Source organism: Rissa tridactyla, chromosome 6, assembly GCF_028500815.1.
Source record: "Rissa tridactyla isolate bRisTri1 chromosome 6, bRisTri1.patW.cur.20221130, whole genome shotgun sequence".
Classification (NCBI taxonomy): domain Eukaryota; kingdom Metazoa; phylum Chordata; class Aves; order Charadriiformes; family Laridae; genus Rissa; species Rissa tridactyla.
The window spans coordinates 45675312-45736259 of record NC_071471.1 but is presented as its reverse complement, the minus strand read 5'-3'; the positions used below and the strand labels follow the sequence as shown (position 1 = coordinate 45736259).

Here is a 60948-nt window from a genome sequence, read left to right as displayed (position 1 = left end):
GTAATGCCCTTTTTGTACAGTCACACTAGATTTCAGATAATTACAGTCACGGAATCACGGAATCTTCAGAGTTGGAAGGGACCTCTAGAGATCATCTAGTCCAACTCCCCTGCTAGAGCAGGGTTGCCTAAAGCACATCCCTCAGGGCTGCATCCAGGTGGGTCTTGAAAATCTCCAGAGAAGGGGACTCCACAACCTCCCTAGGCAGCCTGTTCCAGTGCTCTGTCACCCTCACTGTAAAGAAGTTTTTCCGTGTATTTGAACGGAACTTCCTATGTTCTAGCTTGTGCCCATAAATTCAGTGCCATGAATTATTTTAAGGGTTAAAAATGTAAGAAAAACTTAGCGTGAGGTTATTCAGAAGTTATGTGAAACTGGCCTGATGCATTTTTCACATTGAAATCTATAGATTTTAGTGGGAACTGAGGTCAGAGCAAGACTGGTGTGTCTGAAAAGTGTGTGGTGTTTTCAGCAATATTGTTTTCCTCCACCTTCAAGTGTTAGAAACAACATTCATTTCAGGTAGGAAAAAAAGCTAGAGCAATGCTTCGGCATAATAAAAAGGTCTACTGTAAGGGAAAGCTCGGTGGTACAGGGTGACATTTCTCTCAAGAGCCAGTTCTGGAGTGGGAAATGAATGCCCTTAGAAAGCAAGGATTACCCTAAGTTTCACCGTCTTTTTGCTCAAGATGCAAAATGTATCTTCATCCTGCTTGCCCTGACATGTCAGGGAAGCATTCACATCCGGCCACTGAATTATTTCCAAAACAAGACAGGCTGCTTTCCCTGAAGAATGCTCCTTTCCCTGAAGAGCAGGCGAGAGCACGACTACCACTTCTTTGCTCCTGTTCTTTGGAGGGTTCCTGGGCTACCCCAGTACTGCACAGAGAGATCTTTGTGGAACAGAATCCGCGTGGTTTTGCTGAATTCCCCAGTTTTCCACTTGAACATGAAATCTCTTTGCAATTCTCCAGGGTTGTTTTGTAGCATTTTTATTTCAGTGATGTAAGAGCTGCCTTTTACTGCCAAGCCTATAATTAAAGCAGTGTTGACTGGTAAGTAATGGGCCGCAAAAGGTGTACCAAAAGATAATTAAAGATGCACTCCAGATAAGCAGGGCATGAGCATCCTTTTTATGAGGTGTTAATGTCTGAAGACCAACTAGTGAAATTGATCTTGCCTCCTTCAGGATGAAAGTTCTGCTTAAGCATCAATAGCATTGTACTGCCCTAGAAAATGTTTGATGTAGGGATTTCTAAAGGGCTGTGCTTGTCCCAAGGCTCCCCAGGCAGGCGCCTGGTGACGGAGCCCACGCTGCACTGAGTAATTCGGCATCCCATTCATGCTGGCATGGTTTTTGGGGTCGCCTTTACAACTCCTAACTCTAGGGCTGCTCTGGAGGGAGAGAGGAGAGGAGCTTCCAATGCCCGATCTGGACTAGGAGAGATGCAAACCTTTTTGACAGCCATTTTAAAGAGCACTGAGGCTAGTCCTCGTCTAACAACTGTGTTGTCTCTCCTAAATGTCCTTTACATACATATCTTTCACTTTTGTTGTATTTTCAGCATATTCCACATGTGATTTGTATTCCTCTGTAGATGCGCTTATACTGCAATTCTGGCATAAAGGAACACTGGCAGAGGACACAGTAAGTTTCCGCACTTGGACTCTACTGAAACCTATAGCAAAATTCCATGGATTTTGGTGGGAGCCTGAAGACAATCTATGAAGCAAAGAGATGCTGGTTTTGTTAAGCATGCTGCTTTGGGTATTCCTACTTCTTTCCCCACCTCTCCCCAACCCCCTATTTGTGAAAAGAATAAAAAATACGGGGTGGGAATACTATTTTCCCAATACAGTTTAGAGAAGAGATGGGGAAGCTCACAAACAGTTGCCAAGGGAACATGGGCAGCAAGGGCTGGTCAGTGCTGTTGCCTGGACTAGTGTATGGTCAAACTGTAGCTGTAGCAAAAATAAGCTCTTACGTTAGGCCAAGTCCATATGCTTCAGCAGAAGAGGGGGAAGAGGAGGCGGAGGCAAAGATTGCCATCTTCTTTCCTGGAATCTCACTTAAAAACAGAACTCGCAATCTAAGTCTCTATCAATTAGCATTGCAAAGAATATCTCTGAAAATGAAGGGTGTAAAGAGGCTGCCTGGCGGAGTGCCTGAAACAATAACTCCGGGAAGTGTGAACTGCTCTCTCCGTAGCCAGAGGATGTTAACAAAAGCCTGGTCTATTTGACCTAGCTACCAGTGATGGACAGGCACTATTAGCAGGCAGTGCAAGTCGGTGCAAGCCTCTGCTGACTCCTCCTTATCTCCTCTGCACTGGCTGTGGCTATAAGGTGTATATGTGTGTGTTGGAGGGGGTGGTTCCCCCTCTCCTTTTGAGATCAATGTTGCAGGCTGCCTGCAGGGTCAGCTTTGTGTTGTAGTTATTCCTATGAGATGATGTTTTCTGCCATGAAAATTGGAAATCCATAAAGAAAAATGACGGCATTTGTTCTAGCCTTCCCTGTGGCCAGACTGAATAAGTAAGATCTCTTTGTACCCTACAAACATCCTTGGTATCCTTCATCCAGTTTATTACGCACCCCACGGACAGTTGTATTGGAATTGCAGAAAGATGGAAAAGTGATATGCAATTCTGTACTTTCTTGTGCCAGTTTAAATTGGGGCTCCCCAGCTCTATTTTGCCCCCTGCTCCTGCGCATCCCCATCCCATGCTGGTGCTTGAACTAAGGTCACCAAAAAAAAAGCAATCAGTTTTTTGGAAGGAGTAACTCTGTGAGCTTGCTCATTTGCTAGTCAAGTGTGCACTGGAGGTGGCCTGCACAGGACTGTGTGCGAAGCTATGTGGGGGCTTAAAGGCAGGTAGAATTGCACCCTGCATGCTTAAAATAAGAAGGAATAGCCGAAGCTGGATTTTCTGTAGATAAGACTGTCAATAAAACTATGCTACCAAGCTTTATATGTTTGCTTATTGTGTCTGAGCCTTCACCCATCCTTCCCTACATAAGTATCTGAATATTAAAAGTGAATTAAAACCAAAGGACTAGCAGTACACCTTGACTGTACCTAGAATTGCTGAACCACTTGCCACCTGGCTGCTTTTTTCCCTTCTCCCACATGAAAATTTTTGCTTAAATACAAATTTTATTGTATACGTGGACAGGAAAAACTCTGAACTATGCTGGAGCTCTGGGGGAGAAAAGAAACCTTGTGGGATGTATCTGTGCTATGGCAATCCAGGCTTATGGGAATACTACAGTAGAAAAAAAGGGAGGAGTACTGAGAAAAAACAGCAGCTTCAAGCTGTTGCTTCCAGATGTCTTGGGCTACATGCTGCTGTCATCCCTCAGAAATTCACACTGCCTTCCTATGTACTTCTGCTTGAAAACATTATTTAGGTAAAGTGGTTTCTGAGAGCATTTACCTTGCCTAATGGATAGAGCTGCTAAAGGAATCCAGTCTCTGGAGTACTGGACTCGCAGGGGCTGACTGACACCCCTGCCTGAAAGGACATTAATGTCTCTTGTGAACCACTGTGCTGGTGTGTGTAATGTTAGAACGCCCGCCCAGCTCAACCCAAAAGTGGATGGTGGACGTACTGGTCTCTGCAGAACGCAAATTGTGTGTAACAGCTGGCAGACTTTGTCCCTGTACGCTTCAGCTTCAGAGCAGGCTGGAGCGGATGCCAAATCTGAAAAATGAATGGGGACACGTTGAGGTGAAAAACACATGAAGTAATGACGCTGGTGTTCTTGAGCACCTTTAGTGATATCCATTAATGGCCTCATTTGACAAATTATTACATTGACTAATTGATTTGTTGCTGTTCTACTCCTGTTCTAACATCTAGTCCTTTTCAGCATTGCAACTGGTGCTCCCTGTAAGTCCTTATGTCACTCTTGGCTCTCTTAGTATTTCCAGCCTCCCTTTTGTATTAATAGGTTGGTCATGATTTCACCTTGGGCTGAAAGCACAGACCTTGCTTGGTTTGTACATGACTTGGATGAGTAGAGCTGTCTGGAGGGGGAAAAAAGCAGCCGTAGGAAAGGCAGAGCTTGTGCTGAGCTCTCCAGGACGCACTGGGAGGGAGACTGCTCCTTCTCCCCCGGTGACCGCAGTGTGCTGGCAGAGCCTTCGTCCTTCACTGTCAACGCTGGGTTTTGACCCAATGTCTAGTAAAGCCACCAGCGTTCTATTTACTGCAGTTAAGTTGATGAGAAACGTCCCATGGATGGGAATGGGAGTAGGGCTGCTAAACGGGGAAGACAAGGGCTTGTCACCAGGCTGCGGTAGGAGATGGGATGGTTTCCCTCTGGGAGAAGGGCGGTGTGGAGGCCTCCCCGCATCCGAGGGAGCCCCAGGCCTGCGGTGTGAAGAGAAGGGGACAAACCGAAGGCGAAGGCGTAAGATAACTTCATTAAATTATCCACTCCCCATTTGAATTAAAGAAAGGTGGATGGGTTTGTGGCGGCAGCGGGGGCTTCGCCAGGAGACGCTTTGGCTCCTTCGGTGGGGCGAGACCTCATTATGTGTATTTTGATGATGGGATGACAATGGAGGTGTGGGAGACGGCTCTGAGTCACCCTCGGCGGCCCCGGCCCCATTGGCGGGGCCGGCCCGGGCGGGTGGGGGTCGCCAAGGCCCGGGGCGGAGGGCTCATAAGGCGGGGAGCGGCCTGTGCCGCCCCGCAGACCTCGGCCCGCATGGAGCTCGCCAGCCTGACCGCCTGTCCCGGACCCGTCGAGCCCGCCCGCAGCCCGGGGAGGCTCGGCGGCGGGGCCGGGGCAGGGGGAGCCCGGCCGGGCGCCGACCGCCGCTCCCCGCTCGCCGCCGGCCAGGCCCGGGCGCGTCCCGCCGGCGCCGGGCGGGAGGGCGGCCGGCGGAAGCGGACCACCTTCAGCAAGGCCCAGCTGGAGCTGCTGGTCCGCGCCTTCGAGAAGGAGCCCTACCCCGGCATCGCCCTGCGGGAGCAGCTCTCCGGCCTCACCGACATCCCCGAGTCCAGGATCCAGGTGAGAGGGGCGGGAGGGAGGAAGAGCCGGAGGGCGGGCAGCGGGGCCGCCTCCCTCGGCCGGGCGGGCGGTCGCTCAGTGTCTGCTGGCCTCCTCGCAGGTGTGGTTCCAGAACAGGAGAGCCCGGCAGCTCAACCACAAGAAGAGCGAAGCCGCCGCCGCCTACCCCAAGCCGGCTTGTGGCAAGCAGAAGCCGGCCCGCTGCGTCCCCGGCTCCCGGACGACGGCACAGGGTCTCGGGCCAGAGCAGAGCCTCCTCCACCCGCAGCCCGGCCTGCCAGGAGGGCACCAGGGTTATGCCGGTCAGCCGAACGCCAGGCTGGATACTCATTTCAGGAGCTTGGATAACACCTTTGGAGCCCCGGGTCAGACCTGGGGGCAGACCCCAGCTCACGTGGGTCTGGACTGCCTGGGAAGAGGGGCGCCGCTGGGTGCGGGGAGCGTGGGGTGTGCCCCCCAGCTCTCGCTGCCACCGCAGCAGGCGCAGGAGTATCCCTACCTGAAGACATCTTTCCCTGAAAGCTGCTACTCAGACGCAGATGTGTTCCAGTCTTGTATAGAAGATCACCAGTACCTGGCAGCTAAAGAGAACATGTATAGGAGGCCTGTCTTAAACTACTTAGGTGCCAACCAGGGCCTGGGTGATGAGAACTGTTTGTATATCAAGTCAAATCCTTCTCCCTTTGGGAAGGGCTCCAGTTACGGTGAAGGGGAATCTAAGCTTGAGCTCGAGCAGATAAGGCACAGTCCACCTCTGGTCGCAGCTAGTCACGGTAGTCCTCCTTTGGTACTTCCAAAACATGAAGGGGGGTATCAAGGGACGCTTGCCGCTCCAGGCCCATCGTATGGGCAGCAGCTGCTGGAGACAGTAAATGACTACGACCCTCACTGGCTGGGCATGAGAAATGAAATTTTGGGAACTGGGTTAGATTTGCTGTTTGAGAATGAGCAAAATGGGGAGCAAGGTAGGCCAAAAAGTTACCTTTTTGCTTGTGGTGGCCAGAGTTCAACCTGTCATGTGGGTCACACATGAAACTGACAGCGGGTCTGCTTGCCCGATGAAAAATTAATGTGTTTTTTTTTTTTGTTCGATTGGCAGCATTGTCCAAAGTGGCTAGAGGTTTTGCAGGTCTAAGTGTGGAGCGCTTGCTCTGAGTTCTGCGCGCTGTCTGGAAGGGGAAGGAAGATAAGCGAAGTTAGCGAGGGCCACAGGAGAAGAACCTGCCGAACGTGTGCTGCCTCCCGACCCCATCCAGCAGGAGCTGTCGCCAAGCTGCTTGCAGTATTCCTGCCTGCCTTTGGTTATTGGCAGCCTCGCATTAACTTGCATGTGTAGACTGATCTTCTTCACAAATACATTGGTACTGAAGATGTACTCTTTCTGTGTTCAGTCTGTGCTGGACTAATTCTGCCAGGAGGCTTGGGACATTGCTTTTGTGGCCTTACTGCACTGTGTTTTATTTCTATACTGGTCGGAATTCACTTACTTTAACTTAAGAAATCTGTAGAAAACAGACTTATTTATAGCTTTTAGTGGAGAAAGCGTTAACGTGAGAGGGGAACAAGCATGGGAAAAGCAGCCTTGGTGGTGGCAGGGGACGGCTCACTGGGTGTGTTTGCATTTTAGGTGTGCTCCTGATAAAGGACACTGCTGGTCTTTTCCTAGATACTTAATGTTTCCATTTTAAGATGACCACATGTGTAGCCTTTTAAAAGGCAATATTTTTGCAATTTCCTTTTGTATATTTTTTTTCAAATTGTCATATTTTTTAAATTGTAGTTTTCTATTTGCCAAATGAAGGTTTTTCTACCTGGGTGATAATGAACTTGTAGAACTGCACTCACAGAAAAAAATAAATTGTGTTCCATCTTTGCATTTGCACATTGAGCCTGTTTTTAGACTCCTCGGGATCCATGGCCATCTGGAAGACCACTGTAATCATGGAAGTGTTTTTCGCGTGTATCTCTGCAGAGCTGCCATGGTTGTGCATTAAAGCAATATCAGGCCGAGGATGCTGAAAACTGTATGTGCAAACCCTTTCTTATGCTTAAATTGTGGCTCTGGAATATTTAAGTATGCCTAGATTTTAACATGTGTGTTATTAACTTAATTATAGAACAAAAGAAACAGAATAAAACAGAATAAAAATAAAACTTAAACGCAGACCATTATTTTATTAATATAGTTGATATCTCTGTGAAGAAGCTGTCTATTAAGATGTGTACACAAGAAGTCCAGAAAATTAGTCCTGACTTTTGTCAGGAATTTTTAGCTGTGGTTGTGAAGAAGCCATTTAAATTTGCTGCCTTGACCTCAAGAATTGGAACGCACTCATGTATCACGGAAGAACCATAGCGGCAAGGCACTTTGAACACAAAAAGTTCTATCTGAGAGCTAAGTACAAGGTGATGATTGTATTTATGATTGTATATATGACTCCTTTAGTAAACTTTTTTAAAACTGCATTAGGACTTACTTCTTTATTTACATATACTCCTCTCCCTCATAAGACTGACTTAATGAGAAGTGAGATTTGTTGCCAGGCACAGACAGAGACTGGTGTTCAAAAGTGTAGCAAAACAGCCTTGTTTCATAAAGAAAGAGTGAGTCAAAGAGAAAAAAGGACATCTGAAAGAACAGCATGCTCCACTAAACCAAGAAGGATGTGGGCTTTTGGTTCCTCCCTGGAGGAAGCAGCGTGTCTTGCCATGGTATCCTCCCTGCTGGTCTTGATGCATGGTAACCAGCACCCTCTTATCTCATCGGGGTCTGAGGTAAATAATTGGAGGGTCACTTACAGATTCTCCTAAGTGAGCCTGGTCTCTGTAGCGCATCCAGCTCTTTTCCCTCTCTCTCTCTCTCTGCAGACATACTATTCTGTCAAAGCTCCCACAACCACACCAAGGCAGCTGTGTCAGGCGCTGAGCATTGAGCTGTCACTCCTGGCTGCTCTAATAATATTGGGCATTACAAGCTCTTCGTCTGCTGTAGGGAACAGTCTTCCCTTATTAGCAAACCCATGTTTCCAACACTGAAGTGGAATACAGTCTGAATAGTTCTCAAGAGCAAGTGCAAGAAAAAATAAATCATTCTCCTATCACAGCACTACCTACTGCTCAGGGCAGAGCTTTCCTGTAAGTTGCTGGCATTCTTTATTTTGTTACAAGTTGCTTTTCACAGACCTACCAAGCATGTATTTCACAAATAAGAAAAATCTGTGCAGAGCAGTCAGATGCGACGCTCGCTTGGGATCTTTCTGTAAACTTTCACTCCTTGCTATGAGGTAGAGAATGACAGAACACAAATTACATGCTTATTCAACACCTAGGAGGAAGTACTTTCACAGCGATGGTGTTAGTAGCTTCCCCTGGACTTGCGTGCCAAAAGCATCCCTTTTCATATGAGTAGATGACGCTGAGGAAGAGGTAGGGCAGGAATTCAGTATTGGACCACCCTTCTGCTGCCTGTAAAATGCTCCTCTTTACAGAAGAAAGGAGGAATTTTGAAAACTGTTATTTTTCTTCCATATGACTTTTCAAAGAGAGATAGTGAGGAGGCAGAGTTACTAATGTGGTTCATAGTCAGACTGGGCCTACCACACTGCCAGGCGTCTCCAGTTACTCCCTTTGTGGGAGCTTTCGAAGTGCTGTCCTCTCTCCTCAGCCACCTCCTGCAGCCGCAGGACTGGGGTGACAGCCATGGTCCCCCCTCGCTGGAAGCCGCCCGCTGGGAGGCAGGATCTGGCCATCGCAGCAGGGACACCACGACCTGGACACCTCTTTAACAGCTCTGCTCCTCCCTGTTTCTTGGTATAAGGCAAATTACCCGGGAGAGGGCTCTTCACTTAATTAAGCAGGGCCTGTAGGCGCAGGCCTGAGATGACAACTGCTCACGCCTCGCCTGGAGCACCCCGGCTCCTGTGGGCCGTTACGTCCTTACAGGGTGCTGGGCTCCCTGTCTGAAAAAAACCGCACCGAAGTACATTCCGTCCGAGTTCATAGCACTGGAAAGCCCTTCATAGTTTTTTTTTCACCCTCTGACTTGTTTGCCCTCCTGTGGTCCTTAGTAAGAATCTTTTTTTTTTAATAAAATGATCTTTTCCACACTGACTTCTGGGGCCACGGCGGAGCCCGCTCTCCCCCTCAGCGCGTTGCTGCGGGGACGACACTGCCGGGCGGCTTCACAGCACGGACCCTCACCGCTCTGCCGGCAAAGCCATTGGTTCACAACCGGGGCGCGGTCCCGGCCCGGGTCCCGGTGGCCCGCTGTCCCGGTGGCCCGCTGTCCCGTCCCGCCCCACCCTGCGGAGCCCGCCCCGTCGGGGCGCCGCCGTGTGTGCACCGGCAATAGGGCTCCGCCGCTTCCCCCGGAACTGCGGGCGCAGCTGCTTGTTTCCGGGGGGCCTCCATTGCGGGCGCGTCGGTGCGGGCACACGCGGACCGGGCGGCGGGACAGCGCAAGGGTAGGTGGCGGTGGTGCCGGCGGCCCGCAGGGGATAGTGCAGTCGGCGTGACCCTCTCCTTCCTCTCCTCAGGGGGCTTGGGGACGGCCCGCCCGGCAGCTCCCTGCCGCCCTGGCCTTGGAAGTCGGCTTTGCCCGGAGTGAAGTAGCGGCCCCCCGCCCCGCCGGGAGCAGGCTGCTGGCCTGCCCGGAGACCTGCCTCCCGGCCTGGGCCCGGCCCCGGGGCCGTGGGGGCCGGCGCAGGGCCTGGGGGCTGCCAGGAGAACTGCTTTACCCTCGAGAGCCTCGGTGCTTTCCGTGTGAGGCCAGGCAGGGCGTAAATTGGCTGGTTTTTGCCCGAGATGGTTAAGCCATGTTTGCACAGCGCGGCGGTTTTCTCACAGGTGTGCTGTGAGCTGTGTGTGCTAACTGTGTCTTCTTCCCGTGTCAGCTGTGCTCTGTGTCACACAGAGGCAATCTGTGCCATACCGGTTGTGAAGAACTGTTGAAGGAGTGAGATGGAGGAAAAAGAAAAGAAGAAACATCGTGTGAAGCATAGCGGGCCAAAGGCAGAGAAGAAAAGGAAACGTTATCTCAATGAGCTAGGAATAGGAGACGAGGAGAATGTGCGGAAGAGAAACCCCAAAGCTTTTACGGTCCAGTCCGCTGTGCGGATGGCCAGGACTTTCCATAGGTAAGAAATGGGGGTTGGTTATAGAGCATGCCAGGGTGGTTGGGTGGAGAGGTGTTGGCTGGTGTTCCTTTGTGTAGAAATATGCATAGTGTAATTTTTACTGGCGTCCTCACATAGCATTTGTCATTCACCAGGCTGTGTTGTAGTTTATGCGTGTGTCAGAAGTGTGATGCTTTCTACATACGTGTTACTTGGTAGAGCTGTGTTAGTCTTAATGGAAAAAAAAATGCATATAGCGCCTTAGGCCTGGTGGGAGTTCCAAATACATATTAGTATCTGAGCTCTTGGTGGACCTTTGTGTCCAAGATTTTGCAAATACTGAAGACATTCAAAGAATAAACATTACTGGTTTTTAAGTTCTTCCGTTTATTTTTTGCAAATTTCTTCTCAGAACTCAGGATTTGAAGACTAAAAAACATCACATTCCTGTGGTTGACCGTACTCCTTTGGAGCCACCTCCTGTGGTGGTGGTTGTAGTTGGCCCTCCCAAGGTTGGGAAGAGCACTGTAATAAAGTGTCTCATTAAGAACTTCACAAGGCAAAAACTGGTTGAAATCCGGGGTCCTGTTACAATTGTTTCAGGTGAGAACAAAGATATGAGAAATGGAAGTACTAATTCTGCATTCTTTATTTGTCCTGCTTTTAGAGCTGAGACGTGTTCGTGTTCTCATAATTTTTGGTCACGTTGAAGAAAGTATTTGAATGTGTTACCAGGCATGCTTACTAACAGTAAAAGAGTGAGATTTAGGCTTTTGGGGAACTTGTTTCTCTAAACTTGTTTTCCACCCTGCTTGGATCCTAATTCTGGTCGGTTTTTTTCCTTTCTGGCTTTTTTTTCCCCGGTTTCTTCCAAGCTTTTCCCAAGTTTTCCTTCTCCACTGGGTTCTGTTTTCCCTTTTGGACTGTTTTTGTCTGGCTTCATCATAACTTCTGCATGCATTTCCCATTCTTTCAGATTCACTGTCCTATAGTCCTGTTTTTGTGTCCCTTCCTTTCATAAGGCAATAATTAATTTGTAAAGCCATTTCCAGTTACACTTCTGCACCTCACCCCCAGTCAGTTTCTCTTCCTTTTTGTTAAGTTTTCAGTCCCAATTTCCACCTGTGTTGGTCTGTTCCCTTCATCCTGAATATTACCAGGGAGATCACTGAGGTTCTAGGGGGAGCACAGCCCACAGCAGCTCAAGGAACCAATTTGTAAGGGAGGTCTTTCTTGGACACAGACAACTGTATGTTTGCTGCAGGTAGACTTTTCAGAGACTTTTACTAATAAATCTCCTTTTTGCAAGGTGTAATTGACAAATATAGGAAAATTAATGAGTTAAATTGGATTTCCTAATTGGTCTACTGGGACTCAAGGGTTGAATTTTGCAATTGATAACCTGAAGAAAAAAAACCCATGATACTCATTGTATATAGTTGTTTAAAGTTGTTATTCCTGTTGTCTAAAGTTCAGTTAGCTAACTCAAGTTAGTCAAGCAAGTTAACAGTATGTACTTTTTTCTCATTTGGATGCATGTTAAGAAATTTTTTGATATGTAAATCTACTCCATTTTTTTAAAGGCTAGAACAGAGTGTATTTTTCCTAGTAGTATCAAAAGAACAAAAATATGTGGTAAGTTAAAATCCACAGTATGAACTCTGGGGCAACAAAGATTAAAGAAGCAGAAGCTGTTTTTTTGTTTTTGTTTTTTTTTTTTTTCCCAAAGCAAAAAAACAAAACAAAACATTTTTTTGCTATTAGCATTGTTTTTGGAAAAGACCGAACAACTCCTTTGAAAACATGTACTCAACCTCATAATTTTACACCAAAAAGTTATAATTTAGCAGAATTGTAAACATTTGAAAACGGGCACTTCTACAGTAGTGCATGTTGGATGATCTATATGCTAGACAAGAATTTGAGTCCCAGATAGTCCTTAGGAACTTAAGGAATGTGACCTGGAAAGAAAACAGTGGACTAAGTAGTTTGCTCCCTCTGATTCGTTTTTTGATTCTTAATTCTGTTTTCAGGTAAAAAACGCAGGCTAACTATTATTGAATGTGGATGTGACATTAACACAATGATTGACCTGGCTAAAGTCGCTGATTTGGTAAGTTAACAGTGGCATGTGATTTCTACTGTAATTCGTGTTGAAAATACTACTTTTGACTGGACTACACCAACATCTGATTTCTCTACCTATTGCTATCGAAGGCAAAACTGTCTTTCGTTTCAGAGAGAACAGAACTAAGCTCGACAATAAACCTAATATTCTGGAATAACCCCTTGGGCTTTCCTTATCCTGGGGTTCGAGGGGAAATAAAAAATGTGTGTGTGATGGTGGGGAGAATGTGGAAGAAGGGAAATGCAACTGAACTTCATTGCTAATGCAGCTGGTAGACTTTTAATGGAAGATCTTATAACAAGCCAAGGCGATAAAATGACCTTTCATTAAGGGATTTGGTCAAACCTTGTAAAATCTGAAAATGGTTTTTAGTCAAGAGGTTTTCAACTAAGAAAATAGAAATATGTATTAGTTTACTAGTTGGTTTTATTTAATGCGCTCTGATGTCTACATTTTTGAAGATCACTGTGCAGTAATACGATTGATTTCACTGCAGTGTGGTGGCCACTGTAATTTACTTATAAGTTTTGGTTCTGTGGATTATGCCACTGATCTTGGGAAGCCAATGCAGGATCCATTTGTCTATTTAGAATTTTACTTTACATGTGGATTGGAGTATATTATTCATAGCTGATTAGGGTTTGGGATCCTTATCTAAATATTAACTATCTAAATACATACGGGCAGTAATCCAGATACTGTTCTACTTGAATGTTTTCTCCTTGAGGAAGGGGGATGTATTAAAAATACAGAAATTTTCTGTTAGTAGATGTGATGGATGTTTGAGATTCTGCATGCATGTAGTGATGCTGAGAGTCTTTTTTGATTTTATTGTTAGGAGGCTGAGGTTGCATAATTGCTTGCAGATCTCTGTCATCAGTTCCCATGTGTTTTAAGTTCTTAATTGCTGAGGCCCTAATATGAATTTGCTTCTATTTTCTTGTGACTGTTGGGTGCTATGTTCCTGTGTCATTAGTGCATTTTAGTGATGCGTAACAGTAATTGCAATGTGTGAAGTTAAGTTTGTCTCATTTTATCAAAAGACTTGGCCTTAGAGTCATTAATGCATGCAAGTCACAGATGTAAAAATTTTAATAATTTTCTCAGACATTCATGTAAATACTGGAAGATACTCAATTTTGCATATTTTAAATTCACCAAGTAAACACCTCTTCCAACCTTATTATGATACTATATGTTATTGCATTCATGGAGCAGCCTCATTCTTCGATAGTTTTCTCGGAAACAACGAGGAAATCACGTCTATATAAGGGAGACTTGATTGACTGGAAGAAGAGATTTGATTTCCAAAGCCCCACTAACTTCTAAAGCAGCTAAGATCCATACTTAATTAAAAAGCCAAAGTTGATTTTCAGGTTATATGAAAATAAAGAACAAAACTTGTTGCAAGAATTTTGTTCCCAAGAAGCTTATGACTTTAAAGGTGTAGTCTTTGAAATGAGCTCATGTGGGCACTGTGGTATTGTTACAGTGAAATGCTGATGTTGTGTTTTCAGGTTCTGATGCTTATAGATGCCAGCTTTGGATTTGAGATGGAAACGTTTGAATTCCTGAATATTTGTCAGGTACATGGCTTTCCCAAAATTATGGGAGTTCTGACCCACCTGGATACATTCAAGAACAACAAACAATTGAAGAAGACTAAAAAGAAGTTAAAGCACAGATTCTGGACTGAAGTGTATCCGGTATGACGTTCAGCATTCATTTTTCCATATATTTTGCATTGTGGAAGTTAAGTTAAAAGTGAGGCAATACTTAAGTGTTTTTTATGTTCTTACATCTTTTAAATAATACTATAAATGGGCAGTGCTGATGTTGCATGAGATTATGTAATCTTTCTTCTATTTGCTAAAATATTTGTGTAATTAGTCTCTATTGCAGTGTGACTAGCTACTACACATGTGATATTAGTAAAAAGGTCTGTTACACGGGTGCTATGCAAAGAGGATCTGCTTGTAGGTCTGAGAGACAAATTAACCTTTGTATGAGGTTTTCTCCGTGGGAATTGTTTTCCCCTAAGATTTAGGGGGCAAGTCTCATATTGAAGTAAGCCAGGTAGTTTGATCTTTTGGAGCCAATTGTAACCTGCAACTTCCATTTATGACTTACGAATTAGAATCGCATTACCTTTTTTTTAGTTTTGGACGTATTAAATTGATGTTTAATGTTTTTGTCTTTTGAATGTGTTTAGGGTGCTAAGCTGTTTTATCTGTCTGGGATGGTTCACGGAGAATATCAAAAGCAGGAAATTCACAATTTGGGGCGGTTTATCTCGGTTATGAAATTCCGACCTCTTACGTGGCAAACGTCTCACCCATATGTTCTTGCAGACAGGTGTGTGGTTTTTTCTCTCTGTTCTTCAATCTCTGCACAGACAGCAGCACCTTGCTATTTAAAAAAACTATAATATTAGAGCCAGCCAGCTCTAGGTGTGAATGGGTATTTAGTGTTATCTAGGTTGCCTTGGGAAAATGAAAGCATCCTCTTCAGGTTTGTGCCAGGAACTTTAGCACAATGCAATTTTCACTTGCATCAGATCGCAAAGGTAGGCCTTTTATACATTGTAAATACTTTTGAAACACAGGAAAAAAAATCCTGCTTGTTGATGATTATATTGAATTTCTGTGGAAAAGAAACAGCATTTTAGCAACAGCTGGTGAATTAGTCCTTTGAGTTCCCTGGAACATCCCTTCTGCAGCATCTCCACCTGTAGCATTTGATTCACAACCTCTTTAGAACACGAAAGTAATCTTGACGATGGCTGTGCCTACCTGAGAAGTTGCCTCACCTTTCATATTTTATTGCCAGGATGCTTACAGTTATAACTAAACTCCCACAAGAATCAAAAGCGCTTAGAACAAGTCTCTTTCAAAACTCTTTGATTTGAAAAAATTCTTTGGAAAAAATTGTCAGAGAAGTAGATAAGCATCGTGCAAAGTCCTGCACAATACAGAAAAAATATTCTGTAGTCTTTTAGTGACATTGTTTTAGGTTGCTACAACTGTTATTTTGGTTGTCGGGTCAGTTTTAAGCTGATCTGCAGCCAGAGTGTGTGTCCCATCCTCTTTCTTGGCTGTGTGTTTGTGTTGCCTCCCTTGTGCAGTGTAGAAAGGAGCTCTGGAAGGAGCTTCTCCTCATCTGCCTGAAGACAGCCAATCTTTCCCTCTCCCTTTTCCTGTGGTAGTTTTTTGTGTTGCTCATTGCCATTATCAGGGAAAAGAAGGTACCGTGTGGCTACAGGGAATCCATCTTTCACCTATCTTAGAGTGGTTATTCTGTTCTCCCTCTAATGGTGAAATTTATTTGAGGAGGGTTGTGTATGGAAAGCATATAAACAGTAATTAAAATTTGCTAAAAAAGCAGTACATGTTTAGTGAAATGTCAATAAGTCATCTGAAAATACATCGTTTTACATGATTATACAAGTTTTAACATATTTTTGAAAGATCTTTTATCTTTATTTCCATGGATTTTTTTTGTATGATCATTCTATTTTGATTATTAGAGTCTGCAGAGCGCACAGTGGCAGCAGCACAATTCTCCTTCCTTAAATTACCTTTTTTCAAAAGTTACTATCAGGACTGCTGGATATTCTAACTTTTTTTCTTTTGAATGTTGGGTAGAATGGAAGAGTTGACAAACCCAGAAGATGTTCGAATCAATCCCAAATGTGACAGGAAGATATCACTTTATGGATACTTGAGAGGAGCACACCTTAAAAACAAAAGTCAAATTCATATGCCAGGTAACTTATAAGATTCTTAAAACTGTTTTTGTAATGTTCTATGAATAACAACATAGCTGTTTTTATTTTTGTTGGGGAATGATTTGTATCTTTAAACTGTACACTGTAAAATAGATTTTTAGCCTTTCTAAATACCTGTTATGCTTTTGGAAATTATATTTCATAAAAATAGTTTTGCTTTTAATTGTGCAGGTCTGTTGCAATATTGGCAGCGTCTGAAGCTTTTCAAAGGTGTTTCACTTTAAAAGATGCTTGAAGTGCAAAACAGCCCTAGTAGTGAAAAGTAAATCTGGCTTATGTAAAATTTCTCCTATTCATTGAATACATTTAGTATTTTAAGTGAATGATTTAAATGCTTAAATTCAGAAATATTTTAATAATAAATTTACAGACCTACTCAGAAAACTGAGTTACTAGTTTTCTCATTTAGAAACAAGCAAACAAACCCAAAGCTTTGCAGCGTTCTGGTGAACTTACACGTGTTTCTCTAAGTTCAGTGGTAAGGCAGAAAAGTTGGATGTTTGATACAGAGCTGGCTGTTGATGGATCGCTGAATGCTACAATGTTTTAGTTGGGTTTTTTCTTTAATCTTTTCAAATTTCAGAATCAAAACTCCGTGAAAACCTTATTGCTTCCCTTGTCTCTCACCCCAGGTGTAGGAGACTTTACTGTGAGTGACGTGAGTTTCCTACCAGACCCCTGTGCTCTGCCTGAACAGCAGAAGAAGCGTTCTTTAAATGAGAAAGAGAAACTGGTTTATGCCCCTCTTTCAGGAGTTGGGGGCATTGTATATGATAAAGATGCCGTTTATATTGACCTTGGTGGAAGCCATGCTCATGAAAAAGAAGAGGTAAAGAAATGCTGTTGGTGATTTAAATTCTCTTTGCAAAACTTGTTTTTCATCCCTAGAGTCAAAATAAGTGTTTAAAAAACAAGCTTCTCTAAAATCATCAATCCTTACGTATCTGTAGCGGGTAATTTCTTTTTCTCCTCTGTTGATTTCAGAGGAGGGATATTTTTATTATCCCTGTGTAAAATATTGTGCAAAACATTTGAGGGATCATAATAAGTACCTAAATATGGCTTCATAAACTTTCCAAACATTGACTTAAGATTTATAAAAACTCCTGGTACTGGGGTATTATCCCTTGTATTTTGTAGGGCAGGATGATTGTGGGAGAACATTTACAAAATTTGACTGGTCCAAGGGAGAGGTGGAAAACATTTGTGTACAAACAGATTGAATTCAGCTGTTTTCCCCTGTATTGTGCTAAATGTTAAATACGTTTGGGTCAACGATAATGTCTGCTTGCTGATACTTACTGTAGTGGTTGCATACTCTGAAGCAGGCCCTCTTTAATTTTTCTTGGATTAACATTGTATGCATTCTTGAAATGCGAAGAGGGGAAGGAAGACCTTGCTATTCTGAGGAAACATTTATTTAAAATGCTTTGGAACTTCTTCTTGCATATGTATATGTTTCTACTGTTTTAGGGAGAGTAATGACTCTGTTAGCTGTTCCTTAGACATTTTTTTTATTAATTTTAATTGAAAAGTGAAAAATCTTGGCTTTCCAGGAGGAAGTGAGACCAAATCACGAACTAGTTCAGAGCCTCATCTCCACGCATTCAGCCATTGATGTTAAGATGGCGTCAAGCAAAGTCTCTCTCTTCATGGATTCTAGACCCTTAGGTTCAGAAGATGTAGGACAAGAGTAAGTTTTGAATGCTGAGCTGTGTTTGAGCATGAATGAATGCCTAATTTCAGGCACTAATTTAACAAAAATTCTCAATAGAGCACAGTTAGTAGAATGGCTTATTGCCTAATTCTTCTTCTGAGACTATTCATGTGACACATCTGTTTTCTGAGATAGGAATAATTGATATTAGAAAAGTTTTGCAAGCAGGATAGTCCTGTCTTCCAGGAATTCCTTCCTGATATAGCCGGAAGTAACATATTTCTGTTTTTCTTCAGAGTTTTGGAGAATGGCAGCCATAATCTTCAGTAAAATTCATTGTGTAACTTACTTTCATTCCATGGAAAATGAAGAAATTGGGATTATTTATGGCTATAACATAGGATGTATTCTTGAATTAAAAGGCGTTCTGTACTTAAAGAACTCCATTGCCTTTCTAATGTTCTCCATAACCTCGCTTTGTTTTTTTTAAAAAAAAAAAGTACATTTAAATATTAACACAAAGCTTCATTGTTTCATTAAAATTACCTTCTACTTTATCGTCTTACCCCAAATGTGATCTTTGGGAAAACAGGTTTGTGATGCCAAAAGAAGAGAGACAGATTGATTTGAAGACTGGAAGAGTACGTCGTAAGGCATTATTTGAAGAAGAGGAGAAGGAAAATGATGATGTGGTAAGTGATGACGAAGAAGAAGCAGCAGCATCTGAGGATGGAAGTGATGGTGATGATGAAGATGATGCTGAGGAAGAAAGTGACAGAGAGCTGTTAGGGGAAAAGGTGCCTGTTGGGAGAGCCAAACGTCTGAAAACAGAGCTGGTTAAAGAAGAACCTGTGAATGAGCTGCCAGCATTTGCAGACAGTGATGATGATCTTGAGATGAGTTCTGAAGGAGAAGAAGGAAAAACTGCCCCCGAAGAGAATGAGATGGAGGAAGATGATGATGAGGAGGAGGAGGAAGAGGATGAGCAAAGGACTTACGAAAATGAAAGCTCAGATAGTGAATTAGAGGCTGCAAGCAAAAGAGTAGCTGAATCTAAGCAGTATGAAATAAATAGTGAAGATACAGAAATGAGACCACGAATCTCCGATCACAGACTGAAAAGAAAAGCGGTGCTCGCTACAGATTCGGGAAACTGCACAGCAGAAGAGGCATCAGAATCTGATGTTGAAAACTTTTCCCTCAACGAGGGTGATGATGAAGAAGGATCACATGATGAATTAGAAGTTGAAGAGTCAAGCAGGAAGGGATTTCCACGTACTCAAGCAAAGAAAGCTGATGGCATTAGCCAGGCTAAACTTAAAGCTATAGAAGATGAGGATGATGATGTGGAGAATCTACTGAAAGAGGAAGAGGAGTATGAAGAAAAAATAGATTTTTCTGCTGACACGACAGGTAGACTATAAATGTTAAAAACTTTTACTCTCCATTTTTAATTGGGTGCATTGTTAAAGGCTATTATAATCAGTATATACTATATAATGTTGCTCCTCCATACATACATATATAGTTGTTAAGTGGCAAGCTTCAAGTTAGGAAACCTGGGATTATCTGCTAAGCCTTTGATTTGCAATGTAGTGTGCAGGTTTCGGGTTTCCTTTCTCTAAAATGGAGGTGATTCATTTTATAAACTTCGTCAATTTGCATACATTTCTCTTTAATCTTTTTGGCTATGTGCGTAAAGCAAATTATGGTGCTCTATTACATTTAGGAAGAGTAAAACATTATTGGGGGAACATTACTAAAAAGTATTAACTACTCACTGAGCATGGAAACAGGTTGCCCAGAGAAGTTGTGGAATCTCCATCCCTGGGAGATTTTCAAAAGCCGTTTGGGCATGGTGTTGGGCAACATGCCCTAGGTGACACTGCTTGAGCAGTGGAGCTGGACCAGATGACCTCCAGAATTCCCTTCCAACCTCAACCATTCTGCCAGTTTGTGAAGGATACGTCTATCAGCATGAAAATAATAAAATCTGTTACTAGCACTAATAATCTGTTAAAAATTTGTCCTAAAACTAGGACTCATCAGCAAAAAAACCCCCAGTTATCAAATTTGTTTGCCACAATTGATGTTTCTGTGTATCTAAGGAGTATGAAAAAAAGAAACCGTGGGTTGTGTCTGCACTTAAGCCTGTTGTTGTCATGTCCTTTTTTAGAGTATTTGTGTAGCTCCTAATTCTGGTTGTTTTTTGGAGGCAGAATACAATTTTTCCTCCTTTTCAGGTGCACTTAAGTGGAAAGAGGACCTCACACAGAAGGCGGCTCAGGCCTTTCTAAGACAGCAACGTTCAACCCCCAATCTTCGTAAACTTGTATATGGAACAGGTACAAATCTGTTTAGAAACTTGTACTGTCTTAATCTATGGTAGCTTTTTATCTGTTACCGAGCTTGCAAGTCTGAATGTTTGAACACTGTCTTTTGGTGGGGGGCTTGAGGAGAGTTAATTGACTCTTTTAACTGTCGATCCTCATTTTCACTAATAATTGTAATAAAGACAGTTTTTACTTTTCCAATAAAAAGCATTTTGAGCTCATTCTCCAGGCTGTTCAGTTGTTACTCATGTTTTCTGGTACAACTGTTTCCCCCCAGACAGTTAAAGTTCGGTCATTTATGTAATTATCTGGTAGATATTATGCAAATCCATTGTGGTAATTGAGGTGTTTCATAAAGGGATGTCGTTTGTTGGCTGTTTTCAGGAATTTCTGCCTCACAGTGACATTCTTAGATGTGACTCAGTATTATCATGTCTGTAATAAGGGTGTTTGACAAGGGGAAAAAAAGCAAGCTAGCTGGCTTAAAAGGAAAATTGCTGTTTATGTAATTTGTCCTGTTTAATTCACAACTTTTCCAGTAGTAGTCTGAGTGTACAAACCTCATCATGCAGGACCTCTGCAGAACACAATGAGAATTTGGCTTTTGTAAAACTTTCACTGTGCAGGAGCAGGAAGATTTGCTGACAGATTCTGAAGTCTGCTATTCTTGATTTACCTACTAGCTTAATTTGTTTCTATTCACAGATTGTTTTGGTATTGTTCCTACTTACGATATTGAATGAACATCCTGTGTTCACTTATTGGACAGTATTTTTTCAGATTATCCCAGTTATGCGAATAGAACCAGATTTCAGGTTGCTCAAAGAAATTTGAACTATGTGGAATTTGTGAAATGAATTACGTGTTTCCATATAGAATAACTGTACAGCTGAAGTTCACGATGGTCACAGTGTATAGTATCTCCCTGGTTGCTGCTCACCTTCTTTTGCCCTTGTGAGGGTATTAATTTAACGCTTACACTGGATCATTATACCTTTTTCTTCAGTCTTTTTTATTTATAACTATTTTTAGTTTGCATCTTTTTTTTTCCCCTCAAACTACTGCAGGTTTTGTGAAATATAAGAGGTTGTTATTGAATGTAATCCGCATACCGTGGGGGAATTAATCACAGTTTGTATGTTTCATTTAGCTGCTGAGGATGAGGACCATGAGAGTGAGGATGCAGGTGACGAACTTGGAGGTTTGTTTCGTGTCAGCCGTCCAGACAAAGCATCTAAACAGAAGGCTAATGCTCTTGACTGCTCCAAATTTCTGATAGAAAAACCTCAAGATTGGAATTTAGAAGAGGTAATACCATTGGATAATTGCTTCTGTGTATCCTATACTGGTCGTGTCCTGGCTGTGTCTCATAAAGTGCTTCAGAGTCATTGAAACAGACCTATGGGATCTACGACCAGAGTGTGTCTTATCTTCTGCTACTTGCTGTCATTAGAAGTATTTACTAGCTAACAAATTCCAAGGTCTGTTCTTACAGGAATGGAAAGTTAGAATAAGTTACTTTAATGCTTGGCTCTATTTGGTGGATCATAGTTTGCTACTTATTTACTGAAAAGTAAAAAGTAGGGGAATTGCAAATGAAAATATGATGTAGGGTAGAGACCTTGTTAGCGTAAAGACCTTTGGACAAGAGTTGAGTTCATTTCACATTCCTCTTTTTGCTAAGGCATTGTGTAGTTTTGGTAATGATGTCTTGATGTGGAGCTGTGTGTGAGAATATCAGATTATTTCTGAGGTGGTATCTCTGATGGAGGAGTGGGGAAAATACTGGAGAATGTTTTCTGTTGATGACAAGCTGTAACTGTACAAGGCAACGACACTTATTTTGCAGGTTATGAGCAGTATTCGAGACTGCTTTGTCACTGGAAAGTGGGAAGATGATAAAGATGCAGCAAAGTTGTTGGAGGAAGATGGTATGTGTAAGGCTTGTAAAAATGATTACTATATACAGGATTTTTAAGAAAACTACGACTTTGTAGTTATGTAGAATGTTTTGCATTAGTGATATATTTTTTCAAACTATTACATAAAGTGTTATACAGATACTAATACAATTAAACATTAGTGTAAATTTCTGTATAAACAGTAGGCAAGTAGCATGTTCTGAAAATTTACTTTCTGAAAAATAGGGTATATAATTTAAATTAGGAAATTGAGTCCTTCATCAACGCATGGCCATGCCAGCTTTTGAGTTCTGTATCCAAGTTTAGCTATTCATCCTTTGTGTATGGTTTATTCTTTTGGATAGTCTTGCTAGAAATAAGCAGACATTCTTTTTTAATGGGAAGACAAACTGGTCATTCACATTTTACTGAAAAATGAGATCTATTTTCAGATGTTCTGGAGGTGTTGTTAATTAGGAAATATTTAGAAAACTTTAATAATATGGTTGTATCTTATAGGCAGAATGGTTGTGGTTTGACAGACTTCTATAAGCATTTTTTAACTTAAAAAATGTCTGCTATATTTAAATTTATTAATTTAATTTTTTTAAAATTAAAGATAGGAGCTTGATTGCTCTGCTGGTGTCTTCTGTCGTTAGAGTGCTAACTAATGTGCTGTGTGATCCTTTGGAATGATGTAAGCTTTATTTACATTTTTGAAATCATAAAGGTATTGAAAAGAAAAAGGAGCCATTGGAGTTCAGTTGAGAATTTTCAGCTGAAACTCTAGAGAGGGCAGAACAGACTAAGAAAAGTGTTGATGGGAAGAAAAAATATTTGGGCTGAAACTAATCTACAAAGCAGTACTGAGAAATACACAATACTGAGAATATGAGAAATTGTATGGAACAATACAACTGCAATATAACAGAACGGTTAACTGTCAGATATCTTGGGTGCTTATTGTTGCAGAAGAACTGTATGGAGATTTTGAAGATCTTGAAACCGGTGTTGTGCACAAAGGAAAGCGTGCTGCTGAAGGAGATGAGGTCTGACCTGAATTTTTATGTTCTTTAGCAACATACGTGTATGAGAGTTTCTGATCAAGTGATAGGCCTCCTATGTAATGCGTTTAGTTTTCATGAATCAATAGAAAGAAATCGATGGGAACAAGGAAGAAAAGGTGTATGTATTACATACTTTGGAACCTATAAATATCTAGAATGGCATGGTTTTAGTCTCAAACTGAATTGTCGTGTAAAGCTAATTATGTAGGAGAAGTCGCCTCACTTATTTAACAGTAGGTATCAAGCTTAATCAAGAGCTGGAGGATCTGGAGGTATGAGAGAAATATTTTAAAATCAAATGTGATCATAATTGTTTGTACTATGTCATTTCATCTGATGCGGAAGATTATTGAGCTGTGTTTAAACACAACAAATTGTAGAAACTGTTTCCTAGTTATTCCTCATATCTGCATAAAAGAGGCTGGTGGAAGCAATTTTATGCTGTGGCTTGGATATCTTGCCAAGAACAGAGCTGTAGTTGTCTGTAACAATACAGATTGAAAAATCAATTTTTTTTCGGACTGAGCAACTTGGTTGCTTTGCATTTCATTATAAAATCGAGGGTAACGGCATCATTTTGGCAGTTTTCAAATGGCCTGTGAACAAACTTCTTCCTCTCTGGCCTCTTAAGAGTGCTGCCTTCCAGCACAGTATTACTCAATGCTATCAACAATTACTTTTCTTTTTCCCCTCTTTTATTATGTGTGCTTATTTTAGCTGTAGAATAACAGATAGGTCAGTTCTAGGGTTTGTTCCCTGACATTAAAATAAATGTTAAGTCGAGAAGTTTTCTCAGTGAAAAGGGATGTGATTAGATCATGAAATGTTTTGGTTATTACTGAAGTTACATCTTGCACAAATAACTTACTAATTTCTATCTAAAATTGAAATATTTTTAAAGTGCCTAATAATTTGCGTTATGACAAAATATTAGTTAATAATATATATTAAACTGTTAATCAGAATGGCCTTTTTTTTCAATGAACCATTTTGCATGTTTGATAACTTACTGTTGATTAGTCTGGAAGTGAAGAGGAGGAGGAAGAAGATGGAAAAATGTCCAAACCAGAACCTGAGGAGGAGGAAAAGAAACAGGAGCGCTTGGACAAGAAACGCAAACTGAAAGAAATGTTTGATGCAGAGTATGATGAAGGGGATGCCACGTACTTTGATGATCTTAAAGAAGAAATGCATAAACAAGCACAGGTACAAGCTGTTAACTTGGCAATTTTTCTGGCTGTATGTCTTCAAAAATACCCCACAGAGTTCGTCCGAAGGTTTTTTTCCTGGAGACACACATGACATTCAGGAGCTACTTCAGAAACTACACACAAAGAAATACATGCTTGCTATTTTTTCTTAACGATTGAACTTTTTGATTGCATTATCTGTAAAGAAAAACAAGAAAACAAGCCAAACAACCGAAGGCTTCATTTAAATTAACTTAAATGGTTAACTGAGTAAGTCAGGATGTGACATCTAAACTTCATGTAACTAAAAAGTTTTAACATTATCTATTTGTCCCTTAGCAGTGGAAATAGCATGACAGGTCTCAAAAAAACCCTAAAACATAATTGAGAAGGTTTTCCTCCAGGAAGAGGAGGTGGGGGGAAAAACCAAAACAAGCAACCTTCTATGTGTAGGAAGGTGAAAATCTTTCTCATGCTAATTTGTGTCAGATATTTTCCCAGTATTATTTTTAGTGTGATTTTTGTAATGTTATTAACAGATAAGTTCTGTGTGGTAGTATTTTTCGTCAAACTCTCAAGTTATTTTGAGAAAAAAAAATAATTGATGACTCTCTACGTGTGGTTGGTACTTCAGGGTAACTGTATCCAGAATTGGAGGGCCTTGTTTTTTTAGGTAAAATCTCTTAAACTTAAAAGTCGGTTCTTTCTTTGGTGACTTGGAAGAACATTGCCTTACATTGCTAATAACTTCACTGTCTTCTCTTCTGACAAAATCTTGCCCTAAATAGCCGCGAAATAAATCATTACTTCCTTGCATTAGGCTCTGTCTTAAGTAATCATATGAGCTCTGGTATGCTGATTTACTTACTACAAGCACTTAAAGCGTAAAGAAGGACATTCCAGGAAAAGAATACAACACAATTTACAACCGTTTCACTTGAGGTCTGTTACAGAAATAAGTATCAGCAATACTCCCTCTGCAGGATGGAAGTGCAAGGATCTCAAACTGGGGATGTGTGAAGGCTTCTAGAAAAATAAACTTGGACCAGAAGATTTGTGCCATATCTCAGTACCTTGAGAAATGAAATTAATAATTAGTTTGCTTAAACATGGCATCTTGTAGGTAGCTGAGTGTCAGGAGCTAGAATGTGGGGGTGAGACTTCTGTTATTCACAAGGATATCTTGTTAAATATTTACACAATATCTACATTTGTATGGTACAGAAAAGATGTAAAAGACCCTTTTGACAATATACAGTGTGAGGATGCACAGAAATATTTTTAAGCTGCAGAGTAAGCCCAGCCTCTTCATCAAGTGACACCTTAAAGATCAGGATGTTAACTTTAAAAGGTACTTGGGCTCCTAAATCAAAAATGTGCTTTTGACAGTTGTGTCTTTAAAATCCAAAGTCACCATCATGAAAGGTATATCAGAAGGCAGTCAGTCATTTGCTTCTCTTGGGTACTGTCTTTCAAGTAGACTAACAGGCCCACTTGGGATTTCAAATTGGAAGGAATTCATGGTGGCAGAGAACTTGCTCTGAATAAAAAGTCACAAAACCTATCAGATCTTTTCCGAAAGATTTATATAAATGTTAGCATGTTTTAAATAGAACTGGCACCTCATGAACAAGTTGTTAATACTTGAATTTTGTAAAATACGTGGTGACTTTCTCTTTGTCACATAGCTTAATCGAGCGGAATTTGAAGATCAAGATGATGAGACCAGAGTACAGTATGAGGGCTTCCGGCCTGGAATGTATGTTCGAATTGAGATTGAGAATGTCCCATGTGAATTTGTCCTGAATTTTGACCCTCATTATCCTATTATCCTGGGTGGCTTAGGCAACAGTGAAGGAAATGTTGGATATGTCCAGGTATGTAGCCAGAGCTATGAGCGTGCTTTATATTGGTACAGGTGGGCTTCAGAGCGTCTGGAGTTAAAATTTATTTTCTGTTTATTAAAGATACAGTGAACACAGAGAGAAACCTTCATCTGAATAGGGCATTTTGTTTTGACAGAATGAACTTCACAGTAGCGGATGCTGGACTTTTACGGGCTTAATTGGATAACTGGAAGAAGTTATTGTTTCATGTTCGTCTGCAGAGATGTCTCGGGACTAAATTGCTAACATAAATTGCACTCTGAGGTTCATGGTCTATGGACAAGTGGCTATAGAAAAGTTACTAGCAAATATATGTATTTTATTTTTTTAATATAATGCTTGTATGCATACAATAATGACTTCAGAGTGAGTGAAATACCGATTAGCTTTATTTTTCCCATCAGCCTAGTGTTAATGAGAATGTTCGAAGATATAAAGCTTACTGAATAAAAAATTCTGGTGTAGATGGAAGTTGCTTTCAATCATTCCTGAAAATTAAGGCTTGAATTTCATAATTAATGTTATTATCCTGTAATAGCATTGTTCATCTTTTCTTTTAATTAGTTGCGCCTGAAGAAGCACCGATGGTATAAGAAGATACTTAAGACACGTGATCCTTTAATCCTCTCATTAGGGTGGAGGAGATTTCAGACTATCCCCATGTTCTACATTGAAGATCACAATGGGCGTCATAGGCTTCTGAAGTACACACCACAACATATGCATTGTGGAGCAACTTTTTGGGGTGAGAGCATTCTGGAGTTACTATCCTGTATCTCTTAATCATTATAAAATTCTGGAGCTTTACAGGATGTATCAGGAAATATATTTTGGAATGAGAAGTCTTTAAAAAAAGTTGTGTTCTCCACGGAATATAAAATAACACCAAATAGTACGGGGAAAATAGGAAATTGCCTATTAGTTGTGAATTACTTGGTTTTTAATCATATTCTAAGCATTCTGCTAAGTCGTATCATATCAAAGAGGAACCTGATTTGTTGGCTGTGTGCAGGGAGACGCTTGCACATGTTATGGGCCCAGCCCTGCAAATGCTTCTGTATATGAATAACTTCTTGTTAACCATTCCTTTAACTTTCGTGGTGCTATATACGTGAGTAATGGGTTGAATGCTTTAAACTTTTCTTTCATTTTACTTATGGAGAATATTTAACACCTATTTCTAAGTTTTCTGACTTTAAATAGAGGCTAGATGTTATGTAGTAAAGCTCTTAATAATTTTTTAAATTTAATTTTCTTGTAGGGCCCATCACTCCTCAGGGTACAGGTTTTTTGGCAGTTCAGTCTGTCAGTGGCACAACGGTAGGTTTGTTATCACAAAGTGTTGATTACTGCTTTCCATTGGTCTTTAGATAAAATACATAGATCTAGGGAAGAAGGTTTGCATGTGGCAAAGCAGTGATGTTGTAGGAACTGAGAAAGTAGGTGGACTCAAGCTTTTGAAAGGTGTATTGTGATGATATAGGAAGCTGGATGGAGCTGCTTTTTTATTTAAACAATTTTCACCTGCTACACTAAAAATGACAAATATTGCTTTGTTATTTTTTGTGGAAGAATTTATACCTGCTTGATTTTCAGTTACTAAGTATTTAGATAATTTTAAAAACCTTTTTATAGGATGAGATAGTGATGTTCCTGTTGAAAAGGTTTGCCCTCAATGTGATTTCTCCACACCTTGTTAGAAAGTTTATGGGTATCCGAATTATTTAAATAGTGTTAAAGCAGTATTTATCAAATATGATCTTTGTTGTTTATATAGACCAAAGGTAGATTTATACTTATATACAAAGTATAATGAAAGCTTTGCATGGCATTTTAATGAGCATGATGGTAATCAGAGTGGTGATTATTATCTCCTTCCTAAAATACGCCTTAAGTCCTATTGCACATGTATTAAAAAGCTATTTTCATCATGTGTCCCTAGCATAATAAAGTGACTTAGAGCAGTGCACAAAGCACTTCTCCTTTGAGACTTTCTGTCCGAGTAAGATTCTCTTTCATAAAGAGAACACAGCGAGGTAGATAACAAGGACTCTTAGATTGCTTCCAAGGTAATTAGAATGGCAGTTCTGAAAACCTCATTAGTGAATGGTAGGAATGTTAATGTCAGCAGCACCTCAACTAGTCAGTACGAAGTCAATTTGCATTTGTCATGCTGCTGTGCTCCTATAAAGGTTATAAATTTTAAACTCTAAAAAGCAGTCAGTTTGTATGAGTGAAATGGTTTATTCACTGTTTGGTAAATATACATTCAGCAGTGTCTTTCGTCTCTCTATGTTTCAGCCTGATTTCCGGATTGCTGCGACAGGAGTTGTGCTTGATTTAGATAAATCCATAACTATTGTAAAGAAATTAAAGCTAACTGGTTTTCCATTCAAAATTTTTAAGAACACTTGTTTTATTAAGGTAGGTATGTAGGTATATATACTGTAAAACCACATGTACCAATGTTAGGAAGGAATGCAACCTGGGACTCCATCTGTCTTTCCTGAGGCAGAAGTTCCCTATAATTGTTGCATAGTGTTCTGCATCTCAGTAGCTGCTTGAGGTTTTTTTGAGCTCTCTTCAGTGTGGTCTCTAAATATACTGATCATTAGCCAATGAATATGAATTATTGTTAACCAGACAAAAATTCTGGAACAGTCCCCTGGCTCACATTCAGTGTTTTCCCCCTGCCATGTCCTTCCTCAAACCCACTGATGATTAGCTTCCCACAGTGGCAGACACTTCTGGAGAATGTGAACCTGTTACTGACGTCATTCAGGCAGTTCAATCCCACTGAATTTCCGCTCTGGGATCAAAAATGACTTCTGGCAGTGCTTAGGGCTTCACAATTACCGTTACAAAGGTGCTTGGGGCATGAAGTGTTGCAGAAGTGAAGTTTCACTGACCTTCCAGCTGTCCTTTGTTGGACTTTCAGGCTCAGGAACAGGTTAGGTTATTCTGCATTTTGGGTAGTAAGCAACTAAGCACCGATCCCAACAGCAAAGCGCTCAGGTATTGTCACTAAGCATACACAGAACTTTTCCTGACTTCCTTGTGATTTACGAAAGGAGCACTAACCTTGAAGAGTTATATTATTATTAGAGTCTCACAGCTAACAAGGCAGCTTGCTTGCTTTTAAGGTATGCGGTGTTCCAGCAAATGACTTTAAAAGAGATCTGGACAGATCTTCCTAACTATGTTCTGTTTTAGAATTTTAAATGTATATATTTAATGCTAAGAAGCCTTGCCTGTGGGATATGACTGCAAGTAGATTCCTTTTAGTGGTTTACCTTAAAGTCACTTCGGTAGGTTTTTGGTATAATCAGCACCCTTAGTATAAATACAATGTTAGGTTCTTCCTGTTTCTTTGTAAGATATGCTCGTGGGAATTATTTGTGGGTTTGTGGCCTACATAGGTCAGAGAGAGAGACTTGGCATCTTGAGTGATGGTGGGTAATTCACACTTTCAGGGAATGTTTAACTCTCAGTTGGAAGTGGCTAAATTTGAAGGTGCAGCGATTCGTACTGTGAGTGGTATCCGAGGACAGATCAAAAAGGCCCTTCGAGCTCCAGTAGGTGCTTTCAGAGCAACATTTGAAGACAAGTTGCTGATGAGTGGTAAGTTGCACTTCCCATGTAAGTTATCACTTAACTTTCATCCTGCTTCACAGATTGAAAAGCCACATCTCAGAATCTCTGCAATCTGATAATTGAGATGTGAATTCAAAGAGCATGAAATATCTGGTGAGGTGCAGAGTGAAATTTAAAAAAAGTGCATTTTATGTTGGATTTCTTTCAGTTATACTCAGAAGTCATATAGTATGCAGATGAAAAGGTTTGTCTTGGACACCTATTTCTCTGAGTGTTTTAAAGTGTTTTACACAGCATGGTATGCTTTTCTCCTTGAACATGAAGATGAGTTGTATTTAGTAGTACGGGGCTAGAAGGACATCTTTCTGAGAAATCTAAAGAGTGGCATTGTAACTCTACTTAAATTTTTTTCCTAACCTTTTGGGAAAATTATGCAGGGGACAGGGGTAAGTGATCTTGTGTGTTTGCTGAGTGTCACCGTCATATTGAGAACATGAGTTTATGCTTATTTGGGTTTTCCAAAACCAAACCCCTGTCTTCCTAAACCCGTCGAAATTAAAGATAGTGCAAAATAAAAGCAAGTTAGTTCTTTTATGAAAATAGGGAAAAGAAAAGCAATTTGTTTTTGTCAGTAATAGTAGAAGCACAAATACATGTATGAACTCTGTTGCTAGTTCTTTAAATGAGTATGAATAATGAGTAGGGTGGCATTCAGCTGACTGCTCTTTAGGAATTGTGTACTGTTCATGACTTTATGGGGTTTTGCAGAATCCAAGTGTAGAAATAATTACATTGCTTTTGCCTAACATTTAAGAAATTTAGTATATATGCCAAACACAATATTAGCATGTGGTCTAGATATTAGTTATCTATTCTGTTTGGGCAATCTTTGCTTAGAGTGTGGATGTGATGAACTGTGGTGTTACAGCACCAAGTAACATTTCCTTTACTTTCAGATATCGTCTTTGTGAGGACTTGGTATCCTGTTTCTATCCCAACATTTTATAACCCAGTAACATCCTTGCTGAAGCCAGCAGGTGAGAAAGATAGTTGGAGTGGAATGAAGACAACAGGCCAGCTGAGGCATGAGCGAGGCATCAAACTGAAACAAAACAAAGATTCTCTCTATAAGGTATATTTTATATGTCTTTTTATTTTCTTTTTTTTTTTTAAACCAGTGATCACAGTCAAATTTGCACTCTGCCTCAGACCTGTGCAAATGGAGAGCAGTGTAAATACACGTTCATACATACGCATGTGTGACTTCATATTTTTATCCACAAGGCACAGTCTTTCCTGGCATGAGATGGGAATAAAGCGGTAGAAAGGAGATTGCTGTTGGCCAGTGAAGGTTTATAAAGTAATCTGCAGGGTAGAAGTCTTCTCCAAAAGCTTACTGAGACTTCTGTCACCATAAAATTGGGGTGAACGTACTATTCACAGTTCAGTGTGAGGATGTCAGAGAACGTTTTTTGCATTTTGTTGGCGCAGGGGATGGTTTGGTTGTTTGGGCTTTTTGGTTTGTGCTGTTTTGTTTTTTTTCCCCTGAAAGATGGAAAAGAAAAGCTTTTTAAGATCATAAATCTTACATTCTATATCCATTCTTATAGCCTATTGTGAGGGAGAAAAGGCATTTCAACAAGCTCCACATTCCCAAAGCACTGCAGAAGGCATTGCCTTTTAAGAACAAGCCTAAGAATCTTGAGAAGAAAGGCAAGACTCCAAAAGACCAGTGGAGACCAGCTGTTATCAGGGAGCCTCATGAAAAGAAGGTAATTATCACTTATTCTGAAACAAGGACTCCTGAAGGGTAAATGTGCTGCTTAGACCATTTCTAACTATTGTTTTAGAACTTTAATCTACTGACAGTGCTAAAGATTTATATGATCCTAGTGGAAAAAATATCACCTGCAATTTTTTTCTGTTTGGCACATAGTATGTATATGAAACTGTCACTGAGTGTCCATTGTCTATTCTTTGAACTGGTAGGTCACCTGAAGCCTAAATATGACTTTTGTCTTTGGCACAGCACTTGCAAGGTATTTCAGTTGGATGTAGTGCTCTCACTTTATGGGTGACTTAAATTGGCAGCTGCAGTCTTTTGACTTGTCATTGCTATGCATTATTAACACAGACAGGACTTGGAGCAAATACTCTGCTTCAAAAATTGAGAATTACAAAGTGCTTGCAAAGGCAAGATGATCCGATCTGCAGTTTTAAGTTTTCTATAGTAGCAATTAGACATAGCCTTTGAAATACTATCTAGCCAAATCGGAGTTCACAAAAATTATACCTTTGATTAACTTCATAACAAGATAAATAATTAAACCATTTTAGAAATTGGGTAACAGGTGCAGAAATAATTTGGAATTTGCCTTGAATCTCTGATTCATTATATGGCGCTCTGCTGAGGTTAAACTGTTTCTTCCTCACCAAAACTGAACTGTTTGTATATTATTCTCTACTTTCTGTTTTAGATATCGGCCCTACTCAGTGCTCTGAGTACAGTGAATAACTACAAGATAAGGAAAGCCAAAGTAAAACATCGGGAACAGCTTAAAGAATATCTCAAAGTTAAGCAGAAGGAGGATGAGCAGAAATTCAAGAGGCAAAAGGAAGCTAAGAAAAAAATCTATCGTATACTGGGACAGAGGGAGAAAAAGAGGCAGATGTCAAGCTTGAAAGGATCTAGCAAGGGAGAGAAGAGTATGTAAAACTTCATCAGGTTTCAGGCCACATGAGGAAATAGGGTAGCTGTGCAGTTTTCTGTTCAAGAAACAAAAAGGCCTTGGACTACACTAGATGTGCTTTCAAGAGAAGAAAAAAATGCAAACATGACCTTATTCATGCTCTTGAATACATTCGGCGCTGTATATAAATAAGATGTAGAAGTATGGATTATGGTTTTTCTACATGATATTCTGGAGGACTTTGTATTTCAATATATTTCTATCCATACTGCACATTCTCTCTAGCTAATAAAGTTACAGAATATTGTTTGGTTTTAAGTGTTTTGTCTTAGTACTAGTGGACTTCTGTGGGACGGAACTCCTCTGGATGCCTCCGAATTACTTCCTGTGTTGGCAGTAGTTTGAGCCATTGTCTAAATTTTGCCCTTGGCAAATCTTCCAGTAAAAGGTGTGAAGATTTACTGGGTAGGAGTTTTGGATTGTCTAGCTTTGATGCGCTAGCAGATGCGACCAGAGCAGCTCGCTTCTGTGCTTAGAGATCATCTGGTCCTGCGTGAAAGTATCGCAGTTTTTTCCACTTCTCACTAGATATTAAGCAAATCTTCAAAATAGTGTTCCATCCAGATTTTCTGTTACTTGTCCAGTTTTGGCACACTGAGACTATCAGTAGATTCCTTGGTGACTGCAGCTTTCTGGGCAGGCAGTATCAGACTCTTCCCAAAAGTGTGGAACTACCTGGTGATTTTCTGTGAGGTAAGCAGAGATGAAGTAACTTGCTTCCTTTGGGAACATCTTCCTATGTCCAACCAGCTTGGTTTGATGATAACGGTGTTAGATTTTCTTAAGATGAATGGAGAGGAGAGGTAGTAGATGGTTTCAATCCTGTTAAATTAACTGAGAGTTGAAGTCTTTCTCTGCATGACAAGAGGCTTTGAACAATCATTCTCTTGGAAGAACAGATTAATTTTTTTTATGCCATATATGGCATCAAATAGTTACTGTGATATATGTATTTTTAATACTTCATCCTCAAACAGGCAGTGGGTCAGATAACATCAGTAATTTCTGTGTCTCCTTCCTGAATGAGTTCAGTCTTTATCGTCAAGACAAAATTCATTATTATTATTACACTGTAGTAATATTTGCTATCATCTCAGATGGGAGAATCCTGTGTGGGATCAGGCCACCTCACACAAAAGCTTTCTGCTGAATGGGTTTGTAGACTTTTTTGTGAATGTTTAGCATTTCAGTATTTTCTTAATTAAATCTCATAATGTTCTGTGTACTGATATTGAAATTCTAATGCATCCATCTTTGCCTATATGATATTAGACTGAAGCCTGACTCAAATTAATTTGTCAGTAATTTTTTTTCTCTGTGAGACTCAGCTGAGGTCACGTGAATATGAAAACATGATTTATGCTTAAATGATTGAAGATTCTCTGCTGAATAGACAACCGCTGCCTTCAGATATTTACAACAAAGCTGTTGGCTTTTTTTGTACCACAGAGTGGCGCAAGGTGGTCCACTGTGACTTTGTTCTGCAGGGTTGTTTCCTCTGCTGTCATACTGTGCTAAGCCAGGTCTAATGTAAACCATCAAGGAAGCGTTTCCTATTAATCCCATTTTTATGCTGTTGTGAGAAACTTACATCTTATGTGCTGTTGTTTGCATCTTCCATGTATTCACGTGTGACAAGTAGTTGTCGGGTTTTTTGAGTGCCTGAGAAGTTACCACTGCAACACTTGACTTACGGTTTCACATCTGCTACTTATATGTAATGAAAAATTTGATCTAGTTTGTTTATAATAGCTCTGTCAAATATGAAAATGGGGAAATGGTGCAGGCTTCAGTCTTGGTTTCATTCCAGAGACAACCACTCAGAGCGCCACCTGAGCGTGAAAATATTTGACCTGCGAAGACTATACAAGATACTTGTCTTGGATTTTATATTTTTGAGGGTTTTTTTTCCTATTTAGGTAGCCCTTTTCAAAGGGAGAGAACATTTTGCAAATTTAACTGATTTTTTTTTTTAATTGGAAAAAAAAAAAGTTTAATATGCAGTGGTTTGTAGATAGGAGCCAGTGTGTGTTATGATCCCTGCTAAAAGAAAGGCAGAGGTTTTGCAATCTCTGGTGGTGCTGACTTTATTTTGGAAACCGATGAGATGTAACCTCTGCTTTGGACCCGGGGAAGCCTCGTGCTGCCTTGTGCTTTCTCATCATCTTGGTGACTGAGAGCCTCTCCAGGGCCCTTACATTTGCTAATTGTCCCCGGTCGGAGATGTACAGGGCTGTGGAGAAGGCCGCTGCGAACTGCCTGCTCCAGCCTGAGGGGAGGGCTGCACCGTGTGTCCGGCTTTGAGCAACACGGCATTAATTTCTCTTTTGGTAATTTTACTTTTCAGTAAGGTCTCTTCTAAAGCTTGGGAAAACTGCTTTTTTAGAAGACTCCAGTGTCTGAATTTGTGAAAATATTTACTTCATAGTCAGCTATGGTATGTGGGTTTCAAGGTCTCAGTGGTTTTGAGCCTAGCCAGGTGTGGGGATGAGGTGGAGTGGGACCTGGACACTTGACCCAAGCTGGCCAACAGGATTACTTCATACCATGAATGTCAAGTTCCATATAAATGAGAAAGTTTGCTGAGGAGTTTCTCTCTCCTATGATGGTGGTGATCCAGAGAACTCCTTGCCCTGGTGCCGGACCCCTGAGCCCTTCCCTTCCTCCCGAAGCCGCAGCCCTTGCAGTGTCCGACATTTGCTGCCCACTGCTGGGAGCGCACAGCTTCCTGCTGAGAGAATGGGCTGAGTATAATCCTTGTATGTTTTATATTGATATTGGGATCAATACTGGTTCTTTACTATTTTTAATATTAATTATTTAGTATTATTCTATTAAATCTGTTTATATTCCAAGCCTCGGGTTTCCTTGTTTTTTCCCGATTCCCCTTCCCAGGTGGGGAGGGGTCATCAGATGAGAGAATAATTATCTAAATGACAATAAATTGTCGTGGTTTCCTGAAGCCATAGCAACATAGAGGTTGAAAAAGCTGCTGGCTTTGGAGAAAGCGAGGGCCTCGTGCTGTGTGAAGTAGCCCCCGCAGTGACTGAGCCCCCCATGCCCCTGCCCTCAGAAACCTGGCTGCCCCTGCTGGGCTGAGGGAGCTGCGAGGAGGCCGAGGCCTGCCCCACACGCCCTGCCCCCGACTGCGGCCACCAAGTAAAACTGGCCCCTAGGAAAACAAAACCAATATTTAGTCCTCCTTGTCAGCTGAAAAAAAAAAATTAAATAGAAAAGCCTGAGTTATCGGAGAGAATTGCTGGCAAGTCTTGCGCTGGCAGGTGGCGGAACAAGGGGCTGAACTGTTCTTATCTTGGATAAACCTAGTCAGCGCGGCGGGAGGTACAAATAATTAGCAGTCTCGTTTGTGATTAAGCCCTAGGCAAACATGAAAACCTGTAACAAAAGCAAAGTCTTTTGTACAATGGTTTCCATGTTAAAGGAAAAAAAAAAAAAAGTAGCCTGCTGGTAGAAGGCACCATACAAGTCTTCCAGGTGGGGTAATGCAAAATGAACTGTATCCCAAAGTATTTCACCTGGAAGAGGAAGTTAATTGCCCATGAGCAAGGGGATTTCTACGGCAATGGTTCAGCCTATGAGGGGACAGAAATGTGTAACTTGGGAGAGAAACCGAAAGTGCAAAGGAACAGGCCGCATGTGGTTTTGAATTAGAATTACAAATAGGTGAGATGTGAGGGGGCAGTGGGGTGCAGTCAAGAGGGCAGTCGTGCTGCTGATGGGGGTCTGTCACCCACTGCGCTGTCTGTGCAAATGATTAGCGAAAGCTAATGGCAGGTGAAGAGCAGCTGGGAGCTGGCTTTTTAAATAAGACCTTTCCTAGGAAGCATAAAGCTAGATGAATAATATTTTCCATTTTGTGTTAACTACCTCCATTCATTTTATAAGGATTAGACGCCATTCCTCCTAACTCTTGGTGTTGCTTCAGTATGATTTCAAGCTGGAATTGGTGATACACATACTGGAGCAGATGCAGTTTCATGCCCTGTCCCAGAGGATGGGTTGCGGAGTGGGTACGTGTCAAATACCGACTCTGGCAGTTGCAAAGTGTCTGTCGGGGTTTCCCCATCTCCTGGCTCCAGTTCATTGTGTGTTTGAGACCTCCACGCATACATCGTCAGGTCACCTTGTTCTTAACTTGTGGTGGAAAACTGCTCTCTGGATGACTTAAGAGGTGGTATAAAATACATGTGAAGGCAGCTGGCTGTATAGCTATGGGAGGAGGCAGGAATCATACCAGGGCTAACTAGCTTTGAGAGAATTATTTTCTAGCATTTGCTATTTTAAAATGGAATTACATCTTTGTAATGGTTTGCAAATAAAATCTCCATTCACATTGTATTTCAAACCAAGTTAATGTGATATTGCGGTACAGTTATTGGATTCAATTGATATAATTAAAATAACTATGTTAGACTGTCAGAATACTTTTGTGCTGTGTGTAATGGTCAATGTTGCTTGCATATACAAAGCTAAGGCCAGTCTTGACTTCATCACTCGAACAAGGTCTTTGCTAGGTGATGCAGCTAAATACAGAGGTCCTGTTTTTTTCACAACTGCTACGGACCCACAGCTCTACGTGGATTCCTTGACATCTGCACATGTCCATTGCTGCTTCACATCAGGACTGTAATTTTTTCCTGGCCACCAACAAACTGTTTGCAGAGAGTCTCAGGGTGTTGTAGCATTGACACAAACTAATGCAATTAGACATATTAGACACCAGTTCCTCTGCAACCAATTTTAAACAGCATCCTTGCTGTTGCTTTAAAGGTCACTGTTGATGGAACCTCACATTTCCAAACACCAAGCTTAATTTGTTGTCTATTTTAATGTATTGTCCTGAAGTTATTGGGTTTTGAGAACACAGAATCTATTAAGAAGCTTAATAGAGCAGCTCATTCCAATTATAAGAAATGTATTGGTGGAGAAAATGGAAATGCATGGAAGATCAATGTATTAAGCAGTTGCCTGAATGGAGGAAACAGAGGAAATAGATTAAAATTAAGTTTCTTTACAAAAAAGATATTTGCTCCTATATAGTACTAAAAATGTTGAGTTGCTTATATTGTAGGTGATGATAAAGCATTTCTATGCCAAATGCATAAAAATCAGATAAAGAGCCATCCACAACTTTTTTCTTCATCTGTTTCTTTTCCCCCTGATATTGCTGAGTATAGTTGGATTTGTTTTGTCTTTATATTATTTTTTTTTTCCTTTGGATTTTGTTTTCCTGTTTTGGAGGTTCTTAAATCCCTACATTGGGAGACTGTTGTACTGCAAACTTACCTGGCAGCAAGATAAGTTAGCTATGAACCCGAGACAGGTCGTCTGTGAAGATGTGGTCTGGAGCAACTGGCTCTTTGGCTTTGAACTTCTGTTGCTAAATGCCAAGTTTTCTGGGTGCAAAATCAGGGTTTCAGACTATGGTCTGAGGACATGGGCATTTGGGTACTAATCCCAAGTGAATGCTGCTAATTTCCTTCATCAGTGGTGTTTAAAGGGAAAAACAGCGGAGGTACTTTTGACTCAGATCAATTCTCTGCTCCAGTTTGCTGTGTGGCACAACTCAGTGTGTCGTCTGCTTTGCCAAAAACTCATGGAGAGGCAGAGAAGGGGGCAAATTAATTGAGACAGTTCTAGCTTTTACTACCTCATTAAACCGTGGCTGCAGCCCCTCATGCTCAGTGTAATCGCTATTCAAACACAGATGTTTGAAGAAGGCTATTGTAATTATTTTTTACTTACTATTAAGGGCAGGTTTCATAGGAACTATGAGACAAACTTATGCATCGATATTAAATATTAAAAGCTAGTTGAATTATTTACAGTATCATCCATTTACTAATTTCACCTTTTGTGGTATAAACAGGTTGCCATTTAAGTCTCATTTTAAATTATCTCTGGATAATATCTGTGAAGGAGCCCCAGGATTTTTTCACATAGGAGAAGATTATAGCCTGAATGTGAACAAAACAAGGTAAAGGCTGGCTAACTCAAAAACAAATTGCATCTTTGCAGTAGGTTTTTACTTTGAATTGTCTGAACAAATATTTTTCTTGTTTCTCTGTGAGAAGAGCAGCCGGTAAGACATCTAGACAGAAGTCCCACCACCATGTTGTAGGAAAGCGCTAAAAGAGTGATCATGAACTCCTTAGTCTGCCTTGCTGAAACTCCTTCCATATGGATGGGGGAAGGGTTAAATCCACTGTGCCAGAGATGAAGCATGCTAGTAAGGGGATATATTATAGCTAGGACTCAACTGCAATGTGCAAGTATTTTCCCTCTGGGATTTGCACCAAACCTGGCATTTCAGTGCACGAGGAAGAACATGGCTTTTGTGCAACAACAGGGTTAAGTGTTACAAAGACAGGTTAAAATAACATTATCTGTAGCTGAAAATCAATTAAGTCTCATGATGCCTGCTAAGATTGTCTCAGGGCTCCTCTTTCTCTGGTTTGGCTGTAAGTTCTTAAGTTCCTCGCTTTGTTTTTGGTTGGCTTTTTTCCTTCTTTTTTTTTTTTTTAAATAAATAATATATATCTGATGCCAGACAAAACCAAAACTATGTTATAAGAATTCTCCTTTGTGCATAAGTTTTTCAGCATGTCTTTGTAGTGTTGTATACTCTTTCAAAAATTAGCGAAAAAGGTTGCAAATCTTACAAGGCTGCAGAATGCTAAAGATTCAGAGGTCTTTGGATCATGCCTAGTTTCTAGGGCATATTGTTCATTACAGACAGTAATCAACACAGGGAAGGAGATGGATTATTGAGAATCTTGATAGATGATTCTGTGATCTGACACTGGTCATAGCTTGAAAAGAAAGATTGAGATCTTTATTCCTGAAAATATTAAAACCCTGACGTTGATGGGATTGCTTCTATGATTTAAATTAAAAACACTTTTTTGGAAGAGAATTAATATCCAGCCTACTGGAATGTGTGTATTTTTAAATTATTTTATACAAATTTTCCTGCTAGTTCACCTGTTTTCAACATTCATTTTTTAAGTAATTTAAAAAAATCTAATTGTCAATAAGTTGTTTATCCCAGTGCTATATAAAGCAATTTAATTCACTTGGATTTACAAAAAGGCTTTTTACAAAGTTCATTACAAAAGGCTCTTCAGGAAACAAACAGATCGTGAGTTCAGTCCTCCTCCCCCCATGATGCTCCATCTGTCTAGACTATATCTATTCTAGACACATAATAACCTTTGCTCACATCCAGGAAGGAACAGACTTTCAACAATTACTCCCAGAGTTGAGCTGCATATGTTTTTGGGTAGTTTTATATTCTATAAGGTGTCCTTTCTGGAAATAATGTGGTGAAAACATATGTAGACGTGTCAGGAAGATTCCCGTAACAATTTTGTTTTGCAGAATCCATTTACAAAAGTTGGACGTTGTGCTACTATTGACCTTACTTGTATTGCAGCTTTTGGCTAATGGGGGCTGGTCCCTGAGGACAGGGTACCCACCGCATGCGTTTTGAGAGCCATAATGTCTGCTAGGTCTTTCCTGTCTCTTGAGAGCTGATCTCTGCAAACTCCACAAAAATTAGAGCCTGGCTTAAAAAGCATCTTTCCAGAATGCAAAACTGACCTGTACAGCTTTAGCATTAGCATTTAGGGAGGAACAGCAAACTACTGAGACTTCCAACAATGAGTTTTGTCTTACCCAGATTGGGAGAGAGTAAAAGCGTTCCCACCTGCTGGCTATTTGGCTGCCCAGTAGAGGAGAGCCCCACTCCCACCTGCTCTGCAGAGGTGGTGGTTGGCACCAGTGTCCTTACAGACAGGCAGGAACAAGGTTTGATGAGACCATAACTGACCTGAAGCCTCCCAAAGCCTCATCCCTGCTCTGACTTCTCTGCTTTGTCTTGTACTTGGGCAGTTATGAACAAGCATAAACCTGAGGGCTGTAAAGGAGGTGCTGCAAGAGCCCTGGGCTTGCCAGAGGCTTCACCATGTGCAACCGCAATTCTGACTGCTAGTCTCATAGGGCTGGAATTCAAAGATGGAAAAATATGGGATGTGCTCATTGTGCTGTACGAAAAGTTGAGGTGGGTTTTGTTTTTTTTTTTAATCCTTGTGTTGGATTAAGCGAAGCTTTGCTCTTGCTGTTTATACTAGCAGCATGATTTCTTTTCAATTCTGGCTGTTTCCAAAATATGGTCAGTAACTCTGTGAAAGTAGGTGTAGAGTCTTTATTTTAACAGAAAGTGATCACTCTGTGCATAGCAATGCCATCTTTTTAAGCTTGCTGTATGGTATGATGAAAAAAATGTATTTTGCAGTGTAGATTTAACTAAATGTTAGCAGCTGTAATGAAAAGCAAGGAGTAAAACCAGATACATGTCTCAACAATCACAGATTTCAGAGGAGAGTTGCTGTAAAATAGTGTGTCTGAGTAAACATATTTTTGAAACTTTCTTATAACACTGATTAAGGCAACTCCTGCGGTTTTCTGAGAACCTCTTGAGTCTGGGTGCTGTTGTGTCCTTGGCAGTGAATGGTATCAGATCCCCCAGCTCTCCTTCCTGCTGGAAATGCCCTGATGGCAGGTGCCTGTCTTATGCAAAGAGCCTACCTTCTGCTCTGTTTTGCCTGTATTTTAACAAAATTATTCCAGGACACATTTTGTATAAGTGAAGAAGAACAAGGACACACAGGAGATTTAAGACATTAATATACAAAAATACTTATGACTGCATGGTTTAATTTATAGTGCACTTGCTTATGCTAATTCTTTTCAAAGAAGGAAAGAGGTAACAGACAGAAACCCTTTGGTTTTTAGAGAGGAATAGGAGACACCTTGTCTCTTAACAGGCCTCTCCTATATTAAAAAACCCCACACAGACACACATAAAAATCCTATATGACCCGTTAGTTTCTCTGCAAAATAATATTTTATAGCATAATTATCACAGGCAGAACTATTAACAAGGATCAGAAATGATGGTCTGAGACAGGCACCTGCAGACTTCTGCTTGTGCAGGTGGAGAAGCAATTAATTTGCTGCTGAACTCTTTATTCAAAGCCCACAGAGGGAAACTGCAGTATTACACAGGGGAAAGCCTTGATTTAGGACTTGTGGCCACGTATGAGGGGAAAAAAACTGAGAAGGACTAAAGGTCAGACCTCAGAGAATCATTGCTGCTTTTGGAGAGAAAACCAAAGGAGCCACTGTTCTCCTGAAAGTCAGGTTTTAATCCTGCCATTCACGTCTTTGCTGGTGGTTCAGTTTTCCTTTCTGTAAGCCTGATGTTGGTGCACATCTGCGTGCACAAATCTGCATTGTTATGGCTCTGCCTTGCCTTGCTTACACTCTCTCAACATGGGGCTGCAGGCGGGAGGTGCCGTTCAGCTCTGTCACTGCAGGCAGATGGTCACAAGGATGAGGCACTGATATGCACTGTGGTACTTGCCTGCCTCCACGTTTGTTGTGAAGCTTCATGCGTTTTTGCAAAGTGTTTTAGGAGCTGTGGACAAGAGCCAGTCACTGTTGGAGGGACAGCGTGAAGTAAGGCCATCATTGACCCACAAGTCACATTGACAAACTGTAACAGCAGTCACAGAAAGCATAAATCCTTGGGCAGTGCAGGCAAGCCTTGTCCTAAGCTGAAGCAATTCTAAGTTCAGATATTTGGAAGGTCCCATAGTGCTTTATAAAACCGGTATGGCACTCCACAAAATCTGGAAGCTCTGTCTCCTCTTGCTTTGAAGCCAAGAATACTTAGAGCTAATTCTCTCTTCTTTGCCCTTGCCATTGACCTCATTTACAGAGATGAAAGAAGTAAAAACAATTAGCTCACCGGGAAATTCTATTATGTGGAAGGGACGTGGACATTTGATCAATACTCAGGGGTTATGGTCTCAGCTGGAAGGGCAGATTTTTGTCTCCTAGCTGGAGTGATGCCTGTTAGTCCCAGAAGCTTTGCAGGTGGGAAAGATAGTGATCCAGCCTTTCACTTCTGGAAAACTAAAAGATGCCATTTTAATCTTCTCAGGTAGTTAACTGGAATATGTATTGGACGTAATTCATCCTGTTGTTATAGGGCTAAAAGGGCTTATTAGGGAAATGTGCCCTTCATTTAACTATGCCTAATTGTGTGAAGCAGAACCCACCTCAGCCTCTTGCTCCCCCAGCCCAGAAGCGGTTTCTCTTTGACTGTTTCACAGTATCATTTAACTTACTCCATTCAGACTCATAACACGTTCTCTGAGAGCCTTCCTTGCTCCTTCACCTCGCTGACATAAACGAGGCCCCTGAATACACATCATGCCATGGGCTGGAGCGTACACTGGCCACGCGTGCCCAGCGTGTCCTGCTGAAGGCAGCCTCTGTGACTGGGGAGTCAGCTGTGACTCCAGAACAGCCTCTCTGGTAAATTGGAGCAGGTGAAGCAGATCTGTCTGCTCTTGAATTTTAATGTTCTTGTTGAAGCAAATGAGCATATATTAGGAGAGGCAAGGATAAGTGGACTTTTGCCTTTGAAGCTACTGTTGCATGATTTGAATCAGTGTTTTTTCCTAACCACTACAGAAAAGTATTAGTTTATCTCATTTAAGGTTTGTTATTATGAAATGGCAGAGATGCCAATATTTTAGGGTTCAAGGTTTAATTTCTAGTGAGAGAAGTGCTGATAAGCTTTAGGAAGGTATGGCTAATTTGCTGTAAACTTAAAAGCATAAACTAGCACTGTTAATAGTATAGAATTCTTGCACCTCTGCTAATGCCTTCTAACATTGACTTACTATTTTCATGCCACTGGTTGCCTTTTGGAATGGATAATTTGCCATACTGAGTAAAGCAATTAGTCTACTGAGCCTCCTATTTTCCTTCCAGCCATAGCTAATGTGGAGAGTTAATATATTTTGCACTTTTATTCTACCTTCACTCTAAGAGCCTTGACATTTTTTTACTCATGTTAGCGTAAGAAGCATCTAAGATACTCTCATAGCAGAGAGATCATAAATTATCTCCTTTTGCTGAGGTGGGAAACGGAGCAATGGCATGACAATGTGCTTTAGTGTTCCTGGTACTGGATTTAGAACATCATGGTCACGAGACACAAAGCAGTAATTCCATATATCTTTATCCTATTGGTTAAAATGTGTGTATTCTAAAAAAAAAAACAACAAAAAAAAAACCATAATGACTTAACTTCATTTTGTCAGGTTTTATTCCAGTTCATGTATCTTTTTTGTTTTCTAGTATACAACCAGACCTTCCACCAATGTTTTCGCAAGTCATTTCTTGCTCTCTTGTGCTTATTTTGGCTGAGGACCTCAGCTGGTGTGCCAGCACCACACCTCATGCAGGTAGGCAGGCTCCGTGTGTCCCTGGCAGTCCCTTGGCCACCTCCCCGCCACCATATTCTAGCTAGACCCTAGAAAATTTGCTAGGGCTCTGTGGTCTAAGAGATGAGACACAGGCTTTTCTGATTAAGGTGAGTGATAACTGATTTTCTACACCTTGTTTTGCAGGTGTTCAGCATCAAAGCTGTTCAGTGTCGGGTGGCTGAAGCTGGTCTATATAAAGGTTAAGCATGGTCATAGAGGCTGCTGCACTTGGAGGATGGTGACAAAACCAGGTAAGTGAGAAGGCTCCTTTGCCCTATTGAGTCCCTAGTGTTGCTGGAAGTCTCCTTAGGAGCTGCCTCATGTAAGAAAAAGGCTTTTGAAGCTGAAGTGTGTTGCTGTTACAGATTTTTGTATCAGTCCTGTTACTTGCTATGTGTAGTGTCAGGGGATGGATGGGCTGGGCTGATTTTGTAGATGGTGCTGCTTGCTGAGCCTTGTGTTGTAGTGTGGAGTCCAGCTGGCTGCATGTTCCTGGGGGGTTGTGAGAGCTGGAGCACCAGGCACTGTGTGCTGTGTCCCTGTGAGCGCTCCTGGAGGAGCACTTGCAGCCTTGGGAAGCTGAGCTGCACCCTTGCGTGATTGCTCTCTGCCCATCAACATGGATCAGTCATCCAACTTTTTCTGCTATGCAATTCATCATTTCTTTATTGTTTGGACTTACAAAATTATCTGTAGCTAAATATAGCAACAGACCTTCCCCAGGGTAATTTCTAGGGTAGCAAGTTTGTCTGCTCGCATTTGAGAAGTTCTGTTTCTTGGTCAGATGATACAGCACAAGCTGCCCTCAACTCAGCAAACAGCAAGGCTTGCTAAGGTGTCCGCTGAGCATGATCTGGGTATGCTTCAGTTCACAGTATGGTCCCAAGTGTGACCAGGAAAGAGGGATGAGCTGTTGTGCAAACTGTCTCAACAGGGGAGAAAGCAGATGGTCCATGATAGTTATTTGTCTGTTGAGCTGTGAGGGCACAATGATCACCTTCACTTCTTTTTGAGTGGAGAATTGATGTTTGATGCTGTATGTGGTGAAGTTATGACAGCACTGAAGCAGCAAGAAGCTAATTTTGGCAGAAGTGTGCGTGCTGTTTTGGAGTGGGGGGTGTTTGCTGTGGATTGTGTCCAGGAGGGGTATAGCAGGCATGAGAAAGTAGTCCTGGTCATGAGAATGAGCACAGTGTTGGGAGCACTGGTCAGTCCGTAGGCTAAAATGGTGTACAGTTCTTGCAATGCTGAGATGCAAATAAAGGTCTGATCCAGCCAAGCAGCCTTTCTGCAAGGCTGATTCTTGGAAATGTGTGTGACCTTGGAAACAGAAGGGCTCTCCCTCCAAGAGGGCTGCTCAGAAAGCCTTGCAGAAGAGGCATTTTGAAATGCACCAGGTGGTGGGGATCAGCCCAGGCTGGGATCAGTGCAATCTGGAATACCAGGTGGCATGCTGAAGCCTGGTGCCAGCACAGACTTGCTATCATTCTCATCATATAATTCGTTGGTGATCTTGCTAATTTGAAATCTGATTTGTGTTTTGTATTGGCTTAAATATGTTCTGCCAAATAAGTGGTAGTGTGAAAATCTAGCATTAATTGTTTGTCAAGACACAGTTGAAACCACAGTCAAAGTGAGTATGACTCACTTTCAAAGAAGTCTTTTTCACCTTTATTTCCCCTTCTCCTCCCTCCCTGCTCACCCCATCACCCTTATCTTGGTAGAGTGACGCTTTAGGTAAGCACTAAGACTTTGGCATTGAGAACTGTGCAAAAGTACTGTTCAGGCTGCTGGACATGCTGAAATACTCTGAACACGTTTTCTATCGCATTTCTGGTGCTCCAGATATTTTCCTGGATGTATAAAGTGGCACTTCACAGCAGGGCCAGGTTCAGTGACCTTTTGATGGGTCATCAGCGTGTGGTTTAGTCTCACTTTTCACACAGATGTGAAGCGAACGCTGCTGGCACAGTCTGCAGGTAAGACTGCACTGCAGACGAATCTGATGCGAATGGGACTGCTGCAGTCTGGAGGGATACATGTATGGCAATCTCTAAAACCAGGTAACTTCTCCAGCCTGGTTTGTGATATGGCAAAACAAGGTGAGATATTTTTGGGCGCTTAGTTTAAATAGGTAGAGAATTGTGCCTTCTCCTTGCTATGCTCTTTTGTATCTATTGGAGGGAAAATAAATAGCTCTAAAAATGTGGGTGTATCTATGGCAGAAGTAACGCTGAATAGAAAGAGCGTGAAGAAAACAGTAGTGTTTGCAAGCTGTCAGAGAAACTTGCCTCCTTATTGATCCTCCGGGTTAACTGAATGTGACAACCTATAGCAACAAAAGTGAACAAGCACGGAAGAATATACAAGGTCTGATGAAAAATTTATTAAGTTGAACTCCAAAACCTCAGAAGGATATTTGTGTTGGGATTTTTTTTTCTCCTTAGCAGTGTTTCTAAACAATCTGGAGTGAATTAGGTCCCTACAATTGGAAATTTAATTTGGGGTCATCTTTAAATGAACTCTAAAAGCATTAGACTCTGCTTGGCCAGGATCTCTGCTTTGGGTCTAAGCCCAGCATGTCATCTCCAAATCAATTCCAAGGTCCCTTTCCAGCCCAAGCTACTATTGATTTTTTTTTTTTTTTTTCCCTTTTAACAAAAAGTCATCTCTATGGTGATCACATTATGTATCTTCGTCAGTAAATCAGTAAAGCTGATGTCAGACTGAAGGAACCTGCCACATGAGGAAGCGCTGCGGCTTGTATTTGGCAGCAGTGCAGCAGCTGCTGTGCATGCCCAGGTTGACCAGTGTCCTCCCGGCAAGGCCACATCTTGGGCTCACAAGGCTGCAGCTGCTCATAAATCATGCAAAAAGGGGCATGTATCTTGGGCATCTTGGGTACACGCTTTCCCAATCTCAAGTCTTGGAGACAGGCTGTTTTACCTCTTGATTCACTTTGGTAGTGGATTATGATCCTGGAGAAAGGGCGCTGCAATTCAGTGTGTTTTGCTTCTGATGAGCTGGTGCATATCAGAGGCACTGGGGTGCGTGTTTTGTCACCACTGTAGTGACAGGCTGTGACACAAACAGCAGGAGGTCTCATTCTTGACTCAGCTGTGGTTGTTTCTGTGTTCTATTTTGATAGAAGTCTTGTGTGATTCACTCGCGAGTGGTTTTTGTCAGAACGGGTAAATGTGAGATGACAAAGAGCGTTTTAAGACCATGCCGAAGGCAGTAGTGCACACAAAGTACTCCCTCTTGAGAACTGCCGTTCATAATCAAGAAGTTCATACAAAGCAACACGTGGAGTTGTTTTGGGTTTTTAATCACATTTTAAGTCCGTCTTACTAAACTCATAGTTTTGTGCATGGATCATATCTTAAATTGTTATTTAATAGAATACTGTTCATTTCTTTCCGCACTTTGAATGGATAAGTGGGTCCTACACGTATTATTTTAATTAAATTAAGGTCATTAAACTGGTGCTACCCTGCATGCAGGTGATCTCAGTGCTTTTGTTAAAGGGCTGAGGTTTAGCAAGCACATTGCATCATGGTATTGCATGCTCTCAGTAACATTGTGCCTTTCTCTCCAGTAAACTATTCTCCTTTACAAATATCAAGGTAGTACTAGTGCAGCGTTTTTTCCATCAGTGTCTTGACATAATGTTTAAGATGGAGAATGCAGAATGGTACTATGATAAGGCTGGAAGACTTGGAAGCTGCTATGACAATGTTGGAAGGTATTTGTGTTTGCAGTACTAGCTTTTATAGGCCTAATTAAAACTTGTAAAGCAACAGCTTTTTTTTTTTTCCTTTTTTTTTTTCCCCCAGGTGAAAAAATGCTCCTTTTAAGTGTAAATTGTCATGGGAGTCCAATGGAAAATAACTGTAAATAAGTGACTGATGTTAATATAGTTTGGGCCAAGGCATATGAAATAAGTCTCTTAAAATAAAGGCCAGGTGGCAATACAAGCCAGAGCAATGATGCCCTGTGCGCTAGTAACTTAGTTAGTGCGGTTACCAATAATTACCACATCCTTAAATGACCATATTGTATTCAGTAGTCAGTAAGGTCAATTCACAGTCATAGGATAAAAGGGGACACTCCAATAGCTCTTAATGTGCATCAAAATGAGAAGATTGATATTGACAAGGTGACCTCAGCTCCGAAGGGGCAGTTTGTTTTGAATGTCTGTAGTTTTTCTTGGTTATGATTGACAAACTCAGTGGTAGAACTATTTTCTTCCTTTCTGTGGGTTTGTTTTTTTTCTCCTAAAGGAGTACCACAGTTCATGCTAGCTATTTCAAATAACATAGCAATAGTGCAAGTAAGTAAAGACTAGTGATATTTTCTGTAGAAAGTTGCTGCACCCCAGTGCCCAATGTCCCCCAAGTGCCCTTTGATCGTTCTCTGAATGACCCTGGCTCTGTCAATGTCTGGCATGCAGTTCCGCAATTAAAATGTGTGGCCTGACATCAGTTCCGAATTTGTCTTTCCTTCAATTTTTCATGTCTACCCAATTCATTCTTTTGTCCTCTTAACCTTCTCTCTGTCAGATAACTGTGTGTTTTATTCTTCAGTTACCATCAGTGGAAAGTTTGCATGCAATTTACTTTTTCAATTCTGTTCTTATTTTGCATTGAGTTTTGTACTGAAAAGGATTTTAATTGATAATCTGTAAAATTTGGAACGATTCACACTCCTCTACTCTGTAACTTATTTTTTCTCTTTTTCCCTAAGTAAAGTGGTTGGAATCATATGTGCTGTAAAATTTTTGGAGCAAGATCTGCATCATCTTCTCTGCCTGAAGAACACCTAAGCGCGTGCAAATTTGTAAGCGTAGTTAACTAAGTGTAGACCTTGAAGACTATTTTCTGATTGTATTGGGTGGTTAAGAGTTCAGGCTTAGTGAGCACTGTTACTGTCAGCAGAAGGGGAAAGCATTTTAAATAAAACCAGTGAATCCAGGATTTGACTGTTTGACAGTATTAGCTATGGAGGGAAGTTATGATGTTATGGCTTGAATAATCAATGCAACTGTTCTGATTCATACAGAGGAGAAAGGAAAGTTCTGAAGTGCAGTAAACTTGTGAGAAAACACAGGTTTCAGTAGAGGGCTCTTTAACCTAAGCTTCCTTGGAGGTTAAGGATACTTATACTGCATTTCTTCCTGCAGAATATGGTGCTGCAACTGTAGAAAATGCTGCGCGCTGGATAAAATGAATTTTACAAACAGAATGTCCCTCTCTCCTATCTTTCTAAGCCTGTTGGTTTGGTATAATACAGTGTGAAAAATACATTGTAAGAGCTAAGGATGAGTATTTCTGAGGAGGCCAAGTTGTTTGTCGTCAGAGGTTTATTTCCTTCCCCCTCCCCCCCCCCCCCCCCCAGGTTTGTTTTACAAGTATAACGCAGCTCTGAGGCAATTTCTGGTGCAGAAGTCTCTGTGTTTGCCTTAGGTAAATGGATGGCAAAGGGATTCTTGTTAGGAGGAAAATCTAGAAATATGGCTGCAGGAGCAGTAACTGCTCAGAGATGGGAAACGTGAGGAGGTGTCTTGGCACCAGACTTCGAGCTGGGAAAGCAGGAAGACAGACCTCAGCTCTGCAGGTCCTCCTCCTCTTTCTCTGGTTGAGGCTCCCTTCTCCACACCAAACCTTTGGTGATCCCTGAGCAGCAGCACAGGGTGGCTGGTGCCTCTTGCCTGAGTGTTGAGTAAGGAACAACACCTGATGTTGCATGTAAGGTAGTAAGGCAAAAACTGTGGCTTATGTCTATTCCTCCATCGGTACCCATGTTGCACCTTCAGCTGTGTGCCTAGTCCATGAAAACCTGGAATAAATATCGTAACTAGTAAATAGCAGGCAAAAGTAACTCTTGTCTTGCTATATACTACTACTGTTAGGGTTTTGGTTTTTTTCGCAATATTCAAGAAATACTTTGCCTTACTAAAGCTTTTACTTCAGGAAGAAGGAAGTGCTTTTTTAACTAACTTATACTGTCTTCTCTGATTTCCTGTTAGTCAAATCACTGGCATGTTTGTGGTGAAAAAACAAAAAAAAACTTAACTAAGAAAAAAAAAAAAACCCTGAATCTTTGACCAACTTCTAAAAATAAGTTCATAAACCATGCATTTGTAATGAGTTTACATTGGGTTTTTTCTTAGATATTAATATTTATTCTCCCTAGAGTGTAATAAATCTGAGGTGGAAACAGGCCAGCGTACGCTCATCCGTTGCCTCTTGGGAAATGGCATTTGCAGAGTGATGGCTGGCCTGGAGACTTGCACCATCAGCCTGAGCCTCTCCTTCAGAAAAAGTTTAAGGTTTAATTGTAATGGCTACATTTATGGTCTTTGGACCAGTAAACTCATCTGGCATTTTGTTGAGGTTCATCCCTATTTGGCAGGAGATGGTGTAGTACTTATGAAGCCGCACATCCTGCTTGACAAGAAGTATGCGTGTGTATGTATGTATATTTGTCTCGCTGTGACCAGGGTGTGCAGCCAAACAGCTCCAGAGCGGGTTGAGAAGCGTGGATGAAATTGGGTCAGGAACTCCAGCATGAGCTGCCTGCTCAGCAGAGTGGAAGAGAGGTGTTTTTGTCAAATAGTTTGAGAAATGGCTCTGACTTTAGGGATGGGTTTTGGCTGAGCGGGTTGACATTGCTGAGCCCAGTCATGCTACATGCTATCCCTGTTTTAAAGATCATCTTTTTGTATTTACCTGGGCAATATAAGTTTGCTAAAAGATTTCTTTTAACTGACTTCTGTTAAAAAGCGTTGTTTTAACCTCATTGTCTCTATTGCAGCCATTTAATTTGGACATTGAAGCAGTTTGTTTCCATATGTCCCAGGCTTCAGTGAACTCCCGTTCTGCTCTCTGGCCTTTGAGCAAAGCTCTGGGTAAGCGCCTGCTGTGCTTGCCTGGGAAGACTGTTTCTGTGTAACAAGCTGAAAGCCTCAATCAGTTTTACACGTTCCTTAAGAGCTCCAGAGCTGGATTGCAGCTGGTTTATTACTGATTGTTGTTTTGCTAGGTTTTTGTGGAAACTGTTTTAAATCCTCTTTATCTTCCTAAATTATTTCCATTACAAATGTTACCACAAATACATGTGATACAACTAAAATCCGTGGCTCATTACAGGACACAGTATTGGGCATTGTCTATGATATTCAGTCATGCTGGTGATAATACATAGTTTCTGTTAAAGGTGTTTACCCTTAGCAGTATTTCATCAAATAAAAGAAATGAAGAAGTTAGGTCTTCTGTTAGGAAGTCTCTTCTGTTGGAAGCACAGAAGGGCCACAAGAGGCAAAGGGTCCATATTTTTCAGAGCAGCAGTGAAGTAATTGCTACAGTCTTACTGTAATCCCAGGCTGCTTTCTTAAACTGTGATCTGAGGGCAGAGAAGAGGAGTGCTATGACAAGGAAAGTGTGCTGCCTCAGTTAAGTCCCTTTCTCCCTTCTGTGTTAAGAAAGGGGGAAATCTTGTTAATATATTTCAATTTTTCGACTTTGTCTTGAATTGGTAGCTGAAGTCCAAAATATCTGTTCCCCTGCTACCCTACAAGTGGGAGCAGTAGGCTGGTTGGTCACTGCGTGCGCACACAGTAAGTGGCACTGTTTCGCTTGCTACTGTACCAAACCTCTAATCTCCTGTCAGGACAACAACAATGACCCAGCTTGAATTTTAGGGGTCGCTATCAAACACTGGTTTAAGCTCCTACCCAGAAAAACTTAAACTAATTGTCATTGCATTGAACAAGCTACTCTTTGTCAAGCAACATAATAGAGCAGTGCCTTATTGAAGGGAAGGAAATCAGGTTTGTACTGTGTGTGTGCTGTCACAGTGCTGAGACATCCAGCTTTGAGTTGTGCTCTCTGAGTCCTAGCTCATCCACTGGGGACAGGGTGTATGCCTCTGTTATCTCATGACAGGACATTTCACCTTTTTCTGCATAGCAAAGTTGTAGCTGAAAAATGTTGTGTGGGGTTTTTGTTTTGTTTTGCCTTTTTATTTTCACTATGGCGAACTGGTGGAGTTCACGCTGGTGAACTGTGGTAAACACCTGCTAATTCAGTTGGGTGTCAGCTACAACAGGGGATGCTGGCATTGGGTAATTCTTCTGATGAAAATTTATGCTGTAATAAACTTTTTGATTATTGTGTTCTTTAGTCCCATAAATATATGTAGAAGGGGGAAAGAGAGAGCAAACGTTGTATGTCATACACCAGTATGACAACTTGCAGACCGATAGGAAAGAGAAAATTCTATTCAACTGCATTCTCCAGGACAGAGGTTATTGCAAATATCTATGTTCCTTACTCTGTACAACCTGGTTTTCTGATGCAGCACAGTAGGAACCTGTTCATAGGTTTCTTTTGCCCTTTTTTTTTTTTCCATTTGCAGCGAATGAGGTTAATATATCCTAATACTTAGAGGCAGCTTTCAGAAAAATATTAGATACAATAATTTTTGAATTGTAATTATAGGTACTAACATTGTAATTATATTATTGTATATTAATATTGAATTATGCAATTATATTCTTGAATATTAATATCATAATTATATCATTGAATTGTAATTGCAGATACTAAAAATTAACTATAAATACTAAAAATTATAGTAATTGTCTAAAGTTCACAGCTGGGATATTTTCCTTCCATTTTCAAAAGACACCTGAGATTTCCTCTTTGACCTTATGTTTCAAAACTGATAAAACTCAGAGGGCTTTTTCTTATTGCAGTATTAATTTCATTTATGAAGAAAGCCAACATATCAAATATTGACCTGACCTAGAGAAAATATTGACATTAGAACTAGAAACTTCAGTGGTTAAGGTGCAGGATGAGAACAGAAGTCTCTTACCCAGGGTACGCTGAGACTTTTGAGGCAGCTCAAGGCTAATGCAAAAAGACAGGTTGTCTGGGTTAATACCAGCTGGGCAAAGACTCTGCAAAACCAGAAGGGAAGAGGATGCAGTATGTCTTTGTAAATTTTGTTTGGCTTTGGGAATCTAGTCTCTGTTTTATAACACACAGCAAAGTGATTGGTAGTCTTGTAATAAGAGAGTATTACAGAGGATTAATAATCCTCCCCCCCTTCCAAACTTTAAGCCATCCATGTTGCTTTCAGAAGGCAAGAAATGACCTGTTGCATGTACAATTTGTTATACTTCACTAGTTTCCTTAAATATGCTTGACATTGTGATCAGCAAAGTCCCAGACAATTCTGTGGCTTTATTTGTTGGACTTAGGGTGTTAAAATGGTTGATGATTTCTAGGTAACTTTTATTTTTTTATTTTTTAAAAAAGTCACTATTCCAGTCTCTTTTGCAGACTGACTACTGGATACTTTATGTTGCTTTGATTTGATCTTAAAAAGGATGTAAGAGCCACCTCAGGTCTTCTGAAAACGCTAAACAGAAGGAGGTGGTAGTTGTTGCTTGTCATTATTCTTTGTAAAGGATTAAACAGAAAGCAAACAACCTCGGGCATCAACCACAAGGCCACTGTAACAGCACCAGGTTGAAGAAGGCTTCATATCCCAGTGAAAGGGTAAATGCCTGGAAATACAATGAACTGGATGCTACTCCTTACTTGGTTAGTATGGCTAGGGCAATCCTGCTTCTTGGATTTCTCTCTCACTTGCTGTCTGCCTGTGCGCTTTTTGCTTCTCACTGTGCACACTTATGGTACCCAGAGAACCAGGTCCTGAGTTTTGTCTTCTCTTTCCACTTTATCTTTTCAGAAGGGCTGAGACATCTGTGTCATTTGCTACTAAACTGAAAGCAATGTAAAATGGCACACAGTACTGTGTGAGTATTGCATTATGAGATCTTTTTGGCTAACAATTACTTGTAGTTCAGTAATTATTAAGTAAAACTGATCTGCCTGAGGTCACAAAGCCAGGAATAGAGCGCATCTCTCCTGACTCCTGGTCCAGTGACGCAGCTGTTAATTCACGCAATTTCTGCTTGAGTTCATTAAAAATCTTCTCCCACAGCTCTGCCTCCCTCAGCAGCCAAAAATTCTCCTTTTAATAGAAGAAAGGAGCTTCCTTTGGGACCATAATTCCCCCCACAGTGAAAGAACTTATCCAGCTGAGCTTATGCGCTATCTTTTGAAGTACTGTTAGCCCTTTCTGACCTGAGAAATGAGAGGGGAACTGAACTCTTATATCTAAGCTTGGAAAGCGCATCTAATACAGTCAGGGCATGTGTGCTAGACACTTTTCTTTTCATGTCTGAATGCTGCAGATAATGTGTTTTAAAAGTTCTCCGAGATGAAAACTTGATTTATCATAATAAGGAAGATGCTCACTCCCCCTCCTAAGCCAACTGAACTGTTAAATAGAACTACAGAATGGGAAAATGAGTCAGGTGTGGTGTGTGTGGCTTTGGTAGTATTTTTATTTTGTTTGTATCTTGGTTTTATGGTGTGGTGTGGTTTGTTTTTTTGGGTTGTGGGGTTTTGGTTTTGTGGGGTTTTGTGTGGTTTTTTTTGTTTGGTTTTTTTTTTTTTTAGGACAGCAGGGATCATTGTGGTGTAATCTGCTGTAGAAGTCAGTGTTACAGAATTTCATCCTGCTATTTCTTCATTAAGCTTATAATGTGTGTTTGAGCATATTTTTTTAGGTAGATATGTTTGTGATCTATTTAAATTAGTCCCGTATGAGGACTAACTCACCTTTTCCCATGCCAAGTTGTTCCAACTCTTAAATACTAGTTTTAGTGTTAATGGCTAAGAAATGGAGATGTAGCTCTACCTTCAGAAGAGACCAAATATACTTCACTACAACCAGGATACTCAGAACATGAGCTAGCATGCGATTTGGTAACAAACTGGATTATACTTATATCTTGCTTCAGATGATGCATCAGTTCAGAATTATTTAAGTTAAGAGTTCCACGATATTTATTTACTTCCACACTTGCAATGCTTCAAAAAAATAATTTTGGGGGAGAGGTGGGGCTCTCTAGGAGTTGTTTCAGCATACATAATTATTCACAAAAGATGAATCCTGTTTGTTTCTTGATGAAATCCTACATGTGTCTTAAAAATAGTGGTTTAAGACATCTTTCTAGTGTAACATATTAGCTATACAACTACAGAAAATACTTTGGTTTAGTGTTTTCAATTACATATAACAAACCCTATAATGGAAATTGGTGTTAGATATATTCACATATTTGGCTTGACTCTGGATCATCTTAAACCACTTTGGAAACATGACTTAGGTTTTATATTCTGTAGTCTTATCCAAAGCTTTAGTTTCAACGGTGAAAAATGGCCAGTTACATGTAATAAAATCTTATGCAGGTGCTTTTTTTACTCCTTGGGATCAAATAGGTTGGCTTTTTCTTTATTTTAAAAAGGTCTTTAAATGTTCTATTTTCTATGAGTTCTCAGTATAATGCTTTGAAAAGCTGTTACGGAAACTTAGCGTTATGAGCTAAAACTAAATAAATAAGTGGGGCTTTCTGCTGTCAGATTTAAATCAATATTGCAGTGTGGCATATACACAAACATCACAAGTGCTTGTAGTTGAAAGTGGCCAAGAAGTGGAAGAAAAGAAAGGGGAAAGAGTAAATCCCCTCATTATTCCTGCAGATGTTTGAGCTATTGTGGACAATAGTACTTTAACAGACTGTTCTTCCCCTCTGTTCCAGGAGCAATGCCAGCGCTTGCAGGAACAGGAAACTTGGCACTCCCAGACCTCTGTCTTTATTAGTGCGCTGTGTCTCTTAAACTTTGTCTCACCTACCTCAGAGAGCGGCAGAATGGTGGGGGAGTTTCTCAGGACTGTGGGGCTCCGAGTGCCCTAGAAATTGGATTGAGTTAAAGCGATGTGTATTTGTGTGTTTTGATGCTGCTCCTCCTTAAGACATTCCCCATTATACGATAGAAAATGTCAATGGTTAGTGATGACTAACTAAAGGTAACTATGAAAATCTTAAACCCTGTCTTTTCCAGGCGCCTTTAGCTCAGAGACTGTGAAATGCACAGAAAATGGCATACAATTGCTGGTGATACTCATGTTGGTTCCACTTGCCCCTGCCTCGCTGCGGTGTGCCCTTGCTAGTGACAGGTGTGGGTTTTTTTATTTAAATTATAATTTCAAATCTCATACCCAATTTTTAAGGGGGTAACAGAGGTCACAGTATGTGATTGGCTGTGCACAGAACCTGTAAAAATCCAGGCCAGATCAGGATCAAGCAAAATTCATATTTCCCTCTGGTAGTTATTTAAACTGCTTAGATGAAGCACACAAACCCATGTTTAACTTCAAGTATAGGATTTAAAATAAGCATATGCCTTGTGCATATGTTGAACTGGAATCCTACAAGGATGGTGCCAGAGTAATTTCTGTTGAGCACCTGTATGTATAAATGTATATACACTACAAAACTGTCAGCTTATTGATGATTGCACCATAACATGAGGATAGCATGCCGCCTTCCTGGAACAGTTTTAGTCAAAGGAATCAACAAGGGAAAGGATATGCATGTAGAACACTCATCGTATTGTTGCACTGACTGTAACTTCAGATGATGGACAAATTTCCTTTTCTTGAGCATCCTATCTGTACTTTTACCAACTTATTTTAAGATGGCAATAATCAAATTTCACAGTGATATTACCTGGTGAATGGGAAGCCCTGCTCTGGACTGTGGACACATATTTTTCTCTGTATGTGTATATATCCCGTGTGTGTGTGAGTATATACGTGTGTGTGTATATATCAGAACATTTTATATATATGTTTTTATTTTTATATTAACTCAATACTGATTCACTCTTTTGCCTTTAAAATTTGTCTTATGAAGCAGAATGGCATTTTGATTTTACAAAAGGATATTCCTTTAAAAGGTCATCTCATGTAGGCTGCCAAGACACGTATTGCTGCCGCATTTTGATTGTGTTTTTTATATAATTACATAGATACAAAATCAAAGAATATCTATATAACTACTTGCAAAGAGCGCATGAGATTTATATAGCGATGTATCATAGATCTTGTCAGTGAAAAGGAGCAAGTGAGATGATCCTGCCTTCAACCATGGCTCTAAACTTTTCATGAAGGGAACTGTTCCTCACTCTTTGATTCCTCCTGTCTAATTGTATCGAAGAGTTTGTATCCCGTTTAATTTCTGGAAATGAACGAATGAAAACTGTTAGTTTTTTCTATAAATACATATGAATTAAAAAAAGAAACAGGCTGACTTGCGAGGATTCGTTTCTGCTTTTCTTCTTATTCTTCCCTCAAATGTTGAGACACCCCTATCAAACTGTATTCTGAGGTATTAAATATTGGATATCAGCAAATACAGAACACACTAAGCCTCAAAATACAATAACCGTATGGACAATGTAATTGTTCTTATTTTAAAGATAAGAAAGCTGTAGCTGAAGGACTATGAATTTACCTGTGGTTGTAAGTGAATCCTGACAGAGTTGGGAACTAAATGCAATTCTTGTGTGTCCTGTTCTAATGTCTTTAAGAAACCACACTTACTTTAACTCACTGTTCACCTGCAGGTACAATATATTGGTGTTCAAGTAAGATTTGTTTGTGTGTGCGCATCATTTTTAACACTCTATGGTAATTGGTTGGGAAAGGCACATCAGAAAAAATGCATGTAGAGGTGAGGAAGAAGGGGGAGGCGCCTCCGTCTGTTGCAATGATACAGCATCTAGGATGATGTGCATTACGTGGAAAAAGAATCCATTAAGAGCAGCAAGCTTGAGAGCCAAAACAAATGACAGGATATGTGAAGGCTTAGTTGAATGGAGCATCTGTTATTAATACTGAACAGTGCTTTTTGAAAACGAATGTGAAGCATTAGCATGGTGGTGCGAATTAATTTTAATGCTTTTCCATGAAAGAGGGTACGAATGAGATTCATGCTTTTCTTTATTTAGAAGTAATGTTTTCATTTCTTGCTTTATCTGAAGTCTGAACACAAATTCAATTCTGAGTGGAGAAGTGATGCCTGGAATGCCGGCTCTTTCTGATTCCCTAGAGGAAAGCACGTCTGGTGCGGCATAGCAGATTACTTCTGTTAGGGGGAGTTAACTATGTGCTTGATCAAGGAAAGTCAGGCTGGCTAATGCTCATCTATTGAGTGGTAAGCAATGGAAAATTAGCAAGAAACCGTGGCACGTTTTGAGGGCTTTATTGATCCGATTTCCCTGCAGAACTGATTTCTCCATGAAAGCAATCTACCTGCTCTCAGGACCCCAAGGCATATACACTGAAGTTTAATTGAGTCTGGCCATTGTGATAAATACAGATTATTCTCAGGAGCCTTTCTCAGGGTGGCACCAAAGAACAAATGCACTATAATCTCCTGCTTGCTCTACCCTCCCCCCCCTTTTTACTTTTTTTTTAATTATTTTCTGGCTGTTACTGCTTTTCTGTAGCAGACTGGGATTTGAAGGATTTATAGAGTAATTTTCTTCAAAATCTGCCATAATGATTCATTCTTTTTTGTTAGGACTTATTTGACAGTTGTGAATGTCGCAGTTTAGAACTGTAGTGAACATTAAAGGTTGAGTACATTTTATACTGAGGTCTGCGCAGTTTTCCCTCAACTACAAACACTAGTTTACTAACACAGATCATGTACAGAGAGGTTCGAGCTCAGCTAGACATGACAGAGATGTTAGTTGCTACAACCTATACTCAGATGAAGTTTTTTGCAACTTTATAACAGCAGCTTTCATGGAGGGATCATAGACCACAATGATTAAGCATATTTTATAAGTATACTTGAGTATACGTATTATTTATAAATACAGACTATACTATATATTGAATACACTGCAATACCTTTAGCCTTTATATCTGCTTTGGACACGCAGTAAGGATGAAAGGATGCATCTCGGCAGGAACCCTAGAGATTGGCTTCCCTTTCTTATTGTGTCCAGAAGCTTGTGTGCCTCTCTTCCTCAGCTCTGTTTAGACTGTAAGCTGGTGTTAAGGGGGAAAGATAACTTTCTATGAGCTGATACAGAGCAAGGAGCGACAGGGATTTATCTGGATTACAACGTAAGACTTCTCTGCTAAAAAGATGACTATTAAAAAAGCATTTTCCTGATTGACTTTATACCTTGCATTATTGAAATGCACTTGCAGATCACACATTTTGCTCAAGTCTGTCCTTCTGTGAAGTGAGCAGCAATTCTAACCTGTTAACTTGCAAGTGGAAAGGTCACTTCTCTATATCTGATTAGATGGCAGGTAAATGGGAAGGAGGCATTGATGTGCGGCGGGGAAGACCAAGTAGCAAGTCTTAGCTACCTGTAGGCAGGCAGTTGCATGTGCAGAGCTACAGGCTAGATTGCCTGGGTTTAGGCATATTGCTTCCAATTCTTGCAACATGGCAAATTCTTAGTTGCATTGAAGTCCCCGGCAATATGAACCTAAATGAATTTAAGTTTTTACTTAAGAAAAAGAATTCAAATATTTTTAAGACATATTAGTATGAATAACTACATGGGAAATATAATGTTCTTTTCTTCATGATATAAAAATTCTTATCTGAATACAGAAAATGCAAGCCCTAAAGGACTAAATTTAAAGGGTTGTAATCAACTTCTGAGGTTCTGTCTTTCCAATACTTCATTCCAACTAGTATCTGGCAATAGTTCTGCTAATTGAAACTCCAGCAGACAAATTACTTAGCAAAAATATATCATTCATATTGATGTTTTCATTTCCAGGAAGAGTAAGGATGGAAGAACAGTGGGTTCTGTACATTTGAATTGGTTAGTTTGTATGTCTAGATGTTGGATGGAAAATTGCTTGCTTGTGCTGTCTGATTTTCTGTTGATCCCTAACCAATTTCAGACTACGTAATGTAGCACTAGTAGGCCAGAGTACAGGAACAAGCTACATTTTCAAATAAAGTAAAGCTGAAATGGGATGAGCTGGAAATTCTTCTCTGACATTAATTATTGGGCTTTAATATGAGCCATGTTAGAAAGTATTCCCCTCCCCCCCCCCAAAAAAAAAAAAGTATCTTAGCTTCAATTATAAAATAATAGTGGAATATGTGCAATGATTTTTGATCTTAAAGCTACAGAATATTCATCCATGAGACATCTGTAGTAATTTCTGAAAAAATGGGATAGCTGTGGGGTAATCTCAGGCAGCATTCTGCCTTGCTGCTCCTGGGCTCTCTGGTGTGGCGTGTGCCAGCAGGGGCCACCATCCTCCTCTACAAGCAGAACCGAGTGGGAGGGGGGGTCCATCAGTGGTGGGAGAAGCACTTGCTTCCTCGGGTTTCCTGAGTGCACTTCGGAGGACAGTCCCCGGGGGGCTGGGCTTTCCTCTCCAGGGCGTGGAGGGTGAAGAGCAGAGGGGCAGGAATGTGTTTCTTACAGTTTTTCATAGTCACTGGCTTGTCTTGGGATAAGGTGGCAGTGCTCAGGCTACCCTGGTCCCTGAGGTCCTGAGTTAGGCTTTTGATAAACCTTGCCCAGAAGCTAAAGAATGTTTTGGGTTTTTTTAAGAACTGATTCTAAGAAAACAACCTCCTTTTCTCTCGTTTGGTATACATGTGCACTAAACTTCCCCCCCAAAACCATAGGTGAGATTTAGGAGGTTTTGATTGGGAATAGAGTTTTACCTTCATATGAAACCATCAATGCCTAGAGACAATATTTGCTCATCTGTAGCAGCGCTATAGACTCTGCCTGGGGATGCTCTCCCTTCTGGCAGCTCTGTGTTCCTGACATCAGGATCGCCCCACACAATCCTCGGGCGGCCTCTCTGATCTACCCAGCCACAAATTCAGCAACAAGTGGCCGTGCAGCCAGGCATCCACTGCATTTGCACACTTTGTTCACACGGCCTTGTAGTCTCTGCAAGTCCTAACACAGCTAGATTAATGGGTTGGAGGTTAATGGATTGATAATTGTATAGTTTATGTGCATAATTTGGGGATATTACTTGATAGACTTTATATGGAAGTATGTACGAATGCTCTATTAGTTAAAACCCTCTTGGGTCAAGTCTAGATATGTGTATTGCACCTACAAATAGATTTTCTTCAGTAAAAGCACTAATGTTTTCTGGTGTTCTGTAGAGTAGAGGAACATGCAGTAGAAGAAAATTAGAAACTGTTTTCT

The 60948-nt window shown here is 40.8% G+C and overlaps 1 protein-coding gene across 2 annotated transcripts; it reads left to right on the top strand.

The window, feature by feature from the left end:
• The first annotated feature begins 9408 nt into the window (after window positions 1-9408).
• BMS1 (BMS1 ribosome biogenesis factor) lies at window positions 9409-35213 on the top strand. Of its 2 annotated transcripts, none has more exons than XM_054206220.1 (23): window positions 9409-9488; window positions 9918-10160; window positions 10552-10742; window positions 12173-12252; window positions 13785-13973; window positions 14480-14622; window positions 15912-16033; window positions 16687-16883; window positions 17611-17747; window positions 18304-19124; window positions 19955-20056; window positions 21195-21352; window positions 21894-21975; window positions 22921-22994; window positions 24033-24218; window positions 25891-26079; window positions 26653-26833; window positions 27350-27408; window positions 28390-28512; window positions 29562-29709; window positions 30639-30814; window positions 31293-31454; window positions 32160-35213. In XM_054206220.1, exons 2-23 carry the CDS (start codon window positions 9985-9987, stop codon window positions 32394-32396), a joined length of 3933 nt encoding a protein of 1310 aa, XP_054062195.1. In that variant the 5' UTR covers window positions 9409-9488; window positions 9918-9984; the 3' UTR covers window positions 32397-35213. The 2 variants fall into 2 exon arrangements, with proteins under 2 accessions (XP_054062195.1, XP_054062194.1); XM_054206219.1 differs by having other exon boundaries at window positions 22918-22994; window positions 32160-35212.
• The last annotated feature ends 25735 nt before the right edge of the window (window positions 35214-60948 follow it).

Coding starts and splice junctions, on each gene's coding strand:
- BMS1 (XM_054206219.1), top strand. CDS start 9,985: ATGGAGGAAAAAGAAAAGAAGAAACATCGTGTGAAGCATAGCGGGCCA. Junction 24,219..25,890: donor AAATGCATAAACAAGCACAG/GTACAAGCTGTT, acceptor TTTGTCACATAG/CTTAATCGAGCGGAATTTGA. Junction 27,409..28,389: donor AGTCTGTCAGTGGCACAACG/GTAGGTTTGTTA, acceptor TCTATGTTTCAG/CCTGATTTCCGGATTGCTGC.